This window comes from Marmota flaviventris, chromosome 17 (assembly GCF_047511675.1).
Source record: "Marmota flaviventris isolate mMarFla1 chromosome 17, mMarFla1.hap1, whole genome shotgun sequence".
In the NCBI taxonomy this organism is placed as follows: Eukaryota; Metazoa; Chordata; class Mammalia; order Rodentia; family Sciuridae; genus Marmota; species Marmota flaviventris.
Window position 1 is genome coordinate 28,603,573 of NC_092514.1, and position 71,875 is coordinate 28,675,447.

Sequence of the window (71,875 nt, forward strand, 5' to 3'; positions counted from 1 at the left end):
TGGAGTCCACAAAGAGCCATCGCTACCATACTTGGAGTGTGACCCCAGCTGTGTGGGGTGGCAGAAAAAGTATTTCCCAGAAAAGCCAAACTGACTTGCCTGGGAGAAAAGGTGGGGACCCTGAGGCCCCCACAAGAGGATTTAAGCAGCTTCAGGCCCAGACAACAAAGGGACCCAGAAGTTGAAGGAGGCTCACTGGAGAGCTGGGGTACAAATGGTTAGTCAAAATGGAACAAGGTAAGGAAGGGAACAGGTCGGCCAGGAGTGAGCTGCAGGAGGGGAAGCAGGCATCATCCTGAAGTTTTGGCACCTCAAATTGTTCATCCTTTGGTGGTGATGCCATGCAAGAGTCTGAAAGTCCCCAGGGAGGTGCTGACTCTCACTGTCACTCCAGCAGTGGGAGGCCACCCAAGACCACACACTCTGTCCTGGTTGGATGGTGCCCTTTAGAGTGACAGGGATGATCTGAGGCAGCTGAAAGAGGCGCAGGCACTGGCAGGTTATTTTCTCAGCTCCCATCCTGGAGATCTATCTGATCCCCAGGTGGACTACTTGGGACTAAGCAGGTGAGAACCAGAACCCAGCATGGGGCCTGCACGGTGGCCACTAGAGGGCGCATGACATAGGAGCCTGCATCCTAGTCTCTCTGTAGCCTACCTAACTCAGAGAGATGATGACAAGCCCAGAGAAAGATGAGCCCTGAGCCTGTGGAGGGGCTCCGCTCACTTCAGAGCCTGCCCACCAGTTGCCCATCACCATCTCTGAATCCGGGTCTGAAGGAAGAGGTGGCTGGTTGGCTGGGTCTTGCAGGGGTGTGGGAATCTCTGGGTCACTTTGGGGTACGATCCCCAAAGCTCTGTGCAAGGCATGCCAGAAGCTTTGTAATCCTCAGGAGGGAAGGGACTGTGGGCTTGGTCTGGTGGCTCTTCCTAAGTCTCCATATGTGTCACATTAGCCCAGTCAGGGAAATGATCCAAGTCAAATAGGGCCCGTCCCCAGGTGTTGACCGCCAAAAACACACACAAGATTCCAATCAAGTTCATCATTAGTCCTGTTTTCACCTGGAAGAAAATAAAAACAGGGTCAGAGTCAGCCCCTTCAGGTCTGCCTGTGGTCAGGACAGAGCGAACAGGACACTGGGAACCAGTCCTCTTGGAGAGGTGTTTGCTAGGCCTCAACGTCCCTGAGTCATGTTCTGAGCTCCCCCCTGCCCCAAACAAAGCAACATCATGTCCACTAAGTGTCATCAAATGCTCACAGTGTCCTTGGGAGGGATGCCAAGACAGATGGGTTCTCTATGTCCAAGTGGGCATTGGAAAATGGCCTCAGGGAGGTGATATGAGGCAACAGCCACTAAGGGAGAGTGTGGCAGAGCCTGGGGTGTGACTCTAGGTTCAGTGGTCACCCCAGTGCCTTAACTGCCCCACAAAATGCTGGCTTCCCTGTGGCCCTCCTCTAGCTCTTTCCAATGCTGTCTCTGTGTTCTTTTCTACCATTGTTTGAATGTCCTGTTGTAGACTTTTTACAGGGGACTGGAATCAGGTTTGCAATCCATGGTTTCAGGGATCGACCTTCTTTGTAAAAAATGCTCCATGAAGTCCCAAAGATACCCAATGGAGGCTCCACATTAACTAAAAACTGACTGGTCCCACATAGGGACCTTTGCTTCTGGTTTCCTTGGTTCACCCACTTGCCCATCCTTCATCCAGAGTTGTGCAAAGCTGCCCTTCCCCCATCAGAGGTGATGAGAGTTCTTCCTGTGACAGCGTTTGCTTCCAATCCGTAGTCTCTCATTCCTCCTACCCCTCACTTCTTCTACCTCTTCAGACACCTCTACACCTCTACATTAGCATTTCCCCCAATATAAGCCTTGCACCTCCCCAACTTTCCTCAGGGATCTTGCTGGCCTGTGAAGTCCACCCTTGGCCAAGTGAGTCCCCCACCTCTTCCAAGTGCTCAGCCGGGGCCCCCTGGTGCCTACACAAGCTTCTCTCAGTGGGAGATTCTATTACCCACCTTGGGGACAGAACAGCCTATGAAGTTTGAGATCATTTCAAAAAAGAAAAGTTGTATTATAAACACCAATGACGACTATAGATTGGGACATTCTGTGGTATTTCCAAATCACATATCATCCTTTGGAAACTCACACGCCATTCATCATATATATCAATAGCATCATAAAAGTAAACAGAAGCGGCTGTGTTACCATGTCAGAAACCTTGAGGTGTCCATAGGCAAACACGATGGCATTAGGCGGGGTGGCCACGGGCAACATGAAGGCAAATGACGCACTCAGGGTGCAGGGGAGCATGACGTACAGTGGGTGGAGGCCGATGGAACGAGACTGGGGAGAAACAGCACAGAAGCTCACAGCACAGAACATAAAAGCTCCTGGGCCCTCATTCTAAAAAAGCATTCCCTGCAGGCACCGGGTTAAGTTCCAACTTCCAAGCCTTTGTCTTGCTGGTTGCTCTGGGTTTTGCCACTTCTCTGGCCAATGACACTATTGAACACTGAAGGCTGAGCTCAAAGGTCCCCACCCCCCGGAAGTCTGTCTGAGTCTCCACGATTCATTCACCATTTATGCCTTTGACCTCTGCTATGTGCCAGAGACCATGCTGGACCTCTGGATTGCACTGAATCTCACAATGCCATGTGGACATCTCTTTCTGTCCTGTCACAAACTGAAAAAACATACAAGGAAGGGACTGGGTCTCCTCATCTATGGATGTATGTGTTTTTATACACAGTTGTGATCATTTTATGTCTGCAATTTGCTATTCACTTCTTTCATTCTACATTTTAAAATTCAGCTACTCTAAAAACACAGGAGGAGACACTCATTAAGTATCTGATGAAGAATGAATGATATAATTGTAATATCAGTTAAAATGAACCTTTATCATGCATGTGAGGGTAAATACATAGGCAAAGATGTTCACTGCAACATTGTAACAGAAAAACATAGAAAACAGACTCCATGGCCATCAGTAGCAAGATGATTAAATAAAATACAGTATACACAAAAGATGGAATAATATGCAGATATAAAGATGGTTTAATGTGCTAATATGGAAAGATATCCAAGACCTATAGTTAGATTCAAAAGAGAAAATAAAATAAAGTCTATAACATGTCCATAGAATGGTCCCATTTCTTTGAAAAGAGTGTGTATTCCTGGTGCAGTGATGCACACTTTTTATCCCAGCAACCTTGGGAGGTTGAGGCAGGAGGATCTCAAGTTTAAAACCAACCTCAGCCACTTAGTGAGACCCTATCTCATAATAAAATTTTTTTTAAAGGGCTGGAAATGTGGCTCAGTGGTTAAGGTCCCCTGGATTCAATACCTGGTACTCCTACCCTCCCCAAAAAGATAAAAAAGAGTGTCTGTATGTTTGTATGTGTGTACTATACATATGTATAATATATTCAGAAAAATGTCTAAGAAATTAAGACACCTTGTCTCTAGGAAAGAGGCTAGAAGATTAGAGTCTGTATACTTTTCTATATCAATTTTGCAATTTTTAGCCCCATGTATATATTACATTTCAACTTGAAACAATCAAAGCATAATCATGTTCCCAGTTTATTAAATATCCTTCAAAACTGATTGTTAGTGGCTTGATAGTATTAAATGATACAAACATGTGGTCATTTATTTCACCAACCCCCTATTATTATGAATATATTTTATAACAAATAATTCGGTGCCACATATTGTTACAATGATGTACTTACAGGCAACTCTGATTATTTTCCTAGGACCTAGTTCCAGATGGGAAATTGCCCAGACAAAGGGTCTGAGCAGGATTAAGGTTACAACTCCCATTGGTTAACAGTCCTCTGAAAAGGCTGTGTACCCTTTGAGAATTGTTGAGAGGTCCCAGATAGGGCCAGGCTGTGTCCTCGTCCCCCTCTACATCTCTTCATTTCCCTTGGCTTTGTGTAGCACATGGTGTTTGCAGCCCTCATTCCTCGATAACGCAGCTGGATGACCACCACCTTTCCCTTTCCCACATGGGCGCCCAGGCAGGGGCATAAGGGGCCTTAGAGGTAGCTCTGGGACACCTAATTCAGGGTTTCTGGTTCTAGACAAGCTTGTTTCCAAAGGGTCTGGCCACCCTCTTGGGTTAAGGCCTGCATTTGTCTGTCTAGGGCCATTGGTGCTCACAGCAAGGGCTGGAGATGTCAAAGCCAAGGCCTTTCTCGGGGAAAGGAGGCACCCCCAACACACGCCCATCAGAAAAAGGCTCTGCACCACACCATCTCCCTCCTTCTCCACCTCTTCCTCTTTGGCATCTGCTTGGCAGCCTGCTTAGGGGGAGAAGAGAGGCCACCTTGCTATTTTTAACACTTTCATCTTCACTTGGAATGGAAGGAAAAAACCACTTAGGTTTGCTTTTTTATGCACATGGACGCCCAGGCAGCTGGATGGAAATTTACCAACTTCAATGGTCTGTTTGGGCCTTTTGTGAGTCTGTCTCCTGGCTCCAGAATAACTACAGCATCTCCCACGCTCCTTCTGCAGTCTACAGAGGCTTTTCATAGCCCCATCTGACAGACACCCAGCACAACTCTAGGAGGAAAGATCTTAAGGGATGTGTTGGGGGAACTCAGGTCTTTTGGCTCCAAGCCCAGGGCTCTTCCCATACCACCCCCGAGGGCAGTACTGCTTTGCAATGAAGGACAAAAGAAATGTGAGAAGTGATGAGAGCTGACTTTTCTATTAATTCTGTTTTCATCTCAATTCCAGTTCAAAATCATTCCTGCCCATGAACAGAATGCTCCACCTGGCACTCAGGAGGCCCCTTTTCCACCACCAATGACCTCTCTGGCTCAGCTCACATGGACCTCTCATCCCTGAGCTCTCTAAGCAAAGCTGTGGGGAGTCCTCAGTCCTGCCATACCTCTCCTTCAGAGGCTGCTTCATCTTCCTAGAATGTCCTCTCCCTTCTACTCATCCCCAAGCCGTTCATTCTCTAAGGTCTCTTCCTGGGGAGTCCCAGTCAATAGTATTCCCAGGGGTGCTCTGCAGTCCTCCTGCACACCTTCGTGACATACTCAGCAACCACACCACTGGCCCCTCCTCCTGGGCACAAGTCCTGTCTCCCCAGCTCGAAAAACAATCCAGTGAGATTTATAAAGTTCAATGCTGGGTGCAGTGTGACACTCCAGCTACTCAGGAAGCTGAGACAGGAGAATTGCAAGTTTCAGATCAACCTCAGCAACTAAGCAAGTCCATGGCCCAAAATACAAACAAAAAAAAAGGACTGGGGATGTAGCTCAGTGTACAGCACTTGCCTGGCATGTGCAAGGCCTAGGTTCAACCCCCAGCACCTCTGAAAGAAAAAAAAAAAAGAAGAAGGAAAAAAAAAAGTCCATATTTGGTGCTTTGACCAACAGACAAAATACGAAGAGGAAATAGGAAAACAGTGAGGGCCTCAGGACCAGGGTCGTCAAGGGCACACAAGTCTAGGTCAGAACCAGGGCCAGATCCAGGTCTCTGAGCCTGGTCAAGCTCTGGTGCCTGATTTTACCACCTGTCTAGGGCCCCAGAATATCATCATGGGTTGACAGCTTCCTGTGAAATGACATACCACCCTCTCCACCCGCACTGGCGTGGCTACTTACCATGGAGGCAAAGATGGGCAGGAACAGGGTGGTGGTGGCCACGTTGCTTGTACACTCCGTGGACACAGCAACAAGCAAGGATAAGATCAAGGTGATGGCTGCAGGAGGCACTGTTTGCAAGGGCTCCATCTGCTTCCCCATCCACTCGGAGAGTCCTGAGGCCTGGGAAGCAGCAGGAGGCCAGTGACTTCAGGGCTTCTGGCTTTACAGTTATCTCCAGGGCCAGGGTTTGGCCATTCTCTACCTCTAATCCCTCACACACATCGCTTAAGTGATCTCATTCACCCCCACTTCATCCTCACTCTGCAATCTTCTGAATCTTTATTTTCTTTTCAGCTGGTCTACTATCTGCATTTAACATCTATATGCCTTCAAGATATTCGCACCCAGGTGTCCTGTGAGCACTATGCTCAACATGCTCCAACCTGAACCTCTTTAGCTCAGAATCCACTTCTCCCTCTGGACTCACCATCTGCTGCTGTCCAACGAGAGGTCTGGGAGTCACACAGACGGGTCTCTGTCCCCTTCCTCCTTGCACCCAGTCACCACATCACCCAAAACATTTCACTCACATCCATTCTCCTCTCAGTCTCCCACAGTTCTTAGAGCCCAGGAGAATGATTTAGGCCAGAAATTTGGATGTAAATTTAGAACTTTGGGATGAGAAGGGATTGACCAGGCAGAGAATGAAAAGTAAACAGATCAGAGATACAGGCCAGAGCCTGGGAAAGCAATCATAATTCAGGGAGAACGGAGGAGAAATCAGTCAGCAAAGGAGGCTGAGCAGGAACAGTCAGAAGAAAATCAGGCCAAAGTGGGGGAAGGTGTGAAGGAGAGAATGACCTAAGAGTCCATGTTCTCAGATTGAGTTAGGTGAACACTATAGGGCATCTGCTTGTCCTGCCCCAACTCCCGCCTGCCCCAAGTCTCCATTTCGAACATCAGAAAGATTTTTCTCAAATGCACATGAGGCCAAGTCACTCCCCTGGCCTCTCCTCTTCAGTGGAACGTCCACTAACTCCACACATGCTATTCTGAATTCAAGACCCCAGGACAAAGGCTTCTCCACCCTCATGTGCTCTTGAGCCAGATATCTTGTGTTTTTCCCTTGCTCCTGAGTCACTTCCTCCTGAAATGTCCTTCCAGGTAAACCCCCCTGCTTCGGCTATGAAGTGTTAAAAACAGGGACCATGTCTCAGTCTCCTCCATAATGCCTGTACCTAACCTAACACTAGGGGGATGAAATGGTAATGTTTGAGGAATGTAAAAATGATAGATGGAGAAATGAACAGGTAGGTGGATGAATGGTGGAAAGGCGACTTGATGGATGGATTTGCTCATCCCAAAACTATTTATTGGGCTGGGGATGTAGCTCAGTGGCACAGCACTTGCCTAGAAGGCATGGGGCCCTGGGTTTGGTCATATATGTATATTTAACAATATACATATATATCAATATCTGTGTGTGTGTGTGTGTGTGTATCCACTACACACCAGATTCTATCCTAGATGTTGAAGAAACAGAAAATACAAGATAGACCAAGCCTATCTATTATCTTCCATTCCTGGATAGATGGAAAGAAAGAAGGAAGGGAGGAAGGAAGGGAGGGGGGCAGAATAGCAGCACTGAGCTCGTTCATCCCTCCCTCTGTCTCATGTCTTCCCCAAGGGGTAAGAAAGAAGGTAGAGAACGGTACCTTTGGGGTATTTTTCCCTTAAAAGCTGTTCCTCTCCCCTATGTTGTTAAATACTTAGCTAGAGAAAAAAAATTGAAATTTTGAAACCATGGGCAATGAGAGAATCAGCATATAGAAGAACCAAAGAAAATGCTGAAAATATTCATGAAGACTTGAAGGAAAGATTTCCCTAAGATAATCAAAGCAGAGATTATTATTACCAGACCCCAAAGTGGGCCCAGCAGTGTATCCTTGACCTCTGTGTGAGTGTGTGAAAACTGAGGTCACTTATCCACTCATTTCTGTAGTCACTCAAGAGGGGTTCCTCCCTTCTAGGCACTGTCTGTGGTACAGGGTTCTCAGATGACAAGAGAGAGTTCTTGCCCTCACAGCATGTGCAGTTTTGTGGAGGAGACAGAAATACAGCAGCCCAGGGATGGAGGAGTGGAGGAATGTGGCACCTCTGGCCTCCCTCCTGGTAGGAATCTGAGGGCCCCAGGCAGTGATGGCTGATGAAGTTACCTCGCATCCTTTAGCCAGAGCAAATCCGCCCCCCAGTAGCAGCACGATGCCCCATGGCACCTTCTCCTGCGTCACCTTCCAATCCAACAGTGCCGGGGGATAAAATGGAGTTTCCCTTTCTGAGAAGAAAAAGCAAACACACACACACACACACACACACACACACACACACACACACACACACACAAGAACAGTGTTAGAAGACAAAAAAGAGTCATAATCAAAGGAGAATAAAGGCAAAAAGATTAATGCGATACCAGCTTATATCTGTAAATTAGCTAAAATTTACAATAATACTTGTAACCATTGCTGGTGAGGGTTTGGTAAGATTGTTCCGTGCTGGCATTTTAAAATGGAACAAGCTTTTCGAAAAGAAAAAAAAATTGGCCCCACATTTTAAAAGCCATTAAGACATTTATGTTCTTTTAACTCAGAAATATCATGGCTAGAAATTTATCCTAAAGAAAAACACCCCCAAATGAAAAGCTATGCACAAGAAAACATCAATTTATACTAACAAAAAATTCAAAGTGGCCAAGATGGAGAATGGGCACTGCCCCCTCCAGGCGATAGGATGCTTTCATTAAACAGAGTGAATCTGGAGACCGTGGTAATAGTGAGAAATGTTTCTAGTATAGTACCAAATTAAGACAAAATCCTAAACAACAAAGAAATAATTGCATGTCTTTTTATTATAACTACATAACTTATATTAACAAAGACAGGCAGGAAGAGATGAAAAAATACTGGTGGCATTAAGGGAAATCCAAAACACTTTTTGTCCCTGTGTGATATAAATAAGATTTTAAATATTTAAAAAGCACAAAAAGAAAAGATTTTGTGCCAGGCATGGTGACACACGCCTGTAATCCCAGCGGCTCAGGATGCTGAAGCAGGAGGATTGAGAGTTTAAAGCCAGCTTAGCGAGGCCCTAAGCAACTAAGCAAGACCCTGAGCTGGGGATGCGGCTCAGTGGTTACGCACCCCTGGGTTCAACCCCTGGTACAAAAGAAAAAAAAAAGAAAAAGAAAAGATTTTGCTCTAAATAATAATTGGCTTGAAAATCTCATCTCCCTAAGCTTTTCTAACATGATCGGTGGAACAAGATTTTTCTCTCCACTAGGCCCAGGGCCTATCTTATGATAATCGTTTGCTGCCAGGTCCCCGATCCTGATGAACTGGGAGGTCAGGACAGAGAGGCCTTACCTTCCTCTGTCTGGCTGCAGAAGTTGAACTTGGGCTTCTGTGAAGGCACAATGAAAAGCAAGATGGCCACAAAGATGGCCACAGTGGCATCAGAGATGTACCTAGGGGGGAAAGAGGACAAAGGGGTTTAGCCCAGCTCGACTGCTGCAGTGACAGTCAACCAAGAAACATGTTCTAACTCTGTCAGTTCTGTGTCTAAATCCTCCTATATGAAGAAATAAGCTCAACTGGGTGTGAAAACTGAAGTTCCCAAAGCCAAGGTCAAGGTGGTGTAGAAGACTATGTTCTGGCTAAAAACAAGATGCTCACATTCTTGGGCACATAATTTGGATGAGTTTCAGCATCCCACTTCCCTCTTTTAGCCTGCACTGCTGCATGGGTGGACTTCTGTACCAGGTTCTTTAGAATTGCATGTTCACCAGGGTGACCACAAGGTCTTTTTGGAATACCCAAGCAGATCAAAATGGAATATCCAGTTTCAGGCAGTCATCTCTCTGCCCATATCTCCTGCCTTTCCTAGGATTTACAAGTTTCTCAACCTTCCCTCCCATGGCAATATCGGAGCCAGGAAAGACTCTACATATTCCTGCTTTGCTCTAGGAGACCTACTCCTAGCCCAAGAAACTCTCAGGCCCCTCTGCCTGACCATGCATTTTCTGCTCAGTTCATTGCAGGAGAGGATGCTGAAGAAACAAACACATCTGCATTTTCATCATGAAGATCCATCAGAATAAAATGAGTCATAAAACCCACCATTCCAGAACCAAGAGCCCAACCCTGGACCTTCCTCTGGCCACCTATGATGGAGAATAACAGCATTTTGGTTCTGATGTACTAAGCCAGGGGCTTTGGCCAAACGAACAACTTACTTTTTCTCACCCTCCATCCAGGCAAGCGACAGCCAGCCGGGCATGAAGCCGGGGTCCCGGGAGAACCACAAGATGATGAGCAGGAGGAAGCAGATCAGGACATTGGTCTCCGCGAAGGAGAAAGGCCCCAGCTTCTGGTATTCCTCCCGCAGCACCTTGTAGGCGGCCTTCTCCTTAGTCTTCTCTACCCCACAGCTGCAGGAATTTTTAAAGCTAGAGAATACAAAGATGAGCGTGAACGCTGCGCAGCAGAATATGGCAGAAGGACACATGGTGGGGCAAGCCCTTCCTCCCTCTTTCTACACTTTCATCTGCCTCCCCAGCTTCCCAGGATGTTATGGGGAAAGTCTGTGGAGAGATAAAGGGCTGAGTTCCCCAGGGCATGCCCCAGGGGCACCTCCAGAGCTAGGGTGTGTTCCTAGAGGAAGCCTGAGATGGCACCAATGAGGATACAGGTCTTAGGGACAGTGGAGGCAGGAAAGGAGAGAATGGCCAGAAGGATGAGAGGCAGAGCAGAACCAGGAGAGTGGACAGGAGAATACACACAGAAACAAGCAGAGCTCAGGCTGTCACTAGCAAAGATGCCTGGTCCCCTGGAGACTGCTCCAGGGTCACCAGTGAAGAAGGCCAGGAAAAGTTCTGGAGCCTGCCCAGAGTGGGGGCAGGGTTCCCTCACATGCTTCCCAAGCCCTCCTACTCTCACCACAGCCCTTGACAGTCCTGAAATGACAGACTCCATCACCAAGGTGCTCAGGAGGGGACAGGGAGCAAGGAAGGATCCCAGCAGACTGGGCCGGGAGGGGACAGGAGTTGAAGGTGTGGGATTACGGATCTAGGAGACCCTGGAGTTAGCAGCTAACTCTTGCTGGAGCAGGAAAGAAATCATCCTGGACTGTTACTGGCTAGCACGTTGGTAGAAGGGCCCTGCCAGGCTGCCCTGCAGAATCTCTTGCGGGTGGTGTTGGCATGGAGGTGCAGGAAGGAGGAAGGATTTGTGGAGGAGGTATAGAGGGTCATTCAGCCGCAGGGAAGGGGTAACTGGGGCCACTGGTGCACTAGCTGCAGGCCCTGAGATACTCTTTGAGGGTTCCATTCACCCATTCCTACCACTGTCGGTCTGAAGGGAGTAGAGAATGCCAAGAGCATTATCCCTGGAGAGCCTTCTCCATGACAGTCCTCCTGGGGCCTAAGACAAGATTCATAGAAGGGCTGGGGTTGCTGGAATAGATGCTGATTCCCAAATCCACTGCTGGATGTGAACCACCTTTGAGATCATGAGAGTCATGCTGGCAATGGTGGCACGGCCTGCAGCACAGGGACACTAGGACATCAGGTCATGGCCTCCTGGGGTACTCAGAGGTAGGAAAATGGGCAGTAGTTGGACTCTCATGTCTGCAGTCAGCTGGGATCTCCTTGCTGGACATGGGGCAAAGTCCCAGGTCATGAGATCATTAGGAGTGGGGATGACATAGGAGGGGACCTTCATTGGCTCCATAGAGTCCATGTTCTTCCAAGCATTGGCCTGCTGCCATCTGTCATCCTAGTGACTTTGGAGCTGTGCCAGGAGCCTCAGGTTTCCAGAATAAGGAGTGACCTTGGTATTCCTAGCGGTCCAACAATAAGGAACAATAAGGACAGGCCGTAAGGAGCTGAGCCCATTTAGTTCTGGTAACACATTCCCAACAACACAGTGGCTACAGACTCTGGGGCCGCATCAAATATGCAAATATGACCCTGGTCCCCCATACTGGTGCCACAAGCCTTCCGACCCTCGTATGTTAAGCAATTTAGCTAGTGGGTTAACTTCATCAGGTGACTGCTGAGCTGGCATGAGAGGCAGGTACATGGTTCAGTTGGCCTGCGGGAGCCCAGGGATTGGAGTGGTGACCACAGCATCCTGTAGCAGAACGGCCTTCACTATGATGAGTCGTGGTAGACGTGGACTGACTATGCTGCAGAGCCAAAGAGAGGGCACAAGATCTTTGAGCCCCCATATGCCTCTATACGGCAGGGGTTGGGAAGAGCACTCATCCCCTTTTTAGCCTGGTTGGAACAGTTGGGTGCCAGCCAGCAGTAATATCCCAAGTCTTGGCAGTCCTGAGTGAGGGTCTGTAGCCCCATTGGAAGAATATAGCCAGAAAGCTGCCCATAAATTCAGCAAGACAGTTTTTCTGGATTAGGCTAGAGGATGAGATCTTGACGTTGTTCTCCACAGCCATGCAAATGAGAAACTCGAGTGAGAGTGAAGCTTGCTAGACTGTAGAGGTGGTTCCTGTGGCGAAGACATGCACTCCTCATCCTTAGGTGATATGGTCCCAGAGGCCAAGGAGGCAGAGGGGGATCTCCGGGTCCTGGTTTGCACCAGAATATGACCTGTTCCCACCATTCCAGCCAAGTGGAAAATGCTGTCCTCCACCTTCAGGATCTGGAACTGAAACTAGTTGACCTGTGATCCACCCTCTGCTCTGTGTCCAAGCTAGAGTAGCACGTAGGGGAGGGATGGAATCAGATGGCTGCCCAGCTCCTCCACCACCACCAGGCTCCCAAAGTCCCCATGCTACATGGCAGCTGCTCTCCAGGCTCCCTGATGGCCCAGAAGAGCTGAGGGAGGCTGCACCAGGCTGGGTGAACTGCAGCAGCAGGTTCCTGGCTGAGTTCCTGAGGTGCCTGGTATCCACCTCAGCTGCTGAATGAGAGGCTGACTGTGTTCCTGTGGTCTTGATTACCAGGTCAGTTCCTTCTTCTTACTTGGCCCTTGAGCTTTAGGGACGCCCCCAGACCACTACTAGTGCTCTTGACACCCAGTCATGCTTGGCTTGATGGCAGTTCAGCACAGCAACCTTTGACCTCCCCAGGAGGGGATGGATGTAGGGTTGTAGGTCAAGGGCACAGACTCTGGAGCCAAACTGCCAGGGTTCCAATTTCAGGCCATCTACTTCCATGCCACACAAACTTGCATAGGCCATTTAACCTCTGCAGACCTCAGTTACCTCATCTGCAAATTGGCAATAATAATTATAATAACATTTGCTTCACAGATTGTTGTAAAGATTAAACAAATTCATAAATGTAGAGCATTTAAATGGGGCACATAATAGGCACTGGATAAAACATTAGTCATTGATATTTCTATTGCCCCATGAATGGACACAGGTGCCCCCTGCGGAAGGTCCTGGGGACTGTCTGCTGATAGGCCTCCCTGGTTGATATGAGCAAACCAGCTGGACTTTAGTCCTTGCACAGTTTCAGAAAGAAGAGCAAAGAAAGCTGCTGTCAAAGTCAAGTTGTGCAGCAGGTGATCATGGAAGCGTGTCCCTTTCCCAGAGAGTGGGGGACTGGACCCCAGGAAGGGTGGGTAGAATGGAGCCCTGCCTACTATTATGATCATTAAAGTGACTGTTTTGAACATGTGTAGCAAATTTTAAATGGCAGCTTCCAAACAGGTCCTCCTTCAGAAGAAAACGAAGAAAAACACCTGTTTCCCCCATTAAGTTACAGGCTTGAGTAGGCACTTCTGTACCTTTACTCTGAGTCCCTTCCCTCCGGTCCTATAGGGTCCTGCGTCTCACTTGACTCAAGCTCCCTGTGAAGTAGGACACAGCACACACACTTAGCTCCTAGCTGAGTACTTTCATCCCAGAGTGGCATGATCACCTTTTGCCACAGATACATTTGTGTCTTTTAAAATAACAACAACTTTTTTTTTTTTTTTAGGTATTTGTCAGCTGCACGTCACGGTTTCTGTCCAAAGTCTGGCCCTGGTGAAGGTTGACTCCAGGTGAACTTGACAGTTGCTGGGAAGAGGAAGGTAAACTTTCCAGGATGAGCAATCTGTTGGGAACATCGTAGGCCTCTGGTAAAGGTCTGGGTTTGGATTGATTTAGATGATATCAGGAGGGTTTTTGTTTTTTTGTTGTTGTTGTTGTTTTGTTTTGTTTTTTGTTTGTGACCTGGTCTAATGGAGCCAGGTGGCCAAGTGAAAGTTTGTTCACATGGGTCAAATTTCTGCTTTAGCCCAAGTTGATGGCATACTTGCTCTTTCTCCCTGGGCCAGGAGCTATGCTGGGTGCCGGGGTCAGAGAGGCCCTGGAAGAGTTCACGGTCAAGGGTAAGAAGCAGCACTGAAACACAGACAGGTAGCAAGGGATAGGGCTGAGATATGCCCCAGGGCATCTCCGAGGAGGGAGGGAGCAAGTGTTCTTCTGAGATGGAATGGAGGTGAGGGGAAGCCAGGGAAGGAGTAGCCAGGGAAGTAGCACTTGAACTGGCCTTGAAGGCTGAGGAGGTAAGCAACTGGGAAAGCAGGAAATGGCTTTCCAGACAGAGGGAACAATGTGCGCAAAGCCACATTGAGCAATCAGGGATGGTGGGAATGGGAGGGCAGCCTAGCTAGAGAGAGAGCTGCAGAAACAGGGCCAGAACTGAAGAACATTTCTGCAGGGATGTGGTGGCACAATTGGATGGCATCTTGTGAGCAGCTCTGACTTACCTGAATCTCAGATAAATGCACTGCAACCACAACCAGGAAAGCAGCAACATTATCAGCATGTTGGGGAAGGCAAATCCAAACCAAGAGGCAAAGTTCAAGAGGTCCTTACTCCCAGGAAACAATCTGAAAGGAGAGATACTGGCCTACACCTCAACCCAGGCTGAGCTGTGCAGAGCAAGCCAGCAATGAGCAGAGGCTGAGCAGTAGCTGGATCCTGAGAGATGGGTAGGATTCAGGGCCACATCCTCCTGAGGTCTAGCCATCCAAGTTCATTGTCTTGTAACACTATGCTCTGATCAAGTAAGGAGGCCAGAGCACAAGACAAGGTTGAAGAATGACCAACAAACGTTTCCTATGGATCCCAACCCTGCTAGGCATCTCATCAAGTTATGGCTCCATCCCTTAAGATAAGCACACTTTTGCAAACATATGCATGTAATTTGATTGACAGCTTCAGGGGTCTGTGTATGCCTGTAACCCCCTCACCCTGTAGGTTTCTAAGCAATCTCAAAAATATTTCCCAGGGTGGGACAAAAAAGATGTTCCTTAGGCCCGCCTCCCAACCCAAGCCAGTACTAGTAGTCCCAAGGCCCCCGGTAGCCCAAGATTGTCAAAGCAGACCCAGATTTTTTTCCCACTCAGCCCAGACAGGCTGTTTTTCCCAGAGGAATTGCAGGGAGAAGCCTAAGGATATAGTTAGAGAAAACCCTCCCAGGATTAAAAACACTCTGGCTGTTGAACCTCAGTATCTGCCCTGAGGACTGCTGTCCTGTCTTTTCTGTCTCCCAACTCCTGTGCCAGCAGTTTTCCCTGCCCCTGACCATGGCTCTTGTCTGCATTTATTTTTTATTCCAACACCTGCCAATTATCCATACCTCAATTAACGTGTTTATTTACCAGACCCACCTGTAGCTCCTTGGCATTTGGCACCCTCAGCAGACCATGAGAGCCCCAGACAGGGCCCAGGCTTCTCTCACTTCAGTAATCCCAGCCCCACCCAGCACAAGGCTGGGCACAGATAGGGAATCCTCATGGCCTGTGTCCCTTTCTGGCCAAGGCTAGAAAGTTCCAAACTACCCTTGTGGTCCACCTGGAGCCTCACAGGGAATATGTCACCTCCAGGACAATGAGTGAGACGTAAGGTTAAAAAATGACCCAACTCCAACCCTTCATACCATCTGTAGAACCTCCATATCTTGGGACCATTGCCATTAACCCCCATGTTAGTGAGTCAAGGGAGTGGGGGAGACTCTTTTAGAGATGCCTAATTCCTGCAAATTTTAACTCAGGTATCTGTGACTACATTGTCATCTCCCATGACTTGAGCTGAGAATTCAATTCACAGTCCCTGTCTGAGCTGGGATTTCTGAGCCCAGGAAAGAAAGATGGAACTCACTCCAAGAGAGAAAGCAACCCTGCCCACCATTAACTCCTTTGGCAACAGGTTCCCATGACCTCTGAGTGTTTCTGAGTGGTTGCAGGCTGGATGGGACACATCTTCCTACTGGCCTCCCAGCCCCAGGGCCCAGCTGAGGAGGGAGAGGTGAGTAGGGGTCTCTCCAGCCCCAGGGCCCACTTTGTTTTCTCTGAAATTGTGGCCAATGACTCACTCTTGCATCTGGCCCAGAAGCACCACATTGGGTCCGGTCCCAGTCAGGGTGGCCGTGCCCCCAATGCTGGCTGCGTAGCACACACACAGGTTCATGGCCTTGCACATGCTTTTCTTGTATTGGTCCTCCTGCTTCTCCATGGCAGATCCATCAAAAATACCTTGGTTTCCTGTGGTGAGCACAGCACTGTTAGCTGAGCCAGTCACTGGGGTCTACCCAGCCAACCTCAGATCCTGACTCTGCTCCTAACCTGAGGAAGGGGACATCCCCCACCCCCTGGCAGGTCCCTCCACATGAATTCCTCAGCTTCCGAACTAAAGTCATGGTCAGGTCCCATCTGCCTTCCCACAGTCATTTCCCAAGACTTCCCTAAGTCTTCTCCATGCTCCTGTCAAATCCAGCAATTTTTTTTTTTTTTTTCCAGTTCTGGGGATTGAACTCAAGGCCTCATTCATGCTGGGCAAGCACTCTACCACTGAACCACACTCTCAGCCCCCAAATCAGCAACTTGAGACGCATATCCCTCTTCTCTGGTTCTTTGCTGTTCTTTGCTCGAGATGCTCCCTGCATCTAGTGGGTATGTAAATCTATCTATCTCCAGTGTCTCTCCTCCCAACAAGGCTTCTCCTTTTTTTCTGAGCTCCCTCAGCATCTGGTTTATGGCTTGTCCATGGCTTCCTCCAAGTCAGATGATTTGTTTGTGGGACCCACTGATGCCATCCCACTGGACTCCACAAGAGTTGGTGGTTGGAGTGTACCTGGTCACCTCGGTGGCCCCAGGACCCCACCCAGGGTCGGGAAATCAGGACATCAATCATGGGTCTGAGTTCCCAGTGCAGGGTCTTGGGATAGACAGAGAAGAGACAGAGGGCAAGACAGATGCTATCTTGTATTCCCTGAGCTCTGAACCTAATACGAAGCAAAAGCAGGACACAACCCCAAGATCTGTGAGAGCAGAGCAGAGGAATTTGACATGCTCTGGGTCAGAGAAGGCCTCCCTGAAGGATGGTAGGAGTAGCAAGGGGTGAGGAGTACCCAGTAGGTGTTCAAAAGATACTCAAATGAATAAAACGAATACTTAAACACTGATTTCTGTGGTTGGAAAGAACTAGGGGTGGGATTTTCTTATAAGCATTTTTTTTTTTTTTTTTTTTTTTTGCAGTGCTGGGGATGGAACTCAAGGCCTCATACATACTAGGCAAGTGCCCTACCATTGAGCTACATCCCCAGCCTCATTATAAGCTTTTACTAATGGAAATGAAACGTTATAGCTCTCCTAGAACATTTATGCAAAAGTGTCAATTTATGCAAAATTGACATTTCTAAAACTTAAGAAAACAGTACTTCCTAATATTGTTCTCTATGCATGTTTAGGGATGGGCTCCAGGAAGGAGGAAGGGATAAGGAGGTTGCCAAAATGTTTGGCAACGGAAGGGAAAGCTGCGACTGTAGCGCATGCACTGACCCAGCCTGGGGCTCACCTGGCAACTCGCTGGCCTTGCCCTTATCCACTAGCTCCAGTGCCTCCAGATTGGTCTTGGTAGCTACTCTTGTGGCTTCCATCTGCTGCAGCATGGCTTCCACAATGGGTACCATCATGGCCGTGGTGGCTGTATTGCTGATCCACATGGACAGGAAGGCAGTGACGCTCATAAAGCCCAGCATCAGCCTGCAGAGACGGGGCACGAGAGGAAAGCCAGAGAATCCCCCACTCCCCAACCCCTTCATCCCCAGGAGCAACCAGAGGCTAGGTCCAACCCTGCAGGCCAATTCAAGACTGGATATTCCAATAGAGGATTACAGTTTGGGTGCTTCTCTCTTTTCCTCCTTCCCTTCTTTCCTCCCTATCCTCTTTCCTCCCTTCCTGCTACTCCTTTCTCTCCAACATTACACCTACTCTGCAGGCTAATAGAACAGCAAGAGACTCCAGAGGCAGCTGTGGCTAGGGGGAAAGGCATAAACACTCAGAGGGTGTCAATTCAGTATGGAGTATGACCCTAGGGGTGTGCTGGAGCACCCCTGTGTGCAGGCATGGGTATCGAAAAGAGCCACATTTCAGCCTCAGCTCTCCTCTCTTAAGTTCAGAAGAGATATGCAGAATCTGCCTGGAGAGGTAGGGATATCTGGGAGGGAGCTAAGGGAACTGTGACCTTCCTGATGGCTGGCCCTCTTCGGGCCAGCTCCCTGTACCTGCACACTTTGCTCGGCTCACTCTGTAGTAAACCAGATTAAACTAACAGTGTTTAGAAAATATGTTCCCTTTGCTTATAAACCCTCATCATTCTCACTGCTGCTTCCTCTCTTCCTTTCACCCCACTGTCCACCTGGAGAGCTCCTATTGGTTCCCCCCAAGTGGACTCAGACAACAACCCTCCTCTGTGGCCACCTCCAAGTGCATGCCAAGCAGGGCTGTCACACCCTTCTCCATCCTCCCTCTACACTCATTACCTAGTGGCACTTGGAGGACCAGTTTCCATGTGAGCTCTCTCCTTAGGCTATAGTGGGGATAGGGCCTGACTCTCCTCTATGGCTCTACATACCCCAGCTGCACCATGCCAGGAACAGAAGGCTCTCGGGGAGGCTGGCTGAATGGAACTCAACTGCTCTAGGTCTCCAAAGCCCTCTGCCATCAGACTCCTCCTTGGGGATACTAATGTGCCTGAGGGCTGGACCATGAAGAAGGGACCTGGGGACTGAGCTACACTAAGGCTCAATTTGATGTCCATACAGGTTGACCTCATGGACCTGTAAAGTCAAAGACTGGAATCCAGGCCTGGAGGAGATGATAGTCTGGTGAGTGCAGGCGGTCTCAGAAGGACCATGGCTTCTATACAAAGCTTCAAGGCACCAAGAAGACCTCTGCATACAGGTCCACCCCAGGACGGCTGGAAGCCAGGCCCCGAGGAGGATCCAAGTGGCAGGAAGGAGCAGAGAAGACAAAGCTTCCTGCAAAGGCTGCTATGGTGGCTTCCCACCTGCTGAGGGCCCAAAGCTAGCCACTTAAAGTTTCCAAGAGAAGAATGCTGAGGGGACCAAGATCCACTTTCCTGAGCACTTGTGTTTCTAAAAAATACAGTGATTTGTGATCTGACCCTATAAACCCATCACCAGAGAAGATCTATGCCACAAAGAAGTCAGCGACTCACAGAGTTCTCTGCTCAGGTGAGTCAGTGGCAGACACCAAGGGAGACCCAGGCATGGTCACCTGAAAAGCCAGCTAGGATCTGTGTGTGCTCATGGCCCAGCAAAGTCCCTGAGACATGGACATCTCAGGAGGTATTTACTGTGAATTAACCCACAGCTGCCTCCCAAGGGCTGGGTGGAGAATGCACCATTAATTACAGAGCACATTGTTTCAAAAGATGCGCCCTGAGTTCTCCATTTGAGGGTCACAGTCTTTATCAGACATACTGAGTCCAACTCCCATGTGACTGTCAGCAAGTCATTTCTCCACTTTTTGCCTCAGATTCCTCATAATCCCCAACACTCAGAGTTGTAATAAGAGTTAAATAAGATGATAAATAAGTTCCCAGTGTCATGCCTGGCCTTGTAGACATCCACCGTGCCATTATGATTGTAATTAGAATACACTGGCCCCATGGGATGGCTAGAATAGCTTGTGTGTTGATTGGAAGGGGGATCTTGGGAGGTACAGAGCGATGTGGGGGAAAGTGAGGTAAGGAGCTACCCATTCAGGTAGACGGCCAAGCTTTGAAGGAAAGACCTTTCTGCTTCCCTCTGAGCTGAGTAGTGGAACCATCTCAGGTCTGCTTTCCAACCTCCATCCAACTTGGTCCCTGTGGAACCCCATAGCCACTTCCCTTGGGAAACCTCTGGAACCTGCAAAGGCTCTTGCTAGCCAGTATGCCCTTGGAGGCAGCGAACCTTGGCCTACTGCTGTTCACCATCTGCAACCACCCCTCAGGCACCTGTCTCCCAGCTAAGATTGGAACATGCCCTACCCAGAGGCCAGCCTGCCATGCCCCAAGAAGCAGTGGCCAGCCCTCCTGCACTGACTGGGGGTGATCTGGTCTGTGCCACACTCCACTCCCCAGCCCTGGGGGCCCACACAGAGCCACATGGCCATAGAGAGAGAGAAGACTTAATTACCGTGCAGGCTTGGCCCCTATCCAGAGTAGGGTGCGCAGGGCGATCCTCTTGTGTAGATTCCAGCGCTCTACGGCCACAGCCACTATGAGGCTTCCCAGAAACAGCATGTTGGTATCCTTCATGTACTGGACACACACCTAGAGGGCAGCATGGAAGGCCCAGGAGGATTGTTCCACATACTGCTTGGGCCCAGGGCTACCTGTCACCAGGGACAGGCAAGCAGGCCAGATGCTGACTTCAGGAGCATCTTGGGGTGGTATGTTTTCACACCAGGGAGAATCCACCAGTGGGGTTTATCTGGCCACCCCCACCCCCAGGCCCCCCAGAGAGGGGCTTGGAGAAGGAAGGGGTCCATGAGAGAACTGGGAAGTCACCAGGACCCTCTGAGTCAGCTCACCTGCTTAGAGTCCAATATCTGCAAGAGCGGAAAGAGCAAGACAGGCAAGAGGGAGGTGACAGCCACCGGGATGACATCCGTGCACCAGTAAATGGCCATGAGGATGATGACGTAGGCACACCTGACAAACTGAAGAGACCACCCTGAGACCCCACAAGCCTCACCACCCCCACTGCCCCATTCCACCACAGTGGAAGGGAGCCGGCGGGGACTCCGCTAGAGGGATCCTGTGCCCTGCCTCTGCCAGCACAGCTCTCCAGGCTCAGGACGGTGAGGAGGGCAACAGATCTATCATCAGAAGACTCCAGCCCCACCCCTAACCACCCTGTGCCTTCCCCTTCCCAGCTGCATGGTCTCAGGCAAGTTCTTTCATCTTTTCAAACCTTGGACTGGTCACCATCTCTCCCATTACAAAGGTGTCTCGTTTTATATTTAATTTAACAGATAGTCAAGTCACATTCGTTAGCCACTGAGCCACCAGACTCTTAGCTCTGCAGTGAGGCAGAACTGGGTTCCAATGCAAGCACCTGCCATCCTGGCCCTCATTCGCTGTAGGACTTGGAGTAAGTCATTAAACCACCTTGGCCCTTGGTTTCGTCACCTATTAAAATGTGGACAATAATTCCTACATCCCTAGCTGTTTTATGTTTCACTAGCCCTCTCCCTCATTCTAGCCCCCTCCACAAAACCAGTCACCAAGGCTTCTATCCCTTATTCGCAGGCCTCATCCCCTTTTCTACCTTTATCCTGTTATTTAAAAATTATAGACCATTGTTTTAGACCAGCCTCCTGCACCAGGTCTCAAGAGACCAGTCAAAAATCAGACTGGAGTCACTCGCGCTGCGGTTTCATGTCATTAAACCCAAACCAAGTTCTTATCTGATCTTCTGAGAAATCAGGAGAGATAAGAGCCAAGTTTCCCAAACAGGCCAAGTTCAATCTGAATAATAATGAAGTTCCCTCTCCTTTAGTCCTTACAAAATAGTCACCTGAAATTTACCCATCAGTTATTTTTCTACTGTTCTGACTCCCTGTCCCCACCTTCAAAGAAAGCATCTTTAAAATGACCAATCTATCTTTGTTCTTTGTTTCTGCTTTGTGCCCTTCCTCAAAGCACCACCCCACACACTAGATTTGCATCGTTCTCTTCACCTTCTCCCCGCCTCCACCCAGCACCACCATCCAATCGTGCCATTTGAGGAAACATGCAATATTTGTAGATTCAGTCTGTCCTCAGCATCCTGCGTAGTCTCAGCACTTGGTAGATGCTGAGCAGGTGCTCAGAGAAGGAACCAAATAGCATCAGCTGAGAGGAGAAATAAATCTTTCTTCAGCATTCCACAAGCAACTCAGGATACCTTCCTACTGCTCCAAGCAGGAAAGTTTAGGGTTTCTAAACCCTGGCACATTGACTTTTCAAGTCTGATGATTCTTTGTTGCTAAGACTGTCCCATGAGGTTTAATAGCATCCTTGTTTCTCACCCAAGAGACTCAGGGTGACAACTTCAAAAAGGCCACTCCATCATTTGCCCCCTGCTGTGAGAAGGTCAGATGATTGAGGAAGTCCAGAGACTGTCACCCCCAAAATATGGTGCCCTGGCATGCTGATTATTTTAAATTTAAGAAACTCAGAGCAGCAGATGCAAGAAGGGATGCTACTCTGACATCTCCATGTCTACTTAAAGTCCCATCCCACCAAGGAAGAAACAACCACCTCTGGTCCCTTCCCTGAGTTTTCATTAACTGAACCCATGTTGCAGAAGAAAGGCAGATGGACAGACATTTATCACACAGCATTGTCCCTTATTTTGGTTCCATTCAATATTCCAAAGAGAATCACTTACATTGTATGCTCTATGGGCCCAATGAACTTTATCTCAGGACATTGTACATTTCCCCAAGCTCCCTGAATTCCCCTAAAAATCATTTACTATTTCCCTAAAAACTGTCTACATTCTCTATTGTACCCTTCCCCTATGAAAGAGGGTATATAAGCTTCAAAACTGTGTTGGGCTAATAGGGAATCACACTTTGTGATTGCCTCCATGCACCTAATGAATTTGTATATCTTTTCTCCTATTTAATCTGTCTATTGTCAGTTCATGGCAGTGAACCTTCAGAGCCCAAAGGGAAGCCTTTCCTTTCACCCCAACAGAATCAATGGGGTTGATAGCCACTGGACTTAAGTCAGAATAGCAGTGTGGTTAGAAGCCAGGCTTTGCCACCAGCCAGCCTGATCAATGTCCACTGTCCTCTGCTGTCTGACCTTCAGTAGTCACTTAAGTTCTCTGAGCCTTGGGGTCAGGGGTATGCCATGTATAGAGGGAGTGGTTCCCTCCAGGTGTGGGCAAGAGGGAGCATTGTAGAGAATTTTAAAACAATACTAATAAAAATCAGGCTGCTTTTATGATCATCACGTGATAGCAATTCTAAACAATGTCATTGATAAATTACATCTTTTGCTCCCAGTCTAGGCCCCTCTCCAGGATCATTTCATGTCCTCATCTATAAGTTGGGGATTTAAGAGGGCCTATTCTTTTTCTTTTCTTTTCTTTTTTTTTTTTTTTAGAGAAAGAGAGAGAGAGAGAATTTTTAATATTTATCTTTTCAGTTTTCGATGGACACAACATCTTTATTTTATTTTATGTGGTGCTGAGGATCGAACCTAGTGCCCCACGCATGCCAGGCAAGTGCATTACCGCTTGAGCCACATCCCCAGCCCAAGGGCCTATTCTTAATGAGTGGCACTCAGAAAGACCTTGTAATTTTTTAGTATCTAAACTTAGAAACAGTGGATGACACCTGTAACCAATTTTCATTGTAGACTCCTGGAGAAACCAAAGATAAACATTAGAAAAGAGGATGGGACACAAGGAAAATTGTTTCTTCACCTCAATTACACTATTAGAAAGTCTAGGAAGTGCCTCAGGCCTGACTAATAATACCAGACAACAAACTTGACCCTCCCTATTTCCAGAAAGCTCCCATGACATAAATGGAAAGGGCAAGCTAGGAAGAGAGTAGTAACCCTAAAGAATGAGGTAGATTCTACCTTCAGAGAGGATCCTGGCTTTTGCTGTATAACTTCTGAACACTTTCCTGCAACTGAGAAGGGGTTGGAAAAATGACTAAAGGAGACATAATCCATGGGATTTAAAAGTCAGTACTCAGCACTGTGCCTAGCACATAGAGGGGCTCAGTAAATACATGTGCACAACTGAGTGCGCATGTGAATAAATGCACAATTGAATAAAAACAGGAGTCATTGTTGATATGATGACAATCACATATTGCCTAGCAATGGGGGCACATTCTAAGAAATGTGTCCTCAGGCAATCTCCTCATGGTGTAAACATCTCAGTGTGCATTTACAGAAACTAGAATGAACACCATGTCCCTAGGTGATACAATCTTATGGGGTCACTGTCATATATGTGGTCCAGTATTGTTCAAAACATTGCCATGTGACACATGACTGTATCCACCAGCAAGAGTGTCCTCAATGTGTTGTATTAAATATATATATATAGGCAAAACAGTCTCTCTCTCTCTGTCAGTGTGTGTGTGTGTGTGTGTGTATCTAATGAGACAAGATTAATGATTGGTTTCTAGAAAGATTTCTATCAAAATATTAATTGGTCATGGGATTTGAGGGCATTTTCATTGTTACTTTATACTTTACAAACTTGTAAAAAAGAATTGTTTACGATTTTAATAAAATAAACGATATAATAAGTTTATCACTTATTTTATAAAAATGATTTTTTTAAAGGGACCAAGAGAAAGAGTTAAAAAAAAAAAAAAAAAAGCAGAACAAAGATGAGGCCAGGAAGCAAACAAGGTAGATGAAAGGAAAGAAAGAAGAAAGCCTGGAGGAGAGGAGCTGGGCAACAGCAGAGGGCGGTGTGACCTGGGAGTTGCCACTGGATGAGGACAGCGCTGCCCTGGCTGCCAAGCTCCTTCTGTGCCTTGGACCTCTGGATTTCCTTGCACAAAGTGGGAGGTGAGAGGACATGGAGGGTGAGGGAGGGTGAGGGCAGGGAACTCTCAAAACAGATGCACACAAAGGGAGAAAACGAGAAACCAGGGACCCAGGCTTCCAAGCCCCTAGCCCAGCATGGGCTGCAGGGAGCCATGGGAAGGTAGCCTTGGAAGAACTATCACTGGTGTCTCCTCCTCTCTTAAGCACTCACTTCCCTTAAGCCTCACTGCCATGGTGGTTAATTGACACATGCACATACATCTGAGTAGGGATCTCAGTTCAGGACCCACCTGTGTGTGTGTGTGTGTGTGTGTGTGTGTGTGTGTGAGTGTGCCAGGGTGCAAGTGGGATCTCAGTCACACTGCCCTGGAGCAGGAAGGTCAATCAAGCAACTATAATTATTCCTGCCAGCAGAACTAAAATCACAGCACTCCTGCCTGGCTCCCTCCCACGGGCAGTAACAGCCCCAAATCTCTTCAACGAGGAGCTATGGCTGCTCACTGATGGTGTACAGAGCTGTCAGAGTTCAATCTACTGTCTTTGGCCCAACCAGAGGCTCTGCTCCACTATACCAAGGGCTCCTCCCAGTCTTTCTTCCTACATCCCAGGAACTAACAATCTCTTTTGACAACCAAAACAAGTGTCAGAATCAAACCACCCCATTATAGAGACGAGTGCGCCAAGACCCAAAGAACACAGGGACTTGGCTAAAGTCGTGAGGTTAAGGGAATGGTGGAAGTCCAGTTCTTTTGCAGGTTGGCTTCCTGATACCCCAATGCGCCCCTTTCCTCCAGGATCCCTGCTGGATCATCTCTTGAGGAGTTCTCTTTCTCAAACCTGCCTGGGGAGGGGACACAGGAACTGGAGGTTTCCTGTCAGGGCTCAGAGTGAAAGGATTGAAAAAAGGAAGGAGGAAGGAGCAGCCAGCAGCCACAAAAGGCTTCAAAGTGCTCGGGCCTCTGCCAAACTGGCTGTGCACAGCACAACTGAGTCTGGGCCAGGCTGAGCAGGCCACCCTGCCCCCACCCCGCCACCAAGGCCATTCATTCATTCTCTCCCTCCTTCCCAGAAGCACTAGGAGGCCAAGGCAGCTTCCCTGCTACCCAGGACCATGCCACCCAAGGCGTGAGCTCTGGGAACATGTCCCACCTCCTGCCACAGCCACAGCAGGCAGCAGGCAAAGAGACCAACTCTGACCTGCTTTTCATCCTGGAGCAGGACTTTTGAATCAGATGTGGCTTTGCTGGTTTCAGAGAGGGAAAGAAATGTGGGTCGCAGATGGGAAAACTGAGGTCCCAAAAGGGGACAGAGAGTGGCAAAGGCAGATCTCAGGAATCACTTAAGTGATGGTCTTTTTGTGTGGGTCCCCACTGAGGTCAGAAGACACTTGCAGCTGGGAAGTGTCCATTCACCGAGGGAAAAGAGAGAAAAGACAGAGGGAGGGAGAGGCGAGGCACTCAGAGTCCCTGCTAACATGAATGACATCTTGGGGAGAGATGGGGACAGCGGTTATGCACTCTGGGGGAGAGTATGAGCCAAAGGCTAAGCCTCTGACTGGAGTCTGTGTGGCTAAGATCTGTGCTCACGTCTAGATCTTTGTGCTTGCCCGGACGGTTCTGGTGCCCTGGGATCTGGTCTCTGCACCCCTCGGGATTCTTTGCAGGTCACCTCCCATGTGGCACCTGGAGCTCGCCTCAGGGGAGCTGTCCCGGGGGGGAGTCGGTGCGTTGCAGCTCAGTGCTCCCGGAATTCCGTGCCCGTTATAGGGCACTGAGCGCCGGGTTCCTCCGGGCTGACGAGAGACGCAACTGACCTTGGCGGGCATCAGAATGATGAGTGGCAGCAGCAGGATGGGGGTGAAGAACAAGATCACGAAGGACTTGATTTTGGAGACATAGCTCAGCGCCGAGGCCATCGCGCGGGAGATTGGCAGGAGACACGAATGAGAGACAGCCAGAGGCTCCGAGCTTAAGAAGGGGCCGCAGTTCCACGAGATGGGGGGCGGCGACAACTCCGCCCCCTACGGCTGGCCTCCCGACGGCTACGGGGCGGGGCCATCCCTTGGGGTCCGTGGGGCTAGCCTGCCCCCAACTCTGCCACCCCGCGGTGGCGGGAGGCTTCTGCGGATTCCAGCACTTCGGACTCTAGGGGCGGCCTGGACCCCGGCACCTCACAACTTTCCTGCGCTGCCCTGCGCAGAGGCGCGCACCCGGGGCGCTAAGCGGGCTGTAGGGATCATGCATTCTACCAGCTTTGGGGTGCAGACGCCTCCTTCATCCACGCCTGCTTTTTTCCTGGGCTCTGGCGGGGACGCGGGGGGGGGGGCGGTGCTCCTAGATGAAAGTCTCCACCGGCTTCTGATTTTCTCAGTTATATGTACCAAATCTCTCTCCTTTTCCACGCTGATCCTGGAGAGGTCTCTTGAAGGGGCGGTGACAGCGCACCTTGCCCTCCGCATCGCTGCCCCCACTCCCCCCAGGATCCTCTGGTTCCCCTCGGCGTTGGCTCTACTCCAGACTCAAGACCCCATCTCCAGTCCCTGCGCTCACCCAGGGCATCCTGAGCGCTCTCCGGGGAATGCCAAGGGGGGCGAGATGACTGTCTCCAGCAGTGTGGACGGCTTTCGCCCTCCAGCGGACATGCGCGCAGCCAGCGGACTCCCCTCTTGGCAAAGTGTGTGCAGCCTGGAGCTGCGGCATTGAATCCCAGGAGACGCTGCTGCCGGCGCAAACCGGGTCGCTATTTCCATTTTACCGAGGGATGTAGGGATCTAGAGAGGAAGGGTCACAATCAAGGCTATGCCGAGTCGTTCGTTCATTCGTTCGGCTGCCAACATTCAGCCAATGAAGCTGGACTGAGCACCTATTCTGTGAAGGAGACTTAAGGACGCAAAGACACAGCCACCTCTATTTCATCTTTGTGTCTCTTCTACCTTCTCATTCTGGAGCTTCCTTTTGAGGACTACACATGGTATAACCAAAGCCGGCTCCTTAGTGATTACGTGCCACATGCCTGAGGCTCAGATTTCCATATAGTTGGCCCTCAGTGCCCATCAAAATCTTAGGTTGTCGCTGATGTGTGTTTTATAATTAGACTTAGGATGGTTGTGTCTGTACTGAACAAGTACAGATTTTTTTCCTTGTTATCCTTTAAACCATACAGTATAACCACCGCTATTTACATAGCTGTTACATAACATTTACATTGTATTAGGTATTATAAGAAATGTAGAATTTAAGTGAAATTAAGTATAAAGTGAATTAAAGTATAGGGAGGATGTGTATAGACTATATGCAAATACTATGCATTACTTAAGGGATTTGTGCATCCACAAATTTTGGTATTCTTGAGGGTTCTGGAACCAGTCTCCCCAACCACCACAGGAGCAGACCACTGTTTGCAATTTTTCACAGCGTATGTATGTTCCAGACTCTAAAACTCAACACATTTTGAATCAAGTTCATGACTCTTTCCCTGTGACCTGTACCCAAGAATACACATTCCCCCAAGCTCCTCCTTTTGTAATTCACGTTTGTATAACCCCGGGTTCTCCCTCCCTCTTTCCCCAGGGGACACTTAGCACAAGTTGTACCTTTGTGTTTATGGGCGTGATTTTTATTTAATGTCAGATTTATTTCATCAGCCTGTCCAGCCAGCGTCTATTACTGTGCCTGATCCAGGGTGTACATTCAAAATTTGTTCTCTGTGATGTACAAATGTGCACAAATGAACCACTTTGGTACATAATACAACTGCTTTAAAGGGGGTATAACATAGAGCAAGTATTCTCGAGATTGACTGCCTGGATCCACACCCTAGCCCTGTCTCTTCCTGGCTATGTGCCTGGGACAGGTGGCCCTCTCTGACCTCATTTTCTCATAAATGGAAAGAATAGCACCAACTTTGATTTCAAATGGTTATTTTGAAGACTGATTAATGTTCAGAAAGTGCTTAACATAGTACTTTGGTATATAGTCATTAATCAGTAAGTATTTGCTCTTGTAATTATACGCAACATATTCTGGGTGGCAGGGACCTTGAAAGAAAGATCCTCCAAGTCTGCCTAAAGTACTAGAGGAAGGCTTCAAGGAAGAGTTGGCATTTGAGCTGAGACTTCAAGGCTAAGTAATGATTTACCAGGGAACAGTGAAGACCAGTCAAAATCACCACTAAATTAAAAAGACAGTATTAAGATAATTGAGAAAAATCCTAAATTAGTTCAGGGATGCTGGAAACTTAAGTACTACAACAAAAAGCTGAATAAATGTAGAGGTTATACCAAGTTCATGGATATAAAGACCAAACATTATAAAAATATTCATTCCTCTAAAATGAGTCTATAATTGCAACTCAATTTCAACCCAAACCACAACAGGATTATTTGAAGTCTAAAATTCAAGCAGAATAGCAAGTAGCCAAGAACAGTCAAGACACTTCTGGAGAAAAGGAAGGGGAGGAAATGCTATCAGACTTCACAGAATGATAAAATTATAATAATTGATGTAATCATTAACTATTGGGATGAGGATAGATTAAAAATAAATTATGATAGAACCTAGAAACAGACTTATACTTATTTGGAAACAATAATACAGCCAAGTACACAAACTCTCCAATAACAACTTTCAGCTGCTGAGTCAATTAGTTTTTAGCAATGTAGACATTTTACTTTTATTAAATATGTTTAATACATACAGGGAAAATTTGGTCATGGTGGGGTTTTTTGTTTGTTTGTTTTGTTTTGTTTTGACAGTGCTAGGGATTAAACTCGGGTACACTCAACTACATCCCCAGCACTTTTTTTTATTTAGACAGGGTCTCACTAAGTTGCCCGCGCTGGCCTTGAACTTGCTATTCTCCTGCCTCAGCCTCCCAAGTTGCTGGGGCTCAGATTCCCATATAGTTGGCCCTCAGTGCCCATCAAAATCTTAGGTTGTCACTGATGTTTCTTTTGTAATTAGACTTAGGATGGTTGTGTCTGTGTGCCACCACACCCAGCTGATGATGATTTATTGTTAATTAATAAGGTTATTTCTGATTTTTGCATTGAGGCTTATTTAATTATTGTTCAAAACTGAATGTGGTTGATCAGTTTATGTATGCACTTTTACTTACCAAGTTCATACTCTGCTTTTGGTCCTACACCTTCTTCACAAATAACTTAAAATTTTAATCGCATATTACATTGCATTATAACAAATGAAATAATTAAGAATATGTTAATTTATATCTTGTATTAATAATTTACCATTAAATGAATTTATTATACCTTTATAATTTTATCTTGTTGTAGTATAGCCATTTTAGCAATCTGTATTTTATTTCTCAATTGTCTTTTTAATATTCCTTAAAATTTGAATCCAAACATTATGGTATATTTTTGAACTCAGTAATCAATTATTCCCTATTGAAAATATGTTATTTATGTACATGAAATTATTTGGAGATATTTAGTTACAATGGCATATAGTAAATAATGTGTTATGCAACTTTTACCCTCACCTGAATCAATATCATTTTAATCTTAAAACTGAGTTAGTAAAAGTCTACTTTTTCAGGGACGGGTTGTGGTTCAGTGGTAGAGCATTTGCCTAGCATGTGTGAGGCACTGGGTTTGATCCCCCATATGACATAAAAATAACTAATAAAATAAAGGTATTGTGTCCATCTATAACTAAAAAAATATTTTTTAAAAAAGTCTACTTTTCAATACAAGAGTTTTAAAGGGTGGTGTGTTTCATCAATTTAATTTCAGTTTCAATTTGCAATTGTTACCTTCTGGTCAGAGTTAATTGGCATCACATGCAATAAACTTGAAAATGCACCAGTCTAAGGTTGAATTTCTAATACATAGAAATGAGGATGTTGACGAAAACCAAGATGAGAATTTATTCATTTAATTCTCTAGATTATGATAAGGTGGCAGATGTGATTTCTCAAAAAGCAAACTTCATATGAGATACAAATATAGTAAAAGTTTTTTGATCTTACAAATTTCTGCCGCAGTCCAGCTGCAGCAAAATAACCGGGGGGTGACAAACAACTTGTGAACGTTGATACAGCAGGAGTAGGAGCCGTTTATTATTGGACAGGAGCAGTATTTATGCATTCCACACAGCTTATCTAATTAGCATAAACTAGATACATCAGTCAACCAATAAGGAATCTCCACACTTAATGGCTCGCTTTTGTTACTTCTCAAACCACTCCCTCTGGCATTTTGCCAGGCACCATCCAGACTTGTTTAGGAACTCTAACATTCCCCTGGCAAAATGCCAGGTGTTATTTTGACTTGTTTACAGACTCTAACAAATTTCCAAGTACAACAAAATCGAGTTTCAATCAAAACATTGATGCTCTGTGGAATCCTACATGCCATCTCATTAGCAAAATCATTAATATATAAAACTATCTATTGAGAAAAAGCATAATTCACAAAACTGCTTCTAAACTGTACTCACTGATTCTTCAGTGCTATTTTTGTGTTTTCTTTGTTTGTTTGTTTGTTGTTTTTGGTAGTTGAAGATGGACAGTACACCTTTGTTTTATTTGTTTATTTTTATGTGGTGCTGAGGATTGAACCCAGTGCCTCACACATGCAAGGCAAGTGCTCTACCACTGAGTCACAACCCCAGTCTCCCACTGATTCTTTAATAAGAAAAGCTGAGAGTATTAATAGCAGTCTTAAGAAACTTACTATTTTCACATGATCACCAAAGTTTACTCTGGAAAATGCATACAAATTGGCATTGCTCAGTGTAAAGACTGAAAGCCATAGAATAGCCTTAAAATATCCACAGCTCAAGCATTGCTGATAGATAAATAGATGTTGGGTGCCAAGTTTGTTTCTTCCGTTAAGTTTGCTTCTTTGTCAGTCCCCATACTCCACATTGATTTAGCTAGGTGAAGACATAGCTCAACAAATTTTGTTAAAAATTATAGTACATATACACACCAATCAGGCTGGCTAAAATAGAAAACACTGACAATATCAAGTACTGGCAAAAATCTGGATCTCTCATATATTGATAGTGGAAATGTAAGGTAGTGCAAACACTTGGAAAAACAGCTTGGTATGGTTCTTAAGAAGTTAAATATACATTTGCCATATGACCCAGCCATTATACTTCTGGATATTTATCCTAGAGAACTGAAAACTTGCATTACCACAAAAACCTGTATGTGTATATTTATAGCAGTTTTATTTACAAACCAAAGTAGAAACGGCCCACATGTACTTAATGAGTGAGTAGATCAACAGACTACAGTACATCCACACAGTGAACTATTTCTTGGCAGTAAAGAAATAACATGCTTGGTTGGATCTCAAGGGCATTATGCTGAATGGGAAAAGCCACTCTCAAAAGGTTGCATGTGGCATTATCCCATCTATACAATGTATTGCAAGTGACAAAATTAGAGGGAGGCGGAATGGACCGGTGTTTGCCAGGGATGAGATTGTCATCTCATTAGTCTTTTTTATAAAAGACAACCAGAGTGAGTCTCTTTGTGATAATCAAACAGTAGTGAAGGCTGATTATTGTGATGGTCACCTAAATCTATAATTTTCATAGACTTCTATAATACTATAAATACACACAGACACACACACACACACACACACATACCAATTATACATTAAAACCTACTAAATCTAAGTAAGATCTCTAGTTGAATTGGTAGTATTATACCAACATCAATTTCCTGGTTTCATGTTATTTTACTTTAAATTTATCTTTAACTGATACATAAAAAATTGTTCTTTTTTTGGTACCAGGGATTTGAACTCAGGGGTATGTTTTCACTGAGTCACACCCCCAGCCCTTTTTTGTATTTTATTTAGAGACAGGGTCTCATTGAGTTGCTTAGTGCCTGGCCATTGCTGAGGCTGTCTTTGAACTTGTGATCCTCCTGACTCAATCTCCCAAGCCACTGCGATTGCAGGCATGAGCCACCACACCCAGCAAAATTGTTCATATTTCTGGGACAACATGTGATATGATATTTCAATACATGTATACATTGTATAATATTTCATCCCCTTAAGCATATCTAATTTTGGGGGGGTGGTTACTAGGGGTTGAACTCAGGGGCTCTCGACCACTGAGCCACATCCCCAGCCCTATTTTGTATTTTCTTTAGAGACAGGGTCTCACTGAGTTACTTTAGCACCTCACGGTTGCCGAGGCTGGCTTTGAACTCACAAGCCTCCTGTCTCAGCCTCTGAGATGAGATGCTGAGATTACAGGCATGCACCACCACTGATAAGCATATCTAATTTTTTAAGCTTGATTTTGATCTCATCTTAAAGGGAGAACAAAGAAAAAAAGTCCTTTAAAATTAGATATTATTTTTTTATAACATTACTATCATAGAAAAATCAATGTAGTGATAGCATTTCTTAATTAAATTCTCCTCAAACTTCATTTGTTTTCTTTATTGTTGTTGTTGTGGTGGTGGTACTGAGAATTGAAACCAGGGGTACTCTACCACTGAGATACATTCACACTCCTTTTTTTTTAAAAAAAATCTTTTTTCCCATTTTTTTATTGGTGCATTATAGTTGTACATAATGGTGATATTTACGTTCACACAATATACCATATAATTTGGTCAATGTCATTCCCCAGTGTTTCCCTGTTCCTCTTTTCCTCCCTCCCCTGATCCCTTTCCTCTAGGCTACTGATCTCCTGGCCCAACATAACCAGTCAGGGTCACTCCAGGTGAACTGGGCTGGCATGAAATAATGACAGAGAAATACCTTTTTCTTTGGGTTCTGTGACGGCCCCTCTGACCCAGTTCCCACAAAGGAGGCAAGGCAGGCAACAAAGAGAGGGAGCATGCCTCGAACCCGGGTTTTATTAATGGGGGGAGCTATCCATGGAACATTCTATCCAAAAAAGGGCAAAGGGTTGGGTTACAACAAACAGGTGGGTGTGATTCAACCCCATCGGGTGACGCCCACTCCCAGAGCTTCACCATGCATTGCAATGGGTGCAATACCAGTCCGGTACCTCTTTACTCAGGGCTTAAAGGTATGTGCATAGCTCCTGTCCAGGGCAGCCCCTGACAATCTTCCTTTGATTTTCATGAGATTCCCCCACCTTTCTTTTCCTTTTTCCTCTCTAGCTTTCAAATGAGAGAAAACATATGACCCTTGTCTTTCTGAATTTCACTTGACATAATTTTCTCAAGTTCCACCTACTTCTCTACAAAAGACAAAATTTCATTTTTCTTTATGGCTGAATAAAACTCCACTGTGTATATGTAACACATGTTCTTTGTCGATTCATGCATCGGTGGTCACCTAGACTGGTTCCTCCAGCCCTTTTTTAAAATATTTTATTTTGCTAAGTTGCCCAGCCTGTCCTGGAACTTGTGATCCTCCTGCCTGAGTAGCTGAGATTACAGATGTGCACCACCACACCTAACTAGTATTATTATTTTTAATAATTCACTGTGGTCATTGAGATATCGTCATTGGGGGAATCAGGGGAATTCTACATAGGAACTCTTTGTACTATTTTTTGTAACTCCTTATGAGTCAAACTATTTCAAAATTAAAAAAACATTTTTAAATTGTGGTAAATTAAATATATTTTACACAGCTGAATCCAATACTTTCCAGTTCCTATTTAATGATCAATATTAACAGCTCAGAAATGGCATTGCTGATAAGATTGTGACATGCAAAGACACACGGATGGTATGTAGATTGTCTTAGACTTTGGGTACTTCCATTTGAGCTTATTCACACTTATTTGGGAATAGTGCGGGAATATTTCTTTGGATAGGACTGCTACAATGACTGATCACAAGAGCGGTCTAATTATTGTTTTTCATGCTTTAACTTGGGAATGCTGTTTTATTTGTAAACAAACCTTAGTTGCTAAAAAGTCAGGTACTGGATGTTGACATTAACTTCCCCCAGATTTGACTTATGACAAATATTTGCATGAGCACTATAGATCATCTAGAAGTCTGGAACTCTGCGTCCTGGCTGTGGGTGGATGGTGGGCAGCTCTATATTCTCATTCTGAATGTACTTCACCCAGGCTGAGGAAGCAAATGCACTTGGGGAGCACATTGTTCTCACAACAGAGAGTAAGTGCCCAGAGGGCTGATAGGAATTTGCAGTAACTCTAAAAACCTCTGTTGAGGTTCCTGCACTTCCCATCTCTCACCTTCTAGTAGCCAAAGCAAGTCCCGTGGCCAAGTTCAAAGTCAACAGGGTAGGGAAATATTCTCATCTATCAGGAAGGATGGAAAAGGTGGAGCAGATTAATAATTGTGAGCAGATAGTAAAATATACCATCCATGATACATATTATTAAGTCTAGGGAGTTGCTTTTGCACATCTTTAGAGGGATGCATGTGGAAATGGGACCAACTTACATGAGTTCCGTTCTATGAGTTATATGAATTTGCACATGATGGTCATAGGGATGCAAATTAACATATCTAATCAAATTGGAAAATGAAATCAGACTTTTTATTGATAAAAGTATGTCTGATTTAATGATTAAGTTGATAATTAAGACTAACTTTACCCATTAGCTTTTATAAGAGGACGCTTCTTATAAGTGGACTAAGCTAAATTAGTAGCTCCAAGGTTTTGACAAAAGTATATTTAAAGCATATGATAACAGAAAACTTTTTATTCTATTGGCCATGATGTATTGAAAGTAACAATATTTTCATTTTCCTAAGTTTTCCTGAATATACTGGATCTTAAAAGATGCTGGGGATATATCTCAGTAGTAGAGCACTGCCTATATTGTACAAAACCCAGGGTTCAGTCCCCAGTAAAACACACACTGTAACTGTAACCTAGTGTTAACCATATCCTAACCAACACACACACACACACACACACACACACACCAGTGAGATATTTAGTTATTATTTGAAGATATTAATAAAGACTGGTGTATACAATGTTAAAAATGATTGTGTCTCCCTAACATTTATATGCTGAAATCCTAATCCCCAGAGTGATTATATGAGAAGGTGAGATCTGTGGGAGATGATTATGTCATAAGGGTGAGTTCCCATGAATGGGATTAGAACCATTATAAAAGACACCCCATAAGTCAAATTGCCCCTTTCCCCTTATGAGGACACAGCTAGAAGGAGTCATCAGTAGACCAGAAATCAGGTCTTTACCAGATACCAGATCTACCTTGATCTTGGACTTCTCAGCATCTAAAACTATGAGGGGGGAAAATAAATCTGTTATTCATAAGATAACCAGTTTATGGAATTTTGTTACAGTAGCCCAAACAGACTAAGACAATATACTTTCTAAATATATTTTGTTGAACACGAAAATACCTTTGACGACTGAGCAACAAATGGTTTTCCAAGTCAGTTGATTTTTAAGTCCTTGCTGTCAACAAAATGGGATGAGGACCCAATCAAGTTGTTGAGCGATAAAGTATTAAAAACAACATGATTTTGATAGTCAACTTTGTATCCTGTGACAAAATACCTGAGAAAATCAACTTAAAGGAGGAAAGATTTATTTTGGCTCATGGTTTTAGTCCACGATTGACCAGATGATTATTTCTGGGCCTGTGGTCAGGCAGAGCATCATGGCAGAAGGGCTTAGTGGAGCAAAGCTGCTCACCTCCCAGCAGCCAACAAGGAAAAAGAGAGGAAATGGGGACAAAATATCACCTTCAAGAGCATGCCCCCAGTGACCTACTTCCCCAACTAGACGCTACCTCCTAGTTTTTGACAAAAGTATATTTAAAGCACCACCTCACAATAACCCACTAAGCTATGAATCTATCCATGGATTAATCGATGAGGTCAGAGCCTATGGGATTTACCTCCCATAAGCCCTTCCTCTGAACACTGCTGCTTTGGGTACCCAGCCTTCAATATATGAGCTTTGGGGGTGCATTTCAGATCTTAAAAACTTCTTACATTCCTATCTATTAATTTAAAATTTTCTCAGGGTTTATATCTATAGCAGAAAATAAGGAATAGACTTGGTGCTGAGTCCTGCTTCCTCCTAGTAATAAAAAAACACTCACCCATGACTAAATGGAAACACCAAAGCCCTGCTAACCTGACCGAGCTGACTTTCAAATCAAAGGTTACTTTTTTTTGGGGGGGGTACTTTTTATATATAATTATTTGTCAGAATCCATGTTATACTTACACTGCTTTGGTCAAATGTGTACTAATGATTGTTGTTAGAATAGCTCACCCTGTTACAGGGCAGCCCCTTCTGGAAGCTGTCCTTGGCAGGATTGCTCTCACCTCTCCTTCCTAATCCTTTGGTATTCCTCCCTTTTTACCTTGTACTCCAAACTCTAAGGAGAGGCCTCCCCTGAATAATCTAAAATTTGAGGACAGGCCTCACCTAAAACGTTTGGGGGTGGAGGGGCAAATGGGGATCAGACTCAGGAGAGCTCTACCACTGAGCTACATCCTCAGTCTTTTTAATTAATTAATTAATTAATTTTGAGATGGTTTCACTAAATTGCTTGCCCAGGCTGCCATCGAACTTTCGATCCTCCTGCCTCAGCCTCCGGAGTCACTAGCATTACAGGTGTGAAATCTCTATATTCACCCAACTCGAATAATATTCATAATTCCCTTCTGTAGTAGCTAACCAAAGGAGGTCCAAATCCCAAGGAACCTAAGCAACTTAGTGAGACCCTGTCTCAAAAAAAAAAAAAAAAAATCCAAGCAAGAGTCTCCTTTCCTGAGCCCAGAAAGAGATGGAGCTTGGAGGCCCCGCCCCCATGTGTCCTCTTCAGGGCCAGCCATGAATAAACTTTGAATACTTGAATTGAAGGAGCCCAGAAGCTTGACCCCAGTAAGAAAAGCAGAAAAAAAAATGTTCATATTTGGAGTTTGGTTGTCATAAGAAAATGTAAAATATCAATATTTCAATTTATGCACATAGTTTTATTACAGTAAAATATGATTGGGAAAACAATAGAAGGTTTCTAATTTAAAATAGTTAACAAAGTTTTTTTGGGGGGAGGGGTGCGAAGAATTGAACCCAGGGCCTTGCACATGCTAAGCAAGTGCCCTACTACCAAGCTATATTCCCAGCCCTTGCCAGAGGTTTTATGGGTTCCGTGGAATGGAAAGACAAGATAAATAAGAAGAAACAATTACATAAAATTTTGGTCTGTCAAGGAAGAGTCTTGGCATTTTTAAAGTGAATAATGGCAAGTATTAAAACAGTGTTGCTTAGATTTCATTGGATACTTTAAAAAAATTTTTATTTGTTCATTGGATACATGTTAAAAAGTATCAACTTCATATTTATTTTTAAATTGATATATGAGGTAGTGATATATTATTATATGTGTATACACTGTGTATTTAAATCAACTTAACCATATTAATCTCCTCAAACATGGTTTTTCAAAAATTGTTTTTAGTTGTAGTTGGACACAATACCTTTAATTAATTTATTTATTTATGTATTTTTATGTGGTGCTGAGGATCGAACCCAGCTCCTCGCATGTGCTAGGCAAGTACTCTACTGCTGAGCCACAACCCCAGCCCCTCAAACATGTTTTTTTTAAATGAGGCTCAAGTCATAAAATAAAGGAAAAATATATCTCAGACAAAATAAGAACAGCTAATGTCTCACTGCAAAGTTAATTCCTTCTAAAACTATCCTTTTTTGGGGAGGGGGGGTGGCGACAATGGGAGGCAGTTCAGTTAGAGAGCAGCCCAGAAATGAAAAGACTGTATTGTGTGTTTTTAAGTTAAGCAAGTTTACTTTTATCACTGTGTATATAAATGATGTCTGGATTAAAATGTGGACTTTGATTCTTTTCCCAAATTGACGTTGGGTTCAAAGTTTAGTATCACTAAATAGTAATAGTGGCCTTGAATGACAAATCTAAATCCATGGTTTCCTTTGGACTGAATGAGGTTTCAAATTCTCCCCTTTGCTCTATTTATTAATTCTCTTCTTGCTGAATGGCCTATACTGCTCTTCCAAAGTCCTTTTTTTCTTTTCTAGCTACACTCATCAATAGAAAAGATAAAAATGTGTGCATATGTGAGAGAGATCTTTGCATCAACAAAATTTTTATGGTGCACTGCACATCATTATTAAAGACACTATATAAAGTTCTCACCCTCTGAATTTACTTAGGTAATTTTTTAAATTTTTATTTATTTATTTATTTTACTGGGAATTGAACTCAGGGGCACTTAACCACTGAGCCACCTCCCCATCTCTTTATTGTATTTTTTCTAGAGGCAACATCTCACTGAGTTGCTTAGGGCCTCACTAACTTGCTGAGGCTGGCTTTGAACTTGTGATCTTTCTCCCTCAGCCTCCAGAACTGCTGAGATTACAGGCATGCACCACCATGCCCAGAAATAATTGATTATTGTTGTTGTTATTATTATTATTATTATTATTATTATTATTATTATTATTAACACAATACAAAATTTATTGGTATGTGTGAGAGTAAGAGGGGAGAGCACAGTGGAAGCCCTCATGAGTGCAGGGCCCATCACTGGTCCGGGGGACCACAATTGGGGATATATGTAACCCCACAGCCATCAGGGATGAGCCGCTTCTCAGCCACCATGTCTTCCAATTCATCAGCATTAAACTTGGTAAAGCCCCACTTCTTTGAGATGTGGATCTTCTGGCAGCCAGGGATCTTGAACTTGGCCCCGCGTAAGGCCTCAATCACATGTTCCTTGTTCTGCAGCTTGGTGCAGATGGACATGATGACTTGGCCAATGTGAACCCTGGCCATTGTGCCCTGGGGTTTCCCAAGGCACCCCGCATACCTGTCTGGATCTGTCAGTCAGAGCACAGGACAACACCTTGTTGATACGGATGACATGGAAGGGGTGGAGCCACGCTCGGATATGAAAGCCATCTTTGCCACAGATTTTACCATGTACTTGTCACAAATACCGGCAGCCTCCAAGGCTTCAGAGGATAGCTGCTCATATTCATCAGACACCGTGTGGCCACAGGGTGCAACTCATCTACTTTTGCATTTTTCTGCCCAAGGTCAAAGATGCGGATTTTGGCATCAGGGACACCCCAGCAGAAATGAGACTTTGGTAAGGCTTGTTTTTACAATACAGGTAGCACCAGGAGGGGTGGTAGCCCATGGTGACATCAGGATCTTTGGTGGCACATCAAAGGAAAAGAGGCACTCTTATTATTTTTTGGTACTGGGGATGAATCTCAGGGGAACTCTAGCACTGAGCTACATCCTCAATATTGTGTGTGTGTTTTTTTGTTTGTTTGTTTTTTGTTGTTTTTAGACAGGGTCTCACTAAGTTGCTCAGGCTGACTTAAAACTCGTGATCCTCCTTCCTCAGCCTCCCAAGTTTCTAGAATTAACAGTTCCATGCTACTATTACCGGCTGGTGTAGCTATTTAAAAGAAAGACACTGTTGGAGAAATTTTTTCCCTTTACTGAAAGATTCTCAACAGTATACAAATATTCAGCCACATCTCCATCCCAAGAGAACCTTCTCTCCCTTACACTCTCATCCCTCACCAGGGAAAGCCCTGTTTCCTTGTGGCCTTCATAGCAAAGGTCCAAGAAGAGTCCTCTATACTTCCCATTCCATTCTCTAACCCCCCTCCCCATTCTCTCTTGAACCTATTCTAGTCTGGATTTCATCCTTGTAATTCTACTTAGACTGTCAAGGTCACCATGACCTCTACGTGGCTGGCTCTCATGGCCAACTCTCAGTCCTGACCTCACCTGCTCGCTCTTTCTTACCAGCTCCTCCACTTGCCTCCCAGAGACCATGCTCTCTGGCTTTCTTTGTACCTTCCTGGTGGCTTCTTCTTGGTCTCTTTTATTAGGTCACTTCACACTCCAAATATTGGAGTGTCCCAGGGGCTCAGTTCCAGATTTCATCCAGCCCCAGGGCTTTAGACACTATCCCTGGTGACAGCTCCCACATTTTTGTCTCCGGGTCAGTCCACGCCTCTCTGGTGAATGCCAGATTTGCACCTCGGATTGCCTACTTGAATTCCTTAGGAACATTTCACACTTAACATTTCCAAAATAACTCCAGGATGCTCTGGCCCAGCATAAACCACTCTTCTGACATCTCTCCCATCGTAGTAAATAGCAAGTCTGTCTCTCTAATTGCTGAGGCTGAAAAAACATGGAGTTATTCTTGACTCTTTTGAACACCCAGACTCCCAACCCATCAGCAGCAATCCTGTGGGCTTTGCCTTCTAAATATACCCATAAGGTGACTCCTCCCGTCACTTCTGCGGGGACCAATGCAATCACAGACACTGTCCCTGAATTTCTAACTGATCTCCCTGCCTCCACACTTATCCACCTTTAGGATATCCACAGCACAGCCTCCAGAAATAACCTTTTAAAACAAGCCACATCATGCCATTTCTCTGCTAAAATCCTCCCCTGATTTTCTACCCTATGTTCCACAAAGTGAAGGTCCTTAAAATGGTCACAGCACCCCATGATTTGGCCTCCTAATTGCCCTGTCCACTCTACTCCTGCTGCTCTTCCTTTCTGATCCTGTCGCCTGCCATGGCTACTTCCACCTCAGGACCTTTGCAAGTACAGTGTTTTCATCCTAGAACATTCTCTCCATAGATATCCATGTGGTTGTCTCCCTTACTTCCTTCAGATCTCTAAATAATGCCATCTTATGAGAAGACCTTTTCTGCTTGCCCTGTACAAATAGCATCACTGTGCATAACTCACAACCGTCTTCCAGGCTTTATTTTAAAACTCCTCCCATGGCCTGATAGAGCATAACTATATTTTTTGTTAGCCTCTTCTCTCCCCCATTAGAGTATAAACTCTATTCGAGCAGAGACCATTTTTGGTTCAGAGAATTGGAATGATGTCTTACATGTATTAGGTGCTTAACAAACACTTGCTCAATGAATAAAGGTGGAAGGGAGACGGACAGGCCAATGTGACTTCCAGATTTCTGGCTTGGGTGACTAGTGAATGGTGGTATCATTTGCTGAGATAAGGATGGATCTGGGAGATGGAGGTGAATGGAGGTAAAGAAGGCAAGTCAGTGAAGATTCATTTTTGACTGGTTGGATCAGAGTCACCTGCTGTCAGAACAATTAATTTCCTCCATTGAGATCGGGAGAGTGGATCTGCTGGAAATGAAGAGGTAGAAGTCATCTAATAATGATTCCTAGAGGGAGAAGATACACCCTGAAAAAAGCAGTCTCGGCTAGAGCCCTGGAAAACACCAGCTTCAGGCAGGTGGAAGGGGAAAGATATGCTGATGGAAAAAAAAAAACAGAAAAGGTGTGTCTAAAGAAGGAGGATAAACCAAGCCAGAGGAAACCCACAGAAATCAAGGACCAAAAGGGCATCATGAAGGAGGGAGAGGGTTACAGTACTGATTGGCAGGTGGATGAGTCTGGGCAACAAGGTCATTGTCAGATGGCCCGTGTGGTTCACTGGAATGGTGGAGGAACAAGCCACCTTGCAGCAAGGTAAGGAGAGAATGGGAGGTGATGCAGAGAAGCAGCACCTAGACCAGCCTCCTCTCTCTTCAGATGTTTGATCACAAGGGGTTAAAATATATATATATATATATATATATATATATATATATATATATATATATATAGAGAGAGAGAGAGAGAGAGAGAGAGAGAGAGAGAGAGAGAGGAGTTGGAGATTCAAAGGACTTTTGTTGTTGCTTTTAGTTGTTGGTTGGTTGGCTTTTATAATGGGAGAGACATGCCCATTTTTATATGTCAAAGGAAGAAGTGGACAGTTAGGAGGAGGAGGAGGAGGAGGAGGAGGAGGAGGAGAAGGAAGGAAGGAAGGAAGGAAAGAAAGAAAGAAAGAAAGAAAGAAAGAAAGAAAGAAAGAAAGAAAGAAAGAAAGAAAGAAAGAAAGAAAGAAAGAAAGAAAGAAAAGTAGGAATGCTATGAAGGAACATCATGGAAGGTTGAGTGGACTTACCCTTGACAGGAAGAAGGGACTATGGGGCCGTGGGTAAGGGTGGGTGAGGATGCAGAGGGCCACGTAGCGGGGCAGGAAGATTCACAGCAATAAAGCAAGCCAAAAGAAAAAAGAAAAAAAAATAGGAATAAAGGAAAAGCTCTGTGCTCATGTCATGATAAAGCTGGTGACAAGACACTGGTACCTCTGCTGATGCTGGACTCAGGAAAACCCAAAGCCAATAGAAAGCAGAGGGACGCCCAGACTCTGCCCTCTACCTTTCTTGGAAATTTCTTGCCAGGCTTTGGATTGTTAGAGGAGCAGCACATCTGAAATCCTAGCTGCAGGGGAATGCAGCACATGGAGGGGAGAGTAGAGTGAATGCGGGGCACCAGTTTTCCACATCCAGCCACCTATGTGTGCATATATAATTAGATTTTATATAAATTATAACAAAATATGCATTATGATGTGCATATAAAATACATGTTGTATTATACATACAAAATTATTATGTATTTATGTATAAGTTTTGTTGAGGTCATATTTATATATGTAAATATGTATTAGCTTTATTCAGAAAATATCAACATCCTATACAATTCACCCACTTAAAGTATACAGTCAATGGTTTTTAGTATACTCACAGAATTGTGTAACCATCATCACAATCAATTTTTGAAAATATAATATTCCAAAAGAAACCGTAAACCCATTAGCAGTCACCATCCCCACCCCCTCCAGCCCCCACTCAGCCCCAGGAACCCACTAATCTACCTTAAGTCTACAGATCTTCCTATTTTATATAAATGGGATAATATATATAAATGGGATAATATACTATGTGGTGTTTTGTGATTGTCTTTTCGGTGAGCATATTGCTCTCAAAGTTTATCCATATTATAGAATCTTTTTTCTTTATTGGCAGGGCAGGGGTGTGCTGGGGATGAATCCAAGGGTACTCTACCACTGAATCACATCCCCAGCCCTTTTTATTTTTTATTTTATGACACAGTCTTGCTAAGTTGCTGAGACTGGCCTCAAACTCACAATCCTCCTGCCTCAACCTCCTGAGCCTCTGAGATTACAGGTGTGTGCCACCTGCACCAGCTTCAGTTGGGAACTCTTATTAAAAATGCTGCCGTGAACACTGTGGTAAACTCGGTGGGGATGTATGTGTTTTTCTGTCCATGTATGCTTGGGAATGGAATTGCTAGGTCATAAGCAAGGCATGTACATGATTGATTTATAGAGAGGTTCCATGGGCATTTTTCAATGTATATTCTCTATTTGAGAGGTACACAGTTCTAAATATAAATATAAATATAAATCAAGTTTATTGACTGTATTATTCAATTCTTAGTCTGAGGGAAGTGTCTCAAAGGTACTGAAATACTCCACTTCACTTGCATTTCTATCAATATTTTGTATTTTGCTACATAATCATTTCTATGTAAAAGGCTCATAATGATTACATCATCTTTATAATGATGATAAAATTTTATCATTATATAAAATAACCTCTCTAACCTCAAACTTGCAATCCTTCTATCTATTTAATGTTTTTTGTGTGTATATTGGGAATTGAACCCAAGGGAATTCTACCACCAAGCTACATTCCTAGACTTTTTTTTATCTTATGAGACAAGATTCGGAGGCTAAGTTTCTAATACTGACCTCAAATTTGCAATCCTCCTGCCTCAGCCTCCTGAGTCATTGGGATTACAGGCATGCACCACGATACCCAGCAATCTGGTTACATTTGACTTTTAACAAAAGAGAATATTTGGCCTATTTTTGGCATCCAGAAATCTTACTAACGTCATTTAAATTTTTAAAATAATTTAAGTGTAGATTCTTTATGATTATCTAAATGTATCCTTGTGTACCTGCAGATTATGATAGCTTCCTTTTCCCTTTCTTTTGGAGTTCAATGCTATGGTCTGAATGTCTGTGTCCTTCTAAAATTTCTATGTTGGAATCTGATATCCAATGTTATGGTATTAATGAGTTAGGCTTTGGGAAAGCCATCAAGTCATGAGGGCTCCACCTTCTCTGGCCCTTGCCCCAGTAGGAGGACCCGGCAAGAAGTTGCCATCTCTGAAGCAGAATAAGCTCTCACCAAATTCAGATTCAGCTGTTGTCCTGATCTTGGACTTCTCAGCTTCAAAATTGTGAGCAATAAACGTCTGATGTTCACAAATCACCCAATGTAAGGTATTTTGTCCTAGCAGCCCAAATGAACAAGGACACTCAGGCTTCCTAGAAAAGGGAGCCCAAGGAAACACAGGGAACTATTTAATAGAGAGTACAGACCCAGAGAAGCAAAAAAGGGATGAGGCATTCAAACATTATAGAGATAAAAATTGTGGATTTCTTTGAATGTATCATACTTGGAGTTCTTGGGTGTGTAGATTCATGTTTTTTTTTTAAATCAACTTTGGGAAGGTGATGGCCGTTATTTTTAAGTAGTCTTTAAGCCCTTCCTCTCTCTCCTCTCCTTCTGGGACTCCCATTTGCCCTGTTGGTATATCCATGACATTCCATAGGACTCTTACAAGACTCTGTTCATTTTTCTTTATCTGTATTTCTCTTCCTCAGAGTGGATATTTTCAATTGATCTATCCTCGAGTTCCTACCTTCTTTCTCCTGTCTGTTGTAATCTGCTATTGAAAGCGTCTAGTGCATTTCTCATTTTCAGTTGTACTTTTCAGCTCCAAAATTCCTATTTGGTTCCTTTTTATAATTTCTGTAACTATTGATAGTCTCCATTTGTTGAGACATCATTCCCCAATCTTCTGTAGTTCTATATCCAGGTTTCCTTTAGCATTTTTTCTTTTTTTTTTTTTTTTTTACTTGTAAATGGAACAATACCTTATTTTATTATTATTATTATTATTATTAATGTGGTGCTGAGGACAGAACCCAGTGCCTCACACATGTTAGGCAAGCTCTCTACCACTGAGCTACAGCCCCAGCCCTCCTTTAGCTTTTGAAGAATATTTAAGACAGTTGATATCAATGTCTCTGCTCCCTCAGGGAATGTGATGGTCAATTTTGTCTCAGCTTGGATGGGTTTTGGTGCCCAGCTCTTTGGCGAAACATATCTAGGTGATCTAGATACAATAGACATTTAAATAAGAAGACAGTGAATAGAGTATATTATCCTCCATAATGTAGGTTGGTCTCATTCAATCAGTTGAAGGCATTAAGAGAAAAGACTGAGGCTTTCCAAAGAAAGAAATTCTATGCCCAAACTGTCTTCAAACTCAAGACTGCAACATCGCCCCCTGCTGGAATTTCCAGACTGTAAGCCTGCCCTGGAAGATTTGGATTTGCCTGTCCCACAATCACATGAACCAATTCCTTAAAATCAATTTTCCTCCCCACCCCCTGCTTCAACCCCACCATAGTTTCTCTCCTGTTTTTCCTTTTTGTCTGTCTTTTACTTTATTTGGGGGCAGTTTTCTCAGCTTTATCTTCTAAGATTTCTATTGAATTATTTTTATTTCAGTTATTATGCTTCTAATATCTAAGTGTGAGGTTTTTTTTTTTGTTGTTGTTGTTGTTGTTGTTCTTTAGTCTTTTTATAGCATTCTCTTGTTTCAGGAAATATCATTTTTCTAATGTCTTTCCAAGTGTATTGTGTCAGCTCTTTTGAAGACCTTTCATTTTGGCATTGTTTTGAAGGATGAGAGAAATGGAAAATCTTAAATCATAATTCACAGGAGAATAGATTATCAACTTGATAGTCTCCATTTGTTAAGATATCATTCTCCAAGCTTCTGTAGTTCTATATCTAGGTTTCCTTTAGTTTGTTGTGGTTTTTTTTTTCTTTTAGTTGTGGATGGAACAATACCTCATTGTCAGATGATCGGATATCTTACAGGAATTAAATTGAATAAACTAGAACTATAGGTTTGAATGTGAATACATCTCAAAATCACAAAACTGTGGGGGGAAAGCAAGATGCACAGAGATGTACACATTTAAACTCCAACTACATTCAACACTGTGTATGGGCCACATATATGTAATCAATAATTTTAAACCATGCAAGGGAATCATAAACTCCAAGTTCAGAGAGTAAGTTACAGATGAGAAGGCAGGAAAACAGAAAGGAATAACAAACTTTTTATCCTAATATAATTTTCTAAAGCTGAGTAATGGGCACATATTAATGACATTTCTTTGCTTTTAATTTAAAATTTTTTTCATAGCAATATTTTCACTTAAATGCACCAAATGAGGGGACTAGCTCAAAAATAAAGTTTATAGGAAGTTCAAATATTATTTAAAAGAAACAGAATGGGGACGTGGGAAAATCAGGTCTATCTTTAGACAAGTTGGAAAAAAACATACAAGGATAGCAGAAGAAGATATTCCTAAAACCCCACCTGTCATTGACAAGATGTAAGAAAATGGTCTAGTTGTGCTTAATTTTATCAGTGACCTGTATGCAATTGAACAAAAAACAATCAAGAAGAAATTGCAACAGAAAGAAAATTTTGCAAGCAGAAGGTAAGGCTTCCCAGTGTGCTGAAATGACTTCTCTTATTAAAATTCCCAAACGATGGATATTTGAACTAATTTGAAAATTGTTAGATGCGGTATTTGTCATCTGCCCTGAGTATAGTATAGATAGCTTCGGAAGAATAAGGATGGGGAGATAAAACTTTGGATGGTATAAAAATTTGAGTGTTCTCCACCTCATGCTCTAGAATGTTTTTTGTTACTCTGAAACCTGGTGTTTGTTTCTACCAACTAGGCTACTGGTGAGGTCAAATAGGCCACTGTGGCCTGATCTGCATTGCCTCACTTGCTTTTCCGGCCAGCATCCCCACATACAAGTGTCCCTGTAATGAAAGATGACAGAGCTCATTTTTTCTAGTGACATCTCCCATCTGACGGGTAAATAGTGGTCACTGTGGCAGCCTGCAATCTCTTCTGCTTTCCTTGACCCTTGTACCACTTGAAAGGGCTGGGAGGGCCCCAAGAAGGAACCAGAATGAGATGTTCAACAGCACTCAACAGATATTTCAACAACTAATGAGTCATCCTGCCCACCCGCCCTCTGCCCTCTCATTCCCCAGAGCAGCACTTGGAACAGCAAGTACTATTCCAGTATGTTCTTCCAGCATTCACCTCCACATTTTTCAATAAAATAAACTGTTTCATCTCTTCCCGATCTTAAAAACATTTTTCTGGATTTCCCATTGTAAAAGATCTGCACATTCTTTTCCTTGGGTCTTCTCAATACTGAATATCCACCTGTTGGTTAAACTGGTCTCTAAATTATCAGGACGATGAGATGTTGAGCCAAGCACCATCATTAAGTTTCACTTCTTTTCTAGCTTTTCATTTTTCTTAGAGCTACTCCTCATTTTCCATTGGCTTAAGTTTTTAAAGTACCTCATACTTCCCAAACTCTCTTTGCATTTTCAAATAGCCTCTGACCATCTTCCACATGGTCAAACACAGAAGATTTCCCTTTTTAACCACAAGTAAATGACTGTCTCCTTGGATCCTCCATTCTTCTGCAATTTGAAGTGCTCATTCACTAAACCTGCTTGTACAGCTGTCACCTCTGATTTCTCTATCATCCTAAAAATTCTCTTTGTCTCTCTTTTTGTTGGATTCTCTAATTCAATAGCCATACTCTTTCTTGGTTTATGCCCTCATCTTGACGGAATATATTCTTTAGTAGCTTCCCAGAAGGAGAGATTATGAGACCAAAGTGAATGACCTAACTGATAGTTTGAGTAGGTAATAATTCTATATTAGCATTTCATTGCTGTGACAAAATACCTGAGATAATCAACTTATGAGAGGAAAGGTTTGTTTTGGCTCATAATTTCAGAGGTTTCAGTCCACGGTCAGTTTTCTCTATTGATTTTGAATGTGTAGTAAGGCAAAATATCATGGTGAGGTTCTTACAGTGGAGCAAATATGCTCACCTAATGGTGATTGGGAAGCAAAGAGAGAGAGGAATGGGCCAATTAGTGCTATCAGCTGGGGACCAAGCTTTCAACACAAAAGCATATTTAAGATCCAAACAATGATACACATTCAGTTGATTTTTTCCCCCCCTCAGTGCTGGGGATAGAACCCAGGTATCATGCATGCTAAGTCATCATTTTTACTTTCTACTGAGCTACATCCCCAGCCCTTTTTCTTTTTTACTGAGGGCCTTGCTAAATTGCTGAGGCTGACCTCAAACTTGCAGTCCTCTTGCCTTAGCCTCCCAAGTCAGTGAGATTACAGGCATATACCACCACACCTGGCTTCAAACTTTCTTATGTTGTTGTTTGCTTTTATATACTATCGAGGGTTTTCTTTTATTGATGTAATACCTCCCTTCTCCGAGGATATTAGTTGTTGTATGTGGCAATTAAGGTGTCTTTTTCCCATAAGTTTTTTTCCTTCCCTATCTTTGCTTCTTCTAAAATGCTTTTACAGCCATGTCTTGGCACTGATGGGGGATTGGTCCTAAGAGCCCCTACAGGTAACAGAATCCTCACATGCTCAAGTCCCTTATTTTAAATGTAGTTTATAGTATTTGCATATAACTTATATATATAGCCTTCCATGTACTTTAAATCATCTCTAGATTACTCATAATACCTAATTATACAGTGTAAGCGTTTTGCAAATAGTTGTTATTCTATATTGTTTAGGGAATAATGATAAGGAGAAAAGTCTGCATGTTCAGTACAGACGCGATTTTTTTCCCCAAATACTTTCATTCCATGGATGTAGAACCAAGATACACAGGGGGCTGTATTTGATTGTGTATTTGCTGCTTGCTTTTCTAGTTCTCAAGAGAGACTCTTCAGTGTGCTGCCAGGTTTGGTGTCAGGCCCTGCCGAGCAGTGCAAGCATGGGTTTGCTCACTCACTGTTGGGGTTAGGTGTCCTATTTGCTTTTGTCATTGAGAGACTCCCACTGAGAGACTCCCAGGTGTCAGTAACTGTGGATCTACTCTCTTGAGCTGCTCAGGGAATAATCTTGCCCATGCCTGCCTGGCTGCTACAAACCTGAGAAATGGATGGAGAGAAAGAGCTTAGGGTCCCACTTGTTCCACATGACGACTTGCATTTGACCTCCATCTTTGTCTCCAGTCTTCCCTTGTATCTGGTACATGTTCTTTCCACTGACTCTCCAACTTTAACTTCAGCATGAAAATTTGCTCAAGTGTCCCCCAGGTTTAAAAACTCTTGCTTGATCTGGCACCACAGCCCCATCAGTGACCACATTACCTTCCTCCTACTCTTGAAAAACCAAACTCCTTCTTGAAAAGTGTCCTTGCGAGTTTCACATCTCCAAGTCCCTCCCCAGTCATTGCACTCATAGTGACATCTCCCTACATAAACAATAACTATTAATTCTGGACAAAGTCCAAAACAACTACTACCTGAAATTACTACAAGAAAAAAAGAAGGTTCTGGAGGGAGTCAACATTTAAAAGAAAGGAGTAGCACCACCCAGTACTTGGGAAAACCTGACACTGGTTGGCACTTGGAAGGAGGAAACAGCACTGGTGAGTTTCTGTTTTCACGTTTTCTAGTCTCGGGGCAGGCACACGGGCTACCTAAAGCTCCAATAGAAAATTCACACTCTCTTTGGCCTGAAGGACCTGTCAACAGCCTCAGCAGCTGGAAAATGATGGGGAAAATCTCAGGAAGGTGATTTCAGAGAAGGAGAGCCTTAAATTGTATGTATTGACTCTGCTCAAATCGGTGGCTGGCCCCTGAATCACACATGCTTAAGGCAGACCCACAGCAATAAAGTTAGGAATAAAAAATCTGAACTGAGATCCAAGATGCAAAGTTTTCATTTGTATACAATCAGTTAATTATCTGCTAAAATAAAAAAAAATTTTTAAAAACTCAATCCTTTTCAGAGGAATATAATCGACTATCTACAACACAGTATCTGCAACATCCTGGATTTGGTCCCAATTTACTTGGCAAGCGAAAAAAAAAAACAGATAAATGTGATCCATTCTCAAAAGAAAATCCAATCAACAGAGCGCAACTCTATAAGGGCTCCTATGTTGTAATTAGTAGACAAGGATTTTAGAAAAAGCTATTGTAACCACAATTAATGAAATAAAGAAAAATATATCTGTAATGAACAAATAAATAGAAGCGCTCAGCTGATAACTAAAGACTATAAAAATAAACCAGATGGAAAATTCCAAAATTTAAAAGTCAATATATGAAATTAAATATTAGCAGCAGATAAAAGATGACAGAGGGGAAAAAATCAGTGAATTTGGAGCTAGATCAATAGAAAATACATAATCTGAAGAAAAGGTGGGAAAAAGAAAAAGAACAAAACCTCAGACTTGTGGGAAAATATCAAAATGTCTAACACACATTTAATCAGAATCCCAGAAAAGGAGAGATATAATGGGACAAAAAATACTTGCAAAATGATGGCTAAAAATTTCCCCAAATTTGGCAAAACACATAACAGGATAAGAAGTTCAGGAAACCCCAATCAGGATAAATATGAAGAAAATTATGCCCAGGCAAATCCTTATCAAATTGATGAAAATCAAAGATCAAAACCTGGTGGTAGCCAGAAGAAAATGACAGAGTTCTTAGAGGGAAATCATTACTCAGATGACCAAGGACTTCTTACCAGATACTATCAAGGCCAGGCAGCATTTTTAATGTACTGGAAAAAAAAAAAAAAAGTTCTCCACCCCAAATTCTATATTTGATGAAAACATCTTTCAAGAATTGAGGAAAAACAAAGATGCTTTCAGATAAAAGAAAAACGAAAAGAATTAATTGCCAAAACACCTCACTACAAAATAAAGTGCTTCAGGATAAAAGAAAAGTGAATGAAAACTCAGATCTTCAGTAGAAACAAGGATCAGAGAAGCTCCCTCATTAATGATCAGCACTAATGTGCTAGGAAGGTGACACGACCCCAAGGATCCATGAAAATGGAATTCTCAAAAATACCCAAAGAGGGCTGGGGATGTGGCTCAAGCGATAGCGCGCTCGCCTGGCATGCGTGCGGCTCGGGTTCGATCCTCAGCACCACATACAAACAAAGATGTTGTGTCCGCTGAAAACTAAAATAAATAAATAAATATTAAAATTCTCTCTCTCTCTCTCTCTCTCTCTCTCTCTTAAAAAAAAGAAAAAATATCCAAAAAAATCCAAAAGAAGTCAAGGAAGGAGGAACAAAGAAACAAAAACCAGGGGACATATAGGAAAAATGACAATAATGTAGCAGACCTTAAGTCAACCATATTAATAAGTGTATAAATATTAACATATTAAAACTAAGCTCCTCAATTAACATATGGAATTGGAAGCAGCTTCCCAACTTCTTGCCTTCTGGGGACAAAGAATGGATCTTCCACTCCAATTGCTTGCTATACCTATATGAAAGAGCTGGTTTGTGTCCACGTGATGTAATATGCTATTCCATTTTCATACATCTTCAGCCTGGAGTGTCCATCCCATCTCCCTGCACCCTCACCCCCAACATGCAAAACACACACACACAAACACATACACACACACACACACACTTAGGTCTTACCTTTCCATGAAGGTGATCTCATCTGACCATTTACCCCACACACAACACTCCAATGAAAATACATCTTTCTGCTCACCTGCATGGGTGAGATTAGATCTAGGTATGTGAATGCACAAAATGCTGGAATTTATTTTGTTTGTGACTATAGCCCCTGAGCCAGATATATACTAATCTCATATATATAGACACTAATCTCATATATACATATATATGCCTTTTGACTATCAATTACATTAATAGTAAATATAAGTGATGAATATGATAAGCTACACCTACCCTTATACGCATGAACATAATCATTCAATCCAAACCATGCCCTCTGCTTTGTGAAATAACATCCTGCCAATTTAGCATGGCATCATATTTTTTCACCAACCAATATAGACAGATCTGTTCAAACAAATCAACGTTCTTTCCTTAATTCTCTTATATGAAGGAAATAAGTTCATGTGTCAATGCAAATGTTGATTCTTTTAACATCCCTCAGATGAATTTCTGACATTTTTATAACAATTATTAAGGAGCAGTGAACTTCTCTTTCCCCCAGTGACCTCCTGGCCTTCTGCACAGACCCCTGATAGAAAGGCAGAAGTGTGCTGCTAAAGGTTTAACTACCAACTCTCTGGGAAGTGGTGGCCTGGTTTATAGTATTTTCCAATTTTCATGGTGTAAATACTCCCACCACAGCCAATTTCAAGTTACCAACATGACCTCATGAATGGAAAATTGGGAAGAGATGGGCATAAGAAGATCTTGGAGCCAAAGGAAGCCATTGCAGGAAGACCACCTGAGGTCAAGGTCAGGGTAAAAAGAAACACTCATAGAGACAAAGAGTAGAAGATGTTATCCTTCAAGATACAAATACACATAAGATTCCATTTTAAAAAATTAAAAGACACTAATCTCTAAAATGAGAGTCCAAGTGACTGCTTAACCACCAGGATTTCACAATACACAGTTAAGTTTGTCCCAATATGACAACCTGAATATTTCCGAACCTGAATATTTCCCTTTCGTGTTCTCCCCAAAGAAAGACAACAAAAATATGATATACATGGTCATTTACCTTGTGTCCCATGAGATTTGGCAGCGACCAAGGTGGCCGTGGCATGAGTGAGACCTAAGAGCATCATCTGGGCTGGGGTGGAGCTCAGTGGTGGAGTGCGTGCCTGGCATGCACAAGGCCTTGGGTTCGATCCTCAGCACTGCAATAAGCAACTAAATAAACAGCAAATACAAACCAATCAATAAAAATAAGAGCGACAACATCAAGTAGGAGAGGGAGAAGGCCTCTAGAGGGACCCTGAAATGACCCTTGCCACTTGGATTGGGATTGCTGATTGGGTAGATCTGGGGGTTGGTGATGGAGTTGGTGAGGAGGTGCATTAACCAGGAGAAAGACTGTGAACTTGTGAAAACAGACTTCCTGCAGGGGGAAAGGAAGGGAAAACTACTGGTGACCACCGACACAGAGAGAATGCCATGAAGCTTAATGACAAGGTTGCCCATCAGTTTAATGACAAGTTTCCTCCCCTTCACTTGCCAGCTAAGCAGGAGCTGTTAGGACATTCCCTGACATTGCTGCCCAGTCAGGCCCAGAGTTAGCCCCAAACGCAATCACAGCTACCCGCAGGCTTGAATTCCATCCAGAGACCAGTCATCTGATGCAATTGCATGTGGTCTAAAAATCAAACTCCCACTCAAATACATTGTACTTAGGGAGGCTGCAAAATCTATAGGATCATGTCTCCCAGAACTCAGGCCCACTCTGACCACAGAATCCTTCAAGGGCACAGCCAACAGAAGTATGTACAATCCCACCATGTAATTTCTGTCTGGGAAGTGAAATATCTCTGTCATTACATCATTTTTCTTCGCATAGCGATCTCTTGAAAGAAGAAAGCCTAAATAAGATCCCTCCCAGGCCAACTATTGAAACAATCTTCTTTGCATATTCTCTTATATTTCATGACCTCCAGCAGCTTTCATGGTAAATTTCTATATTTAGCTTCAGAACAATGCATTGAAGTATGTATTATGATTCGTGCTTCCTGGTGCAGCCCAGAGTTCCTGGTTCCAGGGAAAGGTACTACAGGGGAGCCAGGCCCCATCACGTCTGCAGGATTGGTTCCCGGTGACAACCTTCGCCACGCCCCCTCCCCTGACCCGCAGGCCTGACACAAAGAGATTGCCGGAAACTCCTGACATCTGCCCAGCGGGTAGCCACAGTGTCCTAGAAAGGAATTCTAAGCCCACAACAAAGCGTGTCTCATCTACTTTATTTTTTTAATGGAGTGGGGTTTTAGGGGGGAGGGTTGGCGACAGGCCAAGGATGGGTGACAGTGATGAAATCATGCAAGCCCACAGCACTGATTCCTGGTTGTAATGGGAACGGGGACAATCTTTTGTGCTAACCAGAATGTGCCCGCACACACACCCTGGTTTAAAATAGCGTGGCACAGGAACCGGGCATGGTGGGCAAGAAAGTCTGCTTTCTCTGTAATAGTCTATTTTCTTTAAAAAAAAAAAAAAAACAAGAAAGAAAGAAAGAAAAAGAAAAAAGAAAGCATATCCATGCATAGTTATGTAATTATGAGTTTTCTTTAGAATCAAAAGGAAATGGCCATTACTGTGGTCCTCAGGTTCTGGGGTGTTGCGTGTGTGGTGGGGGAGATTCTTAATACTGCTTAATTGTCCTAAATGTTCGTCCATCCACATCCACTCAGGTCAGCCAACATTTGAATGCCCATTACTGCAAACCACAGTACTTCATTGTCTCCTGGGCCCAAAGCACATTGATCCCTTCAGAAATACAGAGGGCAACTGATGTGCGCAGGTGTTGTTCCCCAGCATTCCATCACCATGACAAACTACCTGAGATAAACAGCTTATAAAGAGGAAGGGTTTATTTTGGCTCATGGTTTCAGAGGTTTGAGTCCATGGTCTCTTGGCCCTATTGTTTGGGGCCTGTAGTGGCACATGGCAGAAGAGGCCTGTACCCCATGACAGCTAGTGAGAAACTGATGTGACTCCATTTTAAAAAATAAATAAATAACAGCAGCTTCTACCTCAAGGCCTGACATAAGAAAGGGGGCGTGACCCTTGTCCTTGGAAAAACCCACAGAGCACTCCTAAGCACATACCCACCCTGCTGAGTTGTTTGTCTGTAAATAACAGGAGAGGTCTGTGGCGCCAGGTGTCCCTGACTCAGTCAGGCTAGGTGAGGACCCATAGCAACCCCCCTAGCAACCTCTAATCAGCATGAGACAAGGAAAATACCTGGGATGCCAGATGACCCCCCAGTAGTTTATGGTGGTTGATAACATGTTGGGAAACCATGTAGTTTAGCGCGTACTCCCTTCATGGCTTAAACCAATCAGTTCAAAGGACCCCCCCACCCCGCCCCCGCGCCTTGTACTATCCAATCACCCCTACCCAATTTGTTCCTGCCAGTAAATGTGCTAATCAATGTTAAGAGCTGTTGTTTGATTTTCCCTCTGTATGGAATGATTTGCTGTGTGATGTTGTGACGCACAGAGTATCCCTCCCAAAAAACTATAAATCCTCACTGAACAAAGGACAGGACTCACTCCCTGGGACCGCTGCATCGGAAACCGTTGTGAGTCCAGGCTGGAGCTTGCAATAAAGACTCTTGTGTGATTGCATCAGATTCGGCTCCTGGAGGTCTATTGGGGTCCCAAGAATCCGTCATAACACTAGAAAGCAGAGAGAGAGGAAGAGGTCCTGTCCTAATATCCCCTTTAAAGGCACGCCCCCAAACCCCAAATCCCTCCCACCAGGCCACCTAAAGATTTGACCACCTCGCAGTAGGGCCATGACCAGGGACTGGGTCTTCATCATGTGGATCTTTGGGGAACACTCAAGATCCAAACTGTGACAGAGCTTCCTCTCAAATCACCTGCACCTGTGGTTGGGTGGGGACAAATTGAGATGACACAGAAAGACAAGCCAGTATCTATAACCAGGGACAAAGGAGGTAGGTCCTGCATCAAGGATGGCAGAGGACTTATGTTGAAGGACTGTTGGAATTTCAATAGGGAAAGGAAGAGAAGGGCTGGAGATGGAACGAGAAGAAAATTAGAATGTAAAGGAAGAAAACTCACGGTCTCTTCTGATGCCAGCCTTACCGCCCTTTCACAGATTTCTGTCCTTTATGACATCCTCCCTGGGCATCTCAGCAGGAGATTATTATTATTATTGGTATTATTAATATTATTGGTATTTACAAACTGCCCAGAGGAAGACAGGAGTGGGAGGCGGAGGAACTTCCCCTTGGTGAGGAAGATCAGGATGCCGACTGTGGCCTCTCTGACTCCTAGCCCAGTGCCCTCCCCACTCCAGCTGTCCAGTGAGTCAGATGGGGTCTTGGTGAGGTACATAGAGATCTGAGTCAGACGAACCCATCTGGACCCAGCTCTGAACTTCACTGTGTGCCCTTGAGCTTCACCTCTCTGAGCTTCCTTATCTACATTTGCAAAATGGGGCTAATAATGTTTACAGCAGAATGAAAATAAAAACAATACCTACAAGATGTTTAGTGTAGTACCTGGGACACAGAAATGTTGACACAGTCACTCACTAGTATCTCCTTTCTCTCTCTCTCTCTCTCTCTCTCTCTCACACACACACACACACACACACACACACGCACGCACACACACACACACACAGTTTCTTGTTTATTGCCTGAATTATAGAGTCTATGTGGAGGCTGGAGCCCATGTCTGGGCACTTTCTAATCCTGTTTTCTTCCTCAGAGAGGCTGCTCCCACCCAGTTTGCACAGAATTCTCTGAGCCTGCTTGTCGGAGCACATCTATAATCCCAGCGGCTCAGGAGGCTGAAGCAAGAGAATCACAAGTTCAAAGCCAGCCTCAGCAACTTAGTGAGGTCCTAAAATAACTCGGCAAGTCTCTGTCTCTAAATAAAATATAAAAAAGATCTGGGGATGTGGCTCACTGGTTAAGCACCACTGGGTTCAATCCCTGGTACAAAAAAAAAAAAAAAGAAACAACAACAACAACAACAAAAAAAAAAACACCATAGTTTAAATTGCTTCTGTTAATAAAACCATGCCTGAATCTTGGAAAGCTCTAAGAACACCAGTAGAGAGCACTCTGGAGTAGCTCTCTTGAGCCAGAGGGGATGTAAACAGCTCAACATCTTGTTCCCACATCTCTATGGCACCCCAACCCCTCTGGCCACCCCTCTTCTCCCCCTGGGTGCTATCCTAGGCCAGCTAGATGACAGCATGCCTACTGCCCCTTGGCTTGGGTGGGATTCCTCATGAGCTCACTCACAGGGAGCGCAGCATGAAGGCTTGGTGCTCACTATATCCCAGACACTTCTTGCCTTACTCCTGGGGCTGGCTCCCCTCTGTCCTTGGCAGGTCCACCCAGGAGGAACTTCAGCGTCTCCTGGGCCCCCGGCATACTGATCCTGGCTCTCCTCTTTGCACAGGCTCAGTCTTCAAGGGTTTTCAATGGAGTCACAAGTGCAGTCATTCACCACTCAAAAGTAGGCACATGCCCTGAGAAATGAGTCATTGGGGAATTTCATTGTTGTGTGAACTTTCTAGAACATGCTCAACAAAACTAGGCCGTGTAGATCAATTATTCAATGTGCCCTCTCAGTGGAACCAAGAAATGCAGTAATCATGAGATGGGTGAGGCGGCAGCTGGCATAACACAGCAAACTGTTTTATAGTAAATTTTTTAGATTTTTAATGAAGTAATTTTTTTGCCCTGTAGGAGATTGGAACACAGGGCCTCACACATGCTAGGCAAGTGCTCTACCCCAAGCTATATCACCAGCCCTCAATGATGATTTCTAAGTAGGAGCACTCTCAAATAACAGTAGAAAGTGTAGCAAACCCATATACCAGTGACCTAGTCATTTACCATTATTATCAAGTATGCACTGTACACAATTGTGTGTGAAATACTTGTATACAACTGGTAATTGTATCCACACGATAGGTTTGCATACAGCAGCATTACCATAAACACAAATAACACTTTGTGCTAAGATGTGAGAGAAGCCATAGCATTACTAGGTGATAGGGGTTTTTCAGTTATAATCTTAAGAGACAGCTGTCTTGTTCTGGCCCATTGTTGACCAAACTAACATTATGCAGTGCGAATATATTTCAGTTTTCACTGAGCTGCTAAATACACTCTTTTGTCATATTTACTGAATGTGTGTCTGCTGGGAACAAAACCCAGGGCCTCACACATGCTAGGCAAGCACTCTACCACTACTCAATGCCCCCAACCCTGTTTTGTCACTTTTATTGATCTAACTAAACACACACCACTTCTTCTTTTGAAAAGAACAAACACTAGTAGACAAATTTGCAAATGTTATATGTTCACTTAATTCAATTATGCATTATTACTTTGGACATGTGTTGCCTTTAACAGAACTTTCTTTCTTTCTTTCCTTTTTAGTGGTAGTTGGTATAGTATCTTTATTTATTTGTTTATTTTTATGTGGTGCTGAGGATCGAACCCAGTACCTCACATATGCAAGGCAAATGCTCTACCACTGAGCTACAGCCCCAACCCCAGAACATGGTTTCTTTGACCCTCAAAGATTCAAAGACTGGTCTAGTCATTCTTATTTATTTGGGGTTCTGGGTGCCTCCTCAGGCAAAAACAATTTTGCACACAATTACCGGGACATCCCCCCAACCATGTGGTCCAATAAACAAGAGAATGTCAACAGAATCTCAAAAAGGCTAAGATAACTCAAGCTATCAGTTAATTATACTGTCAGGATTCAAACTCTGGCCTGCCGACCCCCTGGAATACGCCAGGTTGCCTGTGTTCAAAGCCTGGTCGGTTGAGCTGCCTATTGGTTATGCGACTTGTGCAGATTATAAAGCCCCTTGGTACTTTAGTTTCATTAGCTGAAAATGGGATGACAATAACAGGATCTTCTCACAATGCCTACCACTTGGCATTATATCAGTGTTTGCTATGATTACTTTATAATCAGAAGGACAAGCTTGCTGAGTGTAGTGGCACATACCTCTAATCCCAGTTACATGGGAGGCTGAGGCAGGAGGATTGCAAGTTTGAGGCCAGCCTGGACAACTTAGTGAGACCCTGTCTTGAAATAAGATTAAAAGGGCTGCGGTTGTAGCTCAATAGCAGAGTACTAGGCTAGCATGCAAAGCCCCAGGTTGGATCCCCAGCACTGGGGCGGGTGCCGGTGGGGAAAGTTCAAGGAGATAGGCACTTTCCCCTGGCCACCAACCTGCCAAATGGTATATGTGACTCCATTCCCACGATGTGATCCAAAGCCTATAGTCTGGGAACACAGCACTGTGGGAGGCCAACCTTAGGAGTGACTGAGTTACACTCCCCAGCTGGGTGCTGAGGAACCCAGTCACAGAAATGGGTGTGTCTTGCTACAGCCCCATGGGTGAAGCTATGCTCGCTTGTTCCTTTGTAATATAACCCCTTGCCCTGTTTAGGAGAGAATCTTCCATGGAAGTGCCTTGTGTGTGTCCCCTCCTCTTACTGTGCCCTTGGGTGTGGCCTACCCAGGTGTCAGTCAACCTGCTGACAGTGGACATCATGAAGATAGACTCAGCCCCCTGAAACCTGACCCCTTGCCTTATTTGAATAGCTTCTCCTCTATAAAAGGGGTCAGCACGAGCTCTCTCTCTCTCTCTCTCTCTCTCTTTCTCTCTTTCTGCAGACCGTTAAGGTCAGAGGAGCCGTCACAGCAACCCCAAAGAAAAAGGTATTTGTGTCTCTTGTGTGGTTATTTCATGAAGCCCAGTTAGCCCAGTTTAACTAGAGTGACCCCTGAGCCTTTTAGTCACGAAAACAGAAACCCGGCACAGCACTCTGCATCCAAATTTCTTCCACCGACCCCATTTTCTTTTTCTTTTTCTTCAATTTTATTCTTAGTTTGCATTTTTCTTTTTTATTATTTATTTATTCTAATTTGTTATACATGGTGGCAGAATGCAATTCATTTCATATTACACATGTAGAGCACAATTTTTCACGTCAGTGGTTGTATTTCCACACCATTCATGTCTTATATATGTACTTAGGGTAATGATGTCTCACTCATTCCACTGTCATTCCTACCCCCATATCCCTGCCCTTCCCCTCCCTCCCCTTTGCCCTATCTAAAGTTCCTCCTCTCCTCCCATGCTCCTCCCCAATCACTTGCATCCTATGTGTCTGCATCCTCATATCAAAGAAAACATTCGGCCTTTGTTTTTTGGGATTGGCCTGCTCAGTTAGCATTATATTCTCCAACTCCATCCATTTACCTGCAAATGCCATTATTTTATTCTCTTTTAATGCTGAGTAAAGTTCCATTGTGTATATATACCAAAGTTTCCATTCATCTATTGAAAGGCATCAAGGTTGGCTCCACAGTTTAGCTATTGTGAATTGTGCTGCTATAAACATTGATGTGGCTGTGTCCCTGTAATATGCTGTTTAAAGTCCTTTGGGTATAAGCCGAGGAGTGGGGATAGCTGCCACCGACCCCATTTTCAAAGTCATGACTGACTGGCACAAGAGCAGGGTGCAGAGGGTCCGGGATTAGCTTCTTCAGAGAGAAGCCCTGGAGTTCAGCATGAAAAGCCATCTCTTCCCTGCAGAGGAAGGACCACAGAAGAGCAAGAGAAGGGGTAGGAGTGGGAAGTCAATGGCAGGGAAAGGGGATGGAGACCCAGAGGGAGCAAAGCATGTGGGGACGTCTGGCCTCTGACTCCTGCTCTTGAGGTTGTAGAAACAGCCTGTGACAGCAGCACAGGGGGACAGCATAGGTCCAGGGAACTGGCAGGGGCTGCACCTGCTGCAGAGAGGCTTCCTGGGAGTGTCTGGGTTCCGAATTCAGAGATTCCCCTCCCTCCCTAGGGTTGTGGGCTGGGCTGTTGTAACACTTTCGGTTTTGTTTTCTCATCCTCGAGAAACGAAACTCAATAGAGAAAGTCCAGGGAGCAGAACATGGAGGGAGACTTCCAAGTGTGCGGGAACTGGTAAGAAGGCACTTTCTCTAGCAGAGACCACTAGTGAGGGTCAGACCAGAGAAGGCTGTTTTTGAAGTGAGGAGGACACAATGTGATCTTTGCATTCAAACGCCCAGGAGGGCAGGAGGGTGGGGACTGGGATCCCCTGGGGTTGGGATGTTGAAACCCTGTGGATCTCTGGATAGGGTAGTCAGCAGTACTTGAGCTTCAGTACCCTCCCTCAGATCAGCTAGTTCAGACTTTCTGGGTCAGGCCTGGAGTGAAACATGCAGGTGAATTGTCCTGACTGAGCTACTCATACTTGGAACTTAGAAACTGACTTGGAGTTCAGATAATGTGGCCTCCACACCAATTTATGAAGGAAAGGGACCCACGGAGATTCCCAGGGACCATTTCCACTATCACCTTGAGAGCGAGCTGAGCAGGTACCAGGCCCACACCTGTCTGTGAGTGGCAGCTGGCCCGTGGAAGAGCCTCACTCTCAACGCTCTCTACCAGCGGCAGGAACCAGGGTGGAACATCCCCAGAGAGCTTTGCTCCAACCAGACCTTTCTAGATCTCTGGTCCTCGGAACAAGCTTAGGAAGATCTCAGGGAACATGACAGGCAGAGTAGACAGCGGGGGAACAGAAGAAAGGGGAGGTAAAGCCACTTATGTGCCTCTGACCAGGCAGCTTGTTCTAACCACGAGCATTGAGATTTGATGGTCACTCTTGGTCCAGTCCCATGTGATAGGGACTTTGACAGGCTCTTCTCTGGACATCTGAGCCTGTAGGGCTACAGTCTCTATAGTTTTATTCCTCCCAAGCTGCCAGCAAGAATTGATGGAAACGAGGGTGGGAATGGTCCTGGGGAATCTCCATGGGCCCCCTTCTTTCACAGATTGGTGTGAAGATCATATTATCAGAACTCCAAGTTAGGACCTAAGTTCTGACACGTATGAGTAGCCCAATTGGGACAGGCCTGACCCAGAATGTCCAAAATAGCTGAGCTGAGAGAGTGACAAAGATTTTTTGAAAAACTGCCCTGCCCAGGAAGTGGGAGGCTCAGAAGCCTTGATTCATCGGGAAGGGCTTTGTAACTTCTCTGGCAGGGAACAGATGGATGGCCTCTCACTCTCAGAGACATGGATCACTCTCACATTGGAGATTCTCAGTTGTCATCATCCTTACAGGAAGCCTGGGACTGGCAGGGTAACTGGCTTGAATCAGCAGAGGCACCAGAAAATGAGGAAAAAGCTTTGAAAGAATTAAATATTTGTTACTTATTTTGATTACAGCTTTACTGATGTATAATTGACCTATAAACTGGATGTCTCTAAAGTACCACTTGGGATGTATGTTCATTACCCATGAAACCATTCCACGATCCAGGAAATGAATTTATCTATCCCCCCCGGCCCAAAGGTTTCCCCTTGCAATCCCTGCCTCCTGCTTCTTCACACCTGCTGGGTCCAGCACTGGAGGAACTTTGTTAATCGTCCTTAGACTTATTACGAGGTGCTGCATTGTTCTGATTCTGGACCAACATTGGGGAAGGCAGGGCAGGTGGGGTCAACGCCATCATATTTTCAGTGCTGATGGACTCCGAGGAGCTGGCCCTGGGTAGAAAATAAGCTCTGTGTTCTATACCATGACAATAAGCCTGTTTTTCTCCCCCCTGGCTCCCACAGCAGAAGAAGTGTGGCCTCTGCCCACTTCACCCTCCACGAGGCCCACTGCCTGCGGTTCCTGGTCCTTTGCCCAGAGTGTGAGGAGCCCATCCCACAGTCGAAGATGAAGGAGCATTTTGAAAATGAGCACCAGCAGGTAAGCAGGTGGTAGGAGGGATGGGAACCTAGGGCTTGGGGGCCAGAGTCCAGTCCTCCCTGGTCCCTGTGGGCAAGCTGTTCAGCCCCTGTTTAGCCCCTGTGTGTAAAAAGGAATATGACCCTGTCTTTCTCACTCTAGAGTGATTCTGCCTGCAGTTTCTCTTTCTCAGATTCTTTCCCTACAGGTTCGTGGGTCTGGCCAAGATCAGGGGGGTTCTTGTTTCAGGGAAGCTTAAATAGTCTTTCAAGATTCCTAACGTGGGAAAGCAGGAAAGGAGGGCAGACAAGCATCGCTTCTTCTTTCCTGCTTTTTTATGTCAGTCTGTCTTGGGGCCCCCTTATCTGTATGTCTGGAAGTCCTCAGGCTTGGGCATCTGTTTCAGCTCAAACTAGTCCAGCAAATGCTTCTTGAACACTGTGCTAGGTGCTATAAGGAGTGAGGTAGCCACACCTGATTCCCCACCTTCTAGAAACACCAAGCACCAAGGTGGATGTGGGGAAGGCTGGGGGTGTGGGGTGAAGTCTCTCTCTCTCTCTCTCTCTCTCTCGTCATTCTTTCTCTGTTTAAATCAGGTGTGAGATGTGTCAGTAAAGTACAGAAGCTCTTGCTGGAATTGCATGCAGTAAGAGTCAGGTACGATTCCTCCTCTACAGTCAAGCAGTCCAACATGGGAGAAGAAGAGCAAAAGGGAGAAGCAGCTAGTCATAAATTCCCTCTAAACATTGCCTTCTCACCCAAGTGGGTTCAGAGAGCAATGAAGAACCAGCCCCCCTCAGGAAAACACATTCCCCCCATCCTCAGATGTTGGATAGGAGGGTTTTCTGTAGGTCCAGGGGTCCAAGAGAGTTCAGATTCCTCGAAGACTGTCCTGTACTCTGGCCCTTGCCCTCGCCTTCTCTGATTGGCTTCAGTTCCCTAGGGAGATGGGTTCGGGTTCTTGACCTGTCTTCTGTCCAAGAGGCCAATGATCATACCCTTCCTGCTGCCTCCCACAGACCGAGGAACGCCAGCAAGACTCCATCAAGTGCAAGTTCTGTGAGCTGACGGGGTCCCTGAAGGAGCTGCAGATCCACGAGTCCCGCTGTGACAAGCAGACAGAGTGCTGCCTACACTGTGGCCAGTTCATCAGGCTTCAAGTGCTAGCCCAGCACCAAGAAGTCTGTCCGGGTAGACAGGCTCAGCTTGGAAAAGGTGAGCATCAGGGAAAGCCTGGGGAGGAAGCAGGAAGCCTCAAGGATCAGAGCCTCTCCTGGGCAGGATGCAAGGGCCTGGATGTCCTCCATGGTGCAGAGGAGAAGGGTGTTCCTTGTGTGTACCTCAGTTCATCTGCTATTCTAGTTCTGCACCAGGCTCTAGAGGGGTCTTCTTGTGTGTCTGCCGAGGTCTTTAAATGACTGGTCCAGGAAGACCAAGAGGCCTGGGCGGGATGGGGGCAGGGGCTGAGAACCACACATAGGAGTCAGGAAGTCATGGAGAGTCATCAAAATGGGGGGGGGGGGTCTCTTTGAACTCCTCCACACAATTTTTGCCTAGTGAGACCCCCTCCTGAATCCTTTTATAAATGAGAAATCTAAGAATGAAGCAGGGCTTTCTCAAAGCAGAAATAAGACTGGACACTCATGTTTCCTGATACAAAATCTAGTTCTTTCCACCATCTGCAATGGCCAGACGGGAGCTATCTGTAGCTCCTAAACTTCATCAGGCCTGTGTGTTGGCCACTTGGTATCACCTTCTGTTCTCTTGGCCCAATTCAATTAATTCTTTGTGAAGGTGTGTTGAGGACACAGCTCTCAATGTGGCCGATGTTTTTGTTACCACCGTGTGGTAACATGGGGGTGGAGAAAGCCTAAAACCCCTTAGATGATAAATCTCTCCTGGTAAACCCCTTAGATGATAAATCTCTACCCAGGGTCAAAATTGACCAATGAAAACTGGACAGCGAGAGATCCATGCATGCTTCCTGCGCTTCCACACAACCAACACAACCTGCACCACAACTTCATCAACACAAGTTCAACACAACATGGCTTCAACCTAATGATGTGTACAGTCAACATCTAGCTGGATCACAGATCTTGGAAATGAGTAGAATGAGAGAGTTGTTAGACAGGTGTGGCCCCTGTGGTAATGGCTCCCCTTATCTCCTTAAAAACCCAGCCCTGCTAAATGTCTCTTCCCCAGGGTGGCACGCTGCCCTGAGTGCACAATGTGGCCACATCCCTGTGTGGCTGAGGATGCTGGCAACGCAGGAGACTTACGATGGGGCAGGCCTGGGGGCGGTTCATGCTCACAGGTACACGCCATGCAGGCAGTCAGGGGAGAGCTGGGCTAACCATTGTCAAGGGCGATCATTTGTGGTGTTGTTTCTGTGCTTATTCAGAGAAGAGAATTTCAGCTCCTGAAAGGAAGATCCACCGTGTTTATTGTAACCAAAAGTATTCAGAAAATGAGTACATCCTCCATAGGGTAAGTAGCAATTAGTCGTTTTATCACGATGCCAATAGCTAATTCATATTCTAAAAAAAAAAAAAAAAATGTGACTTGAAAGAGCAAATTCTGGCCCAATTTGTCATAGCACATATATAAAGGTTCCCATATTTATTTTTTGCTTGGTTCCAAAAAGGATTTTAGTGAATTCCTTTCAGTGAATTTAGCATACATAATTGACCTTCAAGGAGTACCCATGACCTCCCCTGATATTTCTGATCACCTCTGACCCTCTACAACTTTCAGGACCTGCAGGGCCCTCAGTGCCTTGTTAGTGCATTGCTGTGCCAAGTTTTCCCTTCTTTTGTACAAGACAGAAAAGTCACCACAACTTCTCTCCAAAGACCTCAACTCCTCTTTGGACAGAGAGCTGTTTACCTTTCTAAACCCTTCAATTCATAGAACTTACAGAATATCAGAACTAATGAGATCTTTTTGCTTTTTTTTATCACTATAGTAAGATACCATGAAATTCGCCATTAGTGACATATTTGACTTTCACGGAGTTATGTGGCCATCACCACTCTCTAATTCCAGGGCATTTTCATCGCCCCAAAAAGAAACCCTGGGCCCACTGGCAGCTACTCCCCATTCCTTCCTTTTCCCAGGTTCTGTGGACATTTTATATTAGTCAAATCCTCTGTGGTCCTCTGTGACTGGCTTCCTTCAGTTAGCATAACGTTTTCAAGACTCATCCATGTTGTAGCTTTGACACGTATGGGCACTTTATTCCTTTTATGATCTTTTTTTGTTTTGTTTTGGTTTTGGTTTTTTGTTTTTTGGTGCTGGGGATCAAACCCAGGGTCTTGTGCATGCAAGGCAAGCGCTCTCCCAACTAGCTATATCCCCAGCCCTCCTTTAGGATCTTTTTATAGTCATGCTGCCTTATGTTTATCCAATCTGTTGCCAGACAAGAATGCTTGGGTTCCTTCTGCCTTTGGCTTCTTGCTTTTTAAACTGCAGGTCTATGGACCATCAACCTCAGCATCACCCAGAAGTTGGTTAGAAAGACAGACTCTCAGTCCCCTTCTCTAGAAATGCTAAATCAGAATATGCAGGGTGAGGGCTGGGGCTGTAGCTCAGTGGCAGAGCACTTGCTTAGCACATATGAGACACTGGGTTCCATCCTTAGCACGGCATAAAAAAAAAAATACACAAATAAAATAAAGGCATGCTATCCATCTACAACTATAGGAAAAAAAAATTTAAAAGAATATGACAAGATTTCCTGGGTGTTTCAAGTTTGAGAATTGCTGCCTCAGCCAAGTGATGACCAGCCTTAACTGCACATCAAAATCACCTATAAGTTACCTTAATACTGATATTTATCTCTAAGTTGCCTGTGTTTTTTGTTTGTTTGTTTGATCAGATACTTGTTATGCACCAACATAAGAGTGAAGTTGATCGCTAGGGATGTGGCTCAGTGGTAGAGCGCTTGCCTAGCATGTGTGAGGCACTGGGTTCGATCCTCGGCACCACATTAAAAAATAACAAAATAAAGGTATTGTGTCCATCTACAACTAAAAAAAAAATTTTTTTAAAAGAGTGAAGATGATTACTCCCCTTCAAAATGCTCCAACCTGTAACCAAGGACACCTACATATTTGTTTGAAGGTGGGGGGAGCTATAGTAACCATGGGACTGGATTTGTTTGTGGTCAGAAACTCTTTTGAGTTTTACGGGACTCGGTTTAGCTGATCCTAATTTTTTTGGCAACATCTAAAGCATCTGCAACTTACTCTGTGCACCCTCCCTGAGCTTCTTTCTTATTTTGTGGAAAATGGGGACAAAGATTTATCTACTTGTTCATGAAAAGAGGACAGCCACAACCACTCAACACCAGAGCCCCCTCCTTACCAGCATCTATATTCACATCCGCTGCCTTCCCATCCATTATCATAGAAGGGCTTTCTGTGCTCCTGTCAAACACTTATCCCTTCCTGATGCACCACATCCTTCCTTCTTGCCTGCACAAGGTCACTACTACCCTGTTAGAGCAGTTCTCTCTTCTCTCTTCTGCAACACGGAGAGGTTAAATGCGCTGTACATGCAAGCAACGACAAAATCTCAAAACAGTTCTCCCGGCTATGTTCAAACATTTGTTATGAATGTTTAAAGAGGTGATATTAACACTTCTACCCATGGTATTCTCTCTGACCTTACATGGAAGGCATCTTTTATTTATTTATTTATTTTTGAGAACTGGGGACTGATATAGTGTACACTAGGCAGTTTCATGGTTCTGTCCTTAACTTTAATAGTAATGACCCAAAACCAGAAAAACAAAAAATACTTGTCTTCATCCCATTTCCTGCCAGCCAGCCATCATATTATCTCTTTGTTTCCCTTGGTAGCAAAATATTTGAACTCACTGTCTATATTCTTACAAACACTCCGTTCCAGCTTTTGAACCCACTACTTCCCCCAACTCTACCAAAAGTGCTCTTCTCAAAATCATCAATGACCTTTGCCTGGCTAAATCCAATGCTCATTTCTTAGTCATCAATTAATAATGAGCTTTTAACACCCCAGCTCATCCCTCCCTCTTCCTCAATTCATTTTTCTTGGCTTCCAGGGGACTCCACTCTTCTGGTTTCCACTAGACACCCCCTCTAACCTCCTAATAAATGGGGACAGGGCAGAGCTCAGTCTCTTATCTCCTTTTTTATGGTGAAAATATGTGTAATTGAAATTAACCAGCAGGACTCGGTTTAGCTGATCCTAATTTTTTTTTTTTTTTTTTTTTGCAACATCTAAAGCATCATAATCAGGAGCCAGTTAATCATGCCTTCTATCTCCACCAGGTCTGGTCAGGGTGTTGACCTTGGCCACATCGATATATGAGAGCCTCTTTAAAGTATGTTCAGATGCTTTTTGGTCTTGACACCCACGAAAAACCCAAGTGTGTTGTCATCGTACCTTCTTTATGGCAGACCCAGTGGTCAGGTGCAGCTTGATGGCAGAGGGGTGGAGCTGATCTTTCCCAGCGGTGCTGTTTGAAGGATATCTGGGTGGACTTGGGAGTCACAGGGCCTAGGGCAGAAGGTGGGATGATGGGCAAGTGTGCGTGTGTGTGTGCGTGTGTGTGTGTGTGTGTGTGTGTGGCCACCTTCCACCTTTCAGCACTGCCTTGGGGAGCCTTTGCTTTGGCTTCAGCTTTGGGAGGGACAGGAGCTTCCTTCTGTACTTGGAGCACCATTGTGGTCTCTGGTCTCTATTATTCCTACACCTGCTGCCTCAGTCATTTCATCTAATCTCCTTTTTTTTTTTTCTTAATGCCATATGTAAACTGACACTCCTAAATTTATATCTCAGTCTCAACTTTTTACCCTAAACTCCAGATTCAGGTATCCTTGCCGATTCAGGCATCGATGCTTGAATGCTGGGCAGGCAGCTTAATCATAACACATCCGAAATGGCATCCTCTCCGCCACTGCTTTGCCCATCTCCTGCGATGGCAACTCTATCCTTCCAACTGCTCAGGCCACAATTTCAGGTGCATCCTTGACTGCCATCCTTCCATCAGTGTGGGTACCCTGGTGCCAGCCACCGTCACCTCCAACCCCGAATTGCTGCTGTCGCCTCCTCATTGGGCTCCCTACCACCCACCTTGCCCACTGCAGTGTGTTCTCACCACGACTGTCAACACGAGCCTTTAAAAATACAATAATTTCATTCCTCTGCTCAAAATTCTGTACCGTTCCCGCCCCCATTTCACACAGTCGAAATCTGAACAAGGGCCTCTGTGCCCTGCGTCTTCTGCGCCTCTCTTTCCTCCTCATCACCTCTCCATCTCATTTCCCAGCCCGCTGGCCTCCTGGTGGTTTTCCTGAGCACACCGTACCTTAGGGCATTTTCCCTGGCTGTTTCCTCTTCCTGAAAGTCACCCCGTCACCCCACTCCCTGCCATATTCAAAGAGCCACCTCAAGTCTTTGCTCAAATGACACCTTCACAAGGAGCATCCCTTGACAACCCATTTAAAATTGCAACCCCTCCCCATCACATGCCCACCACCCCTCACCTTCCTCTGTATTTTTCATAGTATCTATCAACTTCTAATATATTATCTAGTTTAATTATTTATTATGGCCCTTATTAATTGCCTCCTATAGTCTCAGTTAAAATTAAAATAAAATCCCCACCGCTTCCTTTCATATTAATGGCTTCATAGATACAAATACTCTTATTTTTCTCTTTTCGCTGTTTCCTATGATAAATTACCTGCATATTATATTTCTTTCTTTTCTTTTCTTTTGGTCCCAGGGATTGAACCCAGAGGTACTTATCCACTGAGCAACATCCCCAGCCCTTTTCATATTTTATTTAGAGACAGGGTCTTGCTAAGTTGCTTAGGAAGCCTTATTAAGTTGCTGAGGCTGGCTGAACTTGATCATCCTGCCTCAGCCTCCTGAATTGCTGGAATTACAGGCATGCAGCATAGTCCCCGGCAACCTCCATATTTCTAAAGCACTTTCTTTTACTGATTTTTTTTCAATTTTAGATATTATCTACTGACTTATTAGGATTTAGGAATACAGGTTTCATTCAAATTTCTTCATTCCCTCCCCTCAATTTATTGACATCATTCATGCTGGTTAAATCAGTACTGAATATTACATTATTCTGACCATGTAAACATTATAAATGATTTGCCATATGATCAGATTTATTTTTTTCTACAACTCTTTGTTTCCCCTGAAGTTAGTAGTTGCTTCATTTTTTCATTTGTTTCACTTTCTAGTTACCTATCACTAAATCATCCCCAAAAGATTCTGCCAGATCAGAAATTTTCCCCTCAGTATAATTAAACACACCAGGTATTCTATTGATTTCATGTTGGGAGCGTGTTATTCCCTAGCTCATCCTGGGAATTTCTTCCACCTTTTTCCAAAGTTGGAATTCTTTTCTTCAAATCTCAGATCAGGTCTTCCTTTTTTTTCTTGGTTTATTACTTATTTGATAGATATATTCTCCAATTGTCTCTTGAGAAAGAAAGCGAGAGAATAAATTTTTTATACCTAATGACAATAGAATCAATCTTCTTAATTTTTAAGAAAATTATTATAAAAACATTCAAATAAAATGAAAGTAGAGAGCTGGGGCTATAGCTCAGTGGCAGAGAGCTTGAGGCATGAGGCACTGGGTTCAATTCTCAGCACCATATGAAAATAAGCAAATAAAATAAAGGCAATTAGAACTATAAAATTTTTTTAAATGAAAGTAGAAAGCTAATACAAAGAAAACCTATGTATTCATCCCTGAGATACAATAATTAAAAGTTTTCCATATTTACTTTTTCCATTCTTTTTGTATTTTTATTTTTTCTTTCATTTTTTCCTGAAATATTTCAAAGCAAATTCAAGATATCTTGCTATTTCACCATTTAAAGATACATTTTTAAATATGGTCATTTTTTTTTTCACTTAACCATGGTGCCTTTATTACATCTAATGATATTGACAGTAGTTATTTTTTTTCTTTTTTTTTATTATTAGTTGTTCAAAACATTACATAGCTCTTGACATATCATATTTCATACATTTGACTCAAGTGGGTTATGAACTCCCATTTTTACCCCGTATACAGATTGCAGAATCACATCAGTTATACATCCACGTTTTTACATACTGCCATACTGACAGTAGTTCTTTTCACCATCTTTTGAGAAGCCTTCCATTTACCACACTTATTCATTACTACTTCAGCTGCTTTTCCCTCTCCTGCCTTCTGTTACATGCAGCAAGTTTATTTTCTTATTTTTCTTCTTTTCTATTGATTTGGCAATTTTGCATTTTCTTTCTATTATTTTAATAATAGAAATATTAATAACATTTAAATATGAAAACTTAATAAAGTCCACAATGAATCTTTATCTCAACTCTTTACAAACGTATATGGATTTGAAAATATGCTAACTCAAACCCTTTAATCCTATATTATATGAAAATGTTTCCATAATTCTGATCTGCTTTGTTTTCATACTACTCCTCTTTAGTCATTAGCGTTATTGTTACGATATGCAATTCATGCCTATTTGGTTATACTCACAAGTTTACCCTTCTCTTTGCTCACATTCTTTCTTGGATCACGAGTTTTCCTTCTTGCCATGGTTTCCTCTCTGCCTGATGTATGTATCAGTAGTCCTTTCAGCAAGAACCTGTGAGTAGTAAATTTTTAATTGCCTGAAAATGAGCTTTTTCCCCCTGAATTTCTGAATGATAGTTTAGCTAGATATAATTCTATTATCTGAATTTCTTGGATATTAACACTACTATTTGTTTTGATTTACTCAAGGTGGATTGTTCCCACAAGTATTTGTAAATTTGAACTGTGAGTTTCTATTTGGTGGATCTCTACTTGTGAGAATCCTTTATGATCTATTTTGAGGTTATGTACCTTCCAGAGGTATTGTGTGATTACTTCCCAATTTTATGTTAATTTTTTCTGCTTATGTTTTCTCCAAAAATGAGGCTAATATAAATCTGAACCCTAAGCACTGCAATGGTATGGGCCTGTGATTTTGAGTTTGCAGGGACACATTTTTTGTTTGTTTGTTTTTTG

At 44.1% G+C, this 71,875-nt stretch overlaps 2 protein-coding genes and 1 pseudogene across 6 annotated transcripts in view; 1 reads left to right on the forward strand and 2 right to left on the reverse strand.

Moving 5' to 3' along the window:
• Window positions 1-929: 929 nt before the first annotated feature.
• Slc13a5 (solute carrier family 13 member 5) lies at window positions 930-26,410 on the reverse strand. Of its 4 annotated transcripts, none has more exons than XM_027922679.3 (12): window positions 26,309-26,410; window positions 20,514-20,642; window positions 20,117-20,253; window positions 17,488-17,624; window positions 16,007-16,175; window positions 14,397-14,519; window positions 9,908-10,120; window positions 9,039-9,139; window positions 7,833-7,951; window positions 5,635-5,796; window positions 2,210-2,347; window positions 930-1,061 (listed from the first exon to the last, which is right to left on the reverse strand). In XM_027922679.3, the coding sequence occupies exons 1-12, from the start codon at window positions 26,408-26,410 to the stop codon at window positions 930-932; spliced, it is 1,662 nt and encodes a 553-aa protein (XP_027778480.1). The 4 variants fall into 4 exon arrangements, with proteins under 4 accessions (XP_027778480.1, XP_027778479.1, XP_027778481.1 ...); XM_027922678.3 differs by having other exon boundaries at window positions 17,488-17,675; XM_027922680.3 differs by lacking the exon at window positions 20,514-20,642 and having other exon boundaries at window positions 17,488-17,675.
• Window positions 26,411-39,002: 12,592 nt separating this feature from the next.
• LOC114081094 (large ribosomal subunit protein uL16-like) lies at window positions 39,003-39,621 on the reverse strand (annotated as a pseudogene).
• Window positions 39,622-60,940: 21,319 nt separating this feature from the next.
• Xaf1 (XIAP associated factor 1) overlaps window positions 60,941-71,875 on the forward strand; it is a 14,920-nt gene continuing 3,985 nt past the window's right edge. For both annotated transcript variants that reach the window (XM_071602943.1, XM_027922658.1), the window contains exons 1-4: window positions 60,941-61,025; window positions 62,688-62,823; window positions 63,822-64,017; window positions 65,207-65,292. In XM_071602943.1, the coding sequence (XP_071459044.1) occupies window positions 60,994-61,025; window positions 62,688-62,823; window positions 63,822-64,017; window positions 65,207-65,292 (450 nt within the window). In that variant the 5' untranslated portion in view covers window positions 60,941-60,993. The remainder of the gene's footprint in view (window positions 61,026-62,687; window positions 62,824-63,821; window positions 64,018-65,206; window positions 65,293-71,875) is intronic.

What these genes read in the sequence shown, in the direction of transcription:
- Slc13a5 (XM_027922678.3), bottom strand. Translation starts at nt 26,410, where the DNA reads ATGGCCTCGGCGCTGAGCTATGTCTCCAAAATCAAGTCCTTCGTGATC. An exon ending in ATAGGGGCCAAGCCTGCACG is followed by an intron (nt 17,676 to 20,116) that starts GTAATTAAGTCT and finishes CCGTCTCTGCAG; the next exon opens with GCTGATGCTGGGCTTTATGA. An exon ending in ACCTCAAGGTTTCTGACATG is followed by an intron (nt 1,062 to 2,209) that starts GTAACACAGCCG and finishes ATTTTCTTCCAG; the next exon opens with GTGAAAACAGGACTAATGAT.